A 72,089-nucleotide genomic window follows, 5' to 3' on the forward strand; every position below is an offset into this window, starting at 1 on the left:
AGCCCCGGGACCGAACCCGAAGCCCCAGTGAACTGAACCTGAAACTGCCAAGGAACCGAACCCGAAGCCTCCTTTCGGGCTCGAACCTCGCACGCGAACCGAACCCTTCGGCCCATTTCGCTTCTGATCATTTCGGTCCATTTTGCTTCCTAGCCCATTTCGCTTTCGGGTCCAGCACCGGAGGGACCGAACCCTCGCACCTTCGGTCCTTCATGCAAGAAGCCTCGCAGCTTCGCCTTAACTTCCCGGTTTTCAACTACGACTTCGTTTTAGGCCCGTTTCTCATTGTTTTAACGTGGGATTTTCACCGAAAACTTTATTTTATCAATTAAAGCCCCAAATTTCATTAATCCCCACGTTTTTAAGGCCAATCGTATCCAAGATTTAGTGGTTGAAGTACAAGGGGGTGGAGTGTTGACTTTTCTTTGATTTATGACACAAGCAACCACCCATACCCACTCTATGACCAACCCACACCCCTCCCCACCATCTTTAGTCACTTCATAGTCCTTTCCACTCATTTCCCAGCCATACCCACGTCCTAAGAGCTGGACAACCCACCCTCGCTCCTCACACTTCTTTCATTCTCTCATTTTTCACCAAAGATCACACTCCAAATTCTCTCATCTTTCTCTCTCAATTTCGAGACTTCCAAGGCTGATCATCAAGCTTTCTTCCACTCTTGGTAAGTATAATTCATTCTTCATATGATTATTACACTTCCTCCTACTCCAATTATAGTTTTCTTACACAAACTCCACCATAATTGTGTTAGATTCTCGAATCTTCAAGCAATCTTGTAAGTGTTCTTGAGTAGAACACTTATCTTCTTCAACATCCACCCACTAAGAACACATAAGGTGAGTTCATACCCCTATATTTTCATGTTTTCTTAAGTTTTAAGGGGGGGGGGGGGGGGAATACAAGTTAAAACACCAAGAACACAACTAAACTTTTTCAACAGCTTTCATCAGAAACGTTGAACTCCAATCACAGACTGTTTTGGATAACTTAAACATTTTACTTTTCAAAAATGTACAATTTTCAAGTAGTTCATGCTCTTATCTTTAAAATGGATACTTTCACATCTCCATACGATTTTTCTACAATTTATGGTGATTTTTACAAAACCGCCTATCATTTCAAGAACCAATCCGGACCAGTCTGTGATTATGGACTTTTTCACTCAAGTTGAGGTCACTAAAAATCATGAGAAGATTTATGAACAAACTAGACTCATTTTACAAACTCTCAGAATTTACGGATTCTGATTTGAACCTTTGATGATTTTTCTACAAATTTTATAAGAACAGTAATAGAAAATGTTAATGACAGAAAAATGCTATCAATTTCATTACACCTTGTAACTTGCTGAGCAAGGTGTGTATCATTATGTGATTACATGTTATTACATTATATGTCATTTATTCTTGGTATATTTACATACATCAGAAAACAAATGGATTTTACTATATTAAATATGGTGAAATAATAAATTGTTATAAACAATGTTTACACCCGTTTCATACAAACATTTGGTAACTATGACAAGTATAGCACTAGTTGAGTACATATGGTTGGTAATACATATTATTTACCTTAGTTTGAAAGTATGAATTATATACTAAGGTTTACCACCACTACGAATAATTACAATAAACCATAACAAGTATACACTATCAACAAATACGCTAACTATAAGGGGTATAGTTAGGTCGCTTTACATTACAAACATGATGATAAACTATAATAGGTATAGTTTATGTTCTCTACCACCACCACTTTTGGATAAACTATAATATGCATAATTCATGTTCACTATCACTACCACTATTTGGTGAATTATGATATGTATGGTTTATGTTCCCTACCACCACCACCATTAGATAAACTATAATAGGCATAATTCATGTTCACTATCACTATCACTATTTGATAAATTATGATATGTATAGTTTATGTCCACTACCACTTTCACCACTTGATGAAATACGCTAGGCATAACTTCGGTCTCTAGTTTCGAGACTACATTCTATCTAGAGTTATTAGTTTTCAGCTATAATTACTAAGTGTATATGCTAGAGTTATATAGAAGTTAGTCGTCATCGACTCAGAATTGGTGGGTCCGCTTTGTTTCCTATTCCTTGTTTGGTTGTGGACCTAAGGTAGAGCCATTACATTCGAAGGTTTATCTAACTTTGATTTTATATAACTTATATACACTTGGAGATTATAGGAGGAAACTATATAGAATTCTAGGATGCGCTGTCTTATAACATGGAAACTTACCATTCACTTTTTAAAGAAAATATCGGATTTTCTGGATCAACTTTATCACTTTTACAAGGAAAAAGAACTCAGTTTATTTTTCAAAATAAAAATCTTATGAACTCACCAGCCTTTGTGTTGACACTTTTTCAAAACAAATTGTATTCTCAGGAAATCAGTGAACAGGTAGTCAACTGCTTTCGAGGACGGGACGCTAAGGCGTTATGTTCAAAACTTATTTTGTCATCATGATGTAATTGATTTCGAAACATGTAAACATATACTATGATGTAACTTTTTCAATTATATTGATGATGGTTGTGTTTGCTTTCTTCACTATTATATTCATTGTTATGATACTGCCCATGAAGTCATCCGCCCCTGAACGTTTCCGCCGTTCTGGTTTGGGGGTGTGACACAATTAAGTCAACATCATCAGTTAAAGATATTGAAACATAATTTTTCGATAGTTTTGGACTTTCATTTGATTTCACCTCAGGCTTCTAAATTCGTGTATCTTTGTTGATTGGTTGCCATCTCCAAATTAGGAGTATTGAAGCGCTTGAGAAGAATGTCTAACACACGAACTTCGTTTGATGACTCCCAGACAGTTCGCAAAACACAAGTGAGCAGTAAAGGAGTTGTTTTTCGTGAAATCCCTGCTCCTGCTTCTCCACAATCGAAGAAGAAAAGAGCTTATGATGTCGTGAAGCACATTACAGAGGAGAGATACAAATGGAAAATCATTGTACGTGATGATTTGTCCGAGAACGAAGCCATTCCTGAAACTCCATTGGTTTCGACTTCTCTAATGGTAATTTCTACTCCTATCATTTCATCAGTTTCTTATGTTACAACTGTTGAACCTACAGTAACCATTCCACTCGAAATAATGGTGTCCAAATCAGTTACTGAGGAGGCTCCAATTTCTAACATCAATGCTAACGTATCTAATACGGGAGTACATGTGAGTGTCGACATTTCGCAGCCTATTTCTCTTTCTTCTTCATTACCACTAATCACTTCATCTTCATTGGCTTCGTTACCACCATTCATTCTTCCTATTTCTACTGTCACCACATCACCAATATTCGATAATATCCTTCAACAACCTATCACTGCTCTATTCCCATCACAATCCACGGAACCATCCAAACCTCATTATGATGATGAAACAGACGAAGGTGGTTTCGGAGGAACTTTCGATGATTTGCATTTCAATTCGGAAGAAGAGGATATTCCTGACCATATGCTGATGTCAGGAAAGCAATTCACAATTCTCAACAGGAAGTTAAACTCAATTCTCCAATCCTAAGTCGATTCTGGAGCAAAGAATTATGTTTCAGGAATTGAAGTAGACGTCATGCTCAAGGCTGTCGAGCATCGTCTTCAAGAGAAGATAGATGTGTGTGATAAAAATAATGAGCTTCGGGTTAAAGGTCAAAGCAAAATGTATGATTTGTCTTTAAAGGAGCTACGAAATGTTGCCAAAGAGAGAGACATGTTCTCTTCGTACAAGACGTAAAGAAAGTACAAGAGGATGTGAATTTCAAAATCGAAGAGTTGAAGAAGGAGGTGTCCAATGACATTCGTGAAGTGAATAATCGTTACAACACACTTCAGGAAAAAGTCGACATCATTGCTAGGGCTGTAACGAATTTCATAAAATCGTTTCAAGAAGTCATGCCAGCATTCGAAGCTAAAGCTGTTAAAGACAAAAATCAGTTTGTGAAACTGAGTACTTTAATTGTTGAGATGAAGGAAGCGGTTTCGAAGCCTGTACAACAGTCCTTTTTGACTCCAGAGTTTTTAACTCAGAAGCTAAATGTGCTAGATCAAGTCATTCAGAAAGTTGTTGCTCCCATAACGAAGTTTGCTCAAATGTTACCACAAAATGCTCCACCTGCTATCACAGGGGTGCAAGGGGGAGAAAGAAGGATGAGCAAGGGTTCAAAAGATGACAAAAAGGGAGAAGGCATTAAGAAAACAAACGAAGATGCGAAGGTTGTTGGGAAAGTTTTAACTTCGCAAATTCCAAGTTCTCTTCCAATCAAGACTGATCCTATTTCAACAACAATCGTGACCACAAAACCGATTGCAATACCTATTGTAAAAGATATTGTGATTGGTTCAACAATAGAAGGAGGAAGTTCAAGCTCCTCAAAACCCAAGCCTTCGGATGATGGAAAGGGGAAGGGTATTGTTGTTGAAAAATCAAAAGAAGAAAAGAAGGTTGAGGTCGAAGCAGAAATCGAACTTCAAACACATATCCAAAGCATATTGAGGCTGAGGGAAAGTGATCCACCCGGTATGGAGAAAGGTGATCCGAAAAAGCTATATAGTTACGAAACAATCGAATCGAGGGTTGCATTCAACCATATGCATGCCTTCGAGAAGAAACCAAGGAAAAGTTATTCGATTGCAAACACTGATATGAGCCAACTTGATTTCCCGATCAACGAAATGATGTTCATCACAACTCAATACAAGATCAGTGAGAAGTTTGAGAACCCTAATGATTATACACACATGAAAATTCGTTTTCATGTTGTACTTGGAAAGGAACTGGAGGAGGTATGGTCTTTAGTCAAGATCAAGAAGGTAGTTTCAATTAAAAAAGATGTTATGTTTGAAGACATGATATAAAACTTCAGGTATCATGTGATTCGTGCAAACAATCAACAAGCCAATTTTAGTGTTGCAGATTTTCCACTAATGAACTTGAATGATCTAATTCGAGTTGCATTAATACTGAAAGACATGGAAGCATCTCAGCTTAAAGGAACAGAAAAGGATGTGTTTAGACTTGGTCTTGCACATATCAAAATTTTCATTGATAATTACTATGACTGTCTGGCCTTAACCGATGAAGAACTGGCTTTGGGTTTGGGAAGGAAAGTGACTGTGGCAATGGAACCTTCGAAAAGTACTCAACCTGAACTAAAGAAGTATGCAGATGGTGAAATTTGCTTAAAACCATTTGGCATGGTATTTGCTGGAAAGGATACGAAGGGTAAAGCAAAAAGATTTCTCTTTCAAGTCGCTGAAATAGAGATACACAACTTCCCAATATACGAACTTCATTGTTCATATGAACAGTTGTACCAAAAATAATGAAGGAGATAAGAAGAAGCTTAAGAAGATCATGACATGGTACTCGGAGATACGAAGGGTGATGCATTTCGCTGCTCAGATTCTCACGAACTGAGTAGTTCGACTCGTTTACAAAGGGGGAGATTGTAAGGGTCGAAGTCTTTGTATTGTAAAGAGTCGAAATGTATTTCCTTATTTCGTATGTAATATATTTGCTAAGTCATTGTTTGTTCGAAGTGTCAATATTTTAGACTTAGTATTTTTTGTACTCTTAGTTTCCTATAAATAGGAACTGAGCTTTGAGTTAGATAACAAGTTTTCCAAGTTCGTTATCTGTTTTGTACTCTGAGTTCGTTAAGAGTAATAAAGCTGAAACTAGATCTTATTTACATGGTGTGTTCATTTCTTTTATCTTTAGCTTGATTAACTTTGATTCGATTTCTCGTTTACAATTCCTCTTCAGTTATACATAAGAGTTTTCCCACTTCATGTGTCTGTTTTGTACTTTGTGTTCTTGAGAGTAAAAGCTGAAAAGAATTATTTACTTCTTGTGTTCATCAATTAATATTTTACTCTGATATGATTTGATTACTCGTTACAATTCTTCTACAGATTCTTACAAAGATTCATTAGATCTAATCAGTTCCGCATATGTCATCATAATCAACACCATTACACTTGGTAACATAATTAACTAGTTCTAATTATATTGGTACCAACACTACAATACATTAATACTCAAATTCTTGAATTTCCTTCAAATTCCATGATAACCATAACAACAATTAAGTGAGGATGAAGATAAATTACCTAACTTGTTGTACAGTTTAAGCTTTGTTCTTCTCATTAGCTAGATTAATGGAACGAATTCGGACTCTCAAAGAACTTTGGTGTAGCTTTTGGAATCGTTTTGGAAGATCAATGAGAGCTTAAGAACGATTTTACAGATTAATAATTTGATCTATGTTGACACCTAAGCTCAATATGTAGCACTTTCTATGCACGTCATAGACCTAGCATGGTGTAGTTCCTTATATCCACAAGATGCACAACATCAGATGAAGAAATCAGATAATTTTTTAAATTATTTTCCTAAATTCAATCAATCATTCATTTCTCATCTTTATTTTGATTTTTATGATCTTTATATGCACTCAAAGGTATAAACAAGCCAACAATTCCATCTAATCACCTTTGACTTAATACATACCTAAGTTAATTTAGTAAGACATACAAAAAAAAATACTAATTTTTCCCATTTTTCCCTTCTTACCCACCTACAAGTTTTTATAACTACATTTACTCTAGCTTGGTTTAAGACATGACATAGAGTTATGTAAAATCTACAGAAAAGTCCCAATATTTTGGAAAATTTTTTAGTAAAGTCCTAAATTTTATTTTATGAATAGAAAAGTGCTGATTTTTTAATTTTTAGAATAGAAAAGCCCAAGAAACCGGTTAGTTTATTCACTTTAGCCCATTTTGACCTGTTCAGCAGGTCATAGGACCAAATCGTAAACTTTTCCGAAATAATGGGATTTTTCTGTAGATTTCGTCAAAACTTATATATAATGTATAAACGTATTTTTTACGTATTTATATCTATTTTTACATATATTTGTATTTTTTAAGTTTTTATATGTATATGTTTACAGGTTTTTATGTATTTTAAATGTATAAACGTATTTTTATGTATTATGTATGTACGTATATTTTTAAAGTTTTTTATATAGGCGTTTATGTATTTTTACGTATTTTAAATATATAAACGTATTATATATATATATATATATATATATATATATATATATATATATAAGTATTTTACATATTTTGATGTGTTTTTAAATTTATTACGTATTTATATGTATTTTTATGTATTTATATATTTTTAAAAAAATTATATAGATGTTTATATATTGTAAATGTATAACTGTATTTTTTTTATATATGAGTATATAGTAAAACCATCTAGACATACTCGAAGAAGATGTGAGGATTAGATGAAATGGTGAAGAAGACTTGAAGTAAAAAATACATAAATATTTAAAAAAATAATATGATTAAACAGTTAAAATACATAAAAATACATAAACATCTATATAAAAAAAACTAAAAAATATATAAATACGCAAAAATGCATTTAAATACATAATACATAAAAAACACACAAAAAATATGTAAAATACTTTAAAAAATGGGATAATGACTTAAAAGGGTAATGTATTTTTCGATTTGTGCACATTTGGTCACTAAGTTTTTTTTCATCCACAATTGCCCTTCAACTTATTAAACTGTACACATTTGGTCCATATGACCGGCTACTCCAAGTTAGCTGGTAAAAAAGACTTGATAGGATAATATATTTTTTATTATGTACACATTTAGTCCTTGATATTTTTGTACACATTTAGCCCTTAATATATTTTTTTTTTTGCAAAATATGTCATTTTTGTTTTTGTTCTCATTCAGTACTTATGAATGATTTATGTTGGTTTTTCTCAAGAAATCTTAGGTGGGACATTTATTAATGAGGTGTTTAGGCCTTTTGATGTTTATGTCCATCGCGATCTTGACTACTTGGATGCTTAGGTCATGTGTTCTGAACGTCATAACTTCTTCATACGATCTCATATTTTAATGATCTCTATATTCATGTGAACGATCTTTATATCCATGCGTTCGTATTTTAGTCTACTACAAGTTTCATTTAGATTACTCTCATTAAAAAATAATATATTTTTACTTACGATTTTTATATCCATGCACAGGGGCGGAATTAGCTTGGTCCCGGTGTCGCACCGGCAACACCTATCTTTTCTATTTGCAGTGGAAAAAAAATTTAATTTTTTTCTCGTTTATACCTATTTTCATGTATCTGCAACACCTATTTCATTTTGGCAACAATTACTATGTATTCATGCATCCGCCCCTGTCCATATGCTTTTTTATCAATGTATGTATGGATGTTTTTTTTATATAAAATCATAAGTAAAAATATATTGCATTTTAATGGGAGTAATCTTAATGAAAAAATGAACATGTGGATATAAAGATTGTTAAAATATGATATCCTATGAAAAAGTTACGATGTTCAGAATACAAGACCTAAGCCAAACCACAAGACCTACACAACCAAACAGTCGAGATTGCGTTGGACATAAGCATCAACAACCCCAACACCTCATCAATGATTGTCCCACGTGAGATGTCGTGAGAAAAATCTAAAGAAATAATTTATAAGTACTGAATGAGTAAAAAAATTATTTTGAAACAAAAAATGTTAAGGACTAAATAAGTATAAAAATATTAAGGACTAAATGCGTACAAAATAAAAAATATATTACCCTATTAAGTCATTTTTGCCGACTAGGTCATAAGGACTGAATGTGTATAGTTTAACAAATTGAATGAGTAAATGTGGACAAAAAAAACCCAATGACCAGATGTGTACAAATCAAAAAATACATTACTCTTTTAAGTCATTATCCCTTAAAAAATACATATAAATATGTAAAACAATACGTTTATACATTTAAAATACATAAATATACATAAACATCAATATAAAAAACTTCTAAAAAATATATAAATACGTAATATATAAAAAAAAACACATAAAAAATATGTAAAATACTTAAAAATAGATATAAATACGTAAAAAAATATGTTCATATTTTTAAAATACATAAACATGTATATAAAAAAGTTTAAAAAATACATAAATACGTAAAAATACATATAAATACATAATACATAAGAAATAACATATAAAAATACATTAAAAATATATAAAATGGTTAAAAATACGTATAAATAAGTAAAAAATATTTTTATATATTTAAAATACATAAAAATATGTAAATATATACATATAAAAACTTTAAAAAAATACACAAATGCATAAAAATAGATATAAATACATAAAAAAAATATGTTTATACATTATATACATTTTGACAAATCTGTAAAAAAAATTTCCATTATTTTCGAAAAATTAACAATTTGGTCTCATGACCTGCTAAACGGTCAAAATGGTTAAGTGAATAAATTAGCTGATTTCTTGGGCTTTTTTTTATTTAAAAAGTGAAAAAATCATGATTTTTTTGTTCAAAAAATATAATTTACTGACTTTATTAAAAAATTCCTAAAATATTATGATTTTTCTGGAGATTTCCTTAAAGTTATTTTAACCTTGTTAAACATTTATACAAGACTAGTTTTTATATGCCAAACTACCATTTTGGCTAAACTGGTCTTTTTAAATTTAATAACAAACTTCATAACAATCTTACTAATTGCTTTTATTATTTAAAAATTTTAAGTCCTTACATACATGCTACGACTCATACTTTTAGATTTTTATTGAAAAATTTATTACCGTGTCGTGGTCATTATGAGTCAAATAACTCTCTTGATCGATGACTTTTCATTGAAGTATTATTTTTTATTAGAGAAAATAATAAGAGTATATAATGTCGGAATATTATGCTACCCCACGAAACCGTAGGACTAATATGATTAATCAACATCATTTGGAGCTGTGATTTTTAATATAGTTTTGGATATGCAAATCCAAGAATTTGGGGATTGATTTAGTAAATTTAGCACTGAATTGCTAGAGAACTCAACGACTTCTTTGAGTTCGTGTAATTCATTTCTAGGTTTAAAAAATCAAAGTTGTTGAAACTAAGTGAGATATACAAAAATGATTTTGATGATTCGACAAAAGGTGCATCTTAATGGTCAACTTGATATATATTATCTCTCTTTGCTCCATAATAACAAATTTGCCAACTTGAAGGAAATTACGGGCCTCTTTCATTTAATGGTGGAAACACGGAAACAACGTTCTTTTCTTTTGGTTTATAGGTTATTAAAACTTACTTTGGTTTGGTCTTGTGGTCACAACTGAAATCGATGAACCATGTTTTTCTGCACTGAAATTGTTGAAGAACAATTTACGTATTCTATATTACACGAAAAAAGAATTTATGATTACCCTGCCACTAATACCGTGTAAAAGTATATTTACTCATAAAAATATCTTCTCATTAAATGCATTATAAATACAAAAATATAGGGCTGACAATTCTCGACACGACCCGCGACACGACACAAAATAAATGAGTTTGGGTTGAGTTTTTCAACCCACCAACCCGCTAACCCGCCAACTCGTTTATTAAACAGGTCATATATGGATTTCTCAAAAAATAAACGGGTTGACCCGCCAACCCGTTTATATTCTTAATAAAAAAATTATTTTATTTTTAAATGTATTATGTATCAAGTATTAATATTTAATAAGTATTACAAAAATATATCATTTATTTATAGACCATTTGACTGTTTTGACATTATGACTCGTGGTGAATGATTTAATGTCATAAGTCGTAACCTATAAGGCTAAGCTTGTAACATGTTTCTATGAATTTTTTTAATTTTTATTTGGATGTTTAAGACTTAAATATGTAAAATTCGGACCCATGAACCCAAATCTGACCTACGAACCCGCAAACTTGTGAACCCGTTTAAATAAATGGGTTGGTGGGTCATATATGGGTTTATGTTCCAAACCCGCCAACCCATGACCTGTATATTTAAATGAGTGTTTGGGTTGACATATTTTGACACGCAAACCCGCCAACCCGCGACACGCCAATCCGAACACGACACGATTGTCAGGTCTACAAAAATACAAAGAACTTATATGGCTAATACAAAATGACCGTAACAGGCTTATGGAGGTATACACACTAAAAAAACTCTAAACATGGATTTCCACTTTTGTGCTGAAACTTCCCCCATCATCATACTGATGCTGATGCTCCTCAAAACAGGGAATGTTGAAATTTTTACTGGGAGTCGTTGAATCAGCCATTAATTGACATGGTCCCTAAGGTGTAAGTTCTTTGTTTCGCATGTGTTCCAAAAGGTAATAAATATATTAATTGTGTCCTTATTTTTGGTGCATTGACTTTTCTTCGGATCTAGCATGTTATAACTTTGCTCCTTTGACCCCAAAGAAAAAATAGGGATCCCTATATCATCACATTTTCCATTCCCAGTGGCGAGTCTAGAAAGTAAAATCACGTGGTTCACTAAGTGGGTTCAGTAGACAATGAATATATATATATATATATATATATATATATATATATATATATATATATATATATATATATATATATATATATATATAGTCATATGTCTATCCCGTATAAAGCGGGAGAAGAAACGACGTGGTAAAAACACCTCTTTGTTTTGCCTTTTTTCTTTTATCTATGTTTAACTTATTTTGAACTATTTTTATTGGATTATATCTTAAATGAATTGAATATTTGGCCATAAAATATAAAATGTGGTCTTTAAGAATCTTGATTTATACCTTTTTTTTTTCAAAAATATAAAATTGATTTAAGATAGTTCACTTTAAATATTTAAGATAGGTCACAATTTATATTTATCAATGAACTCTTATAAGGAAAAGAAACCCACCTTCAATACACATAGACTCGCCGCTGTCCATTCCTATTATGAGCAAAATTACACGGTACAATTTACAGAAGAATGTTTCAAGATGAATGAAAACTATTGTTTTAAACGTAGAGATATTTTAGTATTCATGTACATGTATTTGTAAATATTATTAATGCACCTAAGAAAAATATAACATAATGAAAGAACATCGTTATACTATGCTTTTGATGAAAAATACATTGCTATAAAATAGTCACAAATATTAATTACACAAAATTACAAGTTGTTTTTTTTAGAGTAAATTACACAAAAGGTTCCTATGGTTTAGGATAATTTGCTCTATTAGTCCTTAACTTATATTTTTAATTTAGAAGGTCTTTATTGTTTGTTTTATTACGTGTTTGGTCCCTATCTTATCTAAAAATACTATTTTACCCTTAATTTTTTAATTTATTTAAATAAATACACTTCCAACCCCACCCTCCTCACCTTACCTTACCTACTCTACTATTTTTTCCTATTTAAATAATAGTCTTTTTAGGTAAAACAAAAACCAAGCACATAACAAAAACAAAACAGTAAAGACCAAGCACGTAGCAAAAACAATCAGTAAGAACCTTCCGAGTTAAAAAATAAGTTAGGGACCAAACGCATAAACTACCTCAAACCATAGGGATCATTCGTGTAATTACTTTTTTCTTTAACATTAAGAAATAATATGTATGTTGTGTTTTGGGTTTCTATGAGATTTTCCCTTGAAAACACTCAAACACCCATCTCACAAAACATGGTGAAAAGTCCAAACCCCACATGAGTTTTTCATAGATAACACTAGCACTCAAAAATAATGCAACTTAATTCAATTTATTGTATACAATAAGGAGACTATGAAATTAAAAAACTACAAAAATTAAACAATATCATTCGTTTTCAAACACTTGCTCTTGTGAGTTCCATTTGTGCAACTGCTGTGTTGATGGCATCAATGACATCCATTTTTCCACCAATTGCAGCTTCATCCACAGGAGTCCTTTCATGTCTAAATATACACAAAAATAAAAATAAAAAAATACAAACACAAAATTGAATTCCCTAAAGAGGACAAATGAAAAAAAGAAAATCAAATTCAAAACTAATATATACCTGTTTAAGCTTGATACATCTGCTCCAGCTAGAATCAATATGTTAACAACCTAAAAAAAAAAAGAGAGGTAAAGTTTTGGACAAATGTTTCACTTGATTAATGTTATAAAAAAATAATAAAATAATAAATAATAAATAAATGATATTTACCTCGATGTGGCCATTCAGGCATGCCCAATGAAGAGGCGTGTTATTTTCAACATTAAAAGCATTGACTTCCTGTATTAAACAAAAGAAACATATATTAAATTCCAGAATGGTCCCTATGGTTTGGGGTAACTTGCATGTTTGGTCCCTAACTTATTATTTTAACTCGAAAGGTCCCTACTGTTTGTTTTTGTTACGCGCTTGGTCCCTACTGTTTGTTTTTGTTACATGTTTGGTCCCTGTCTTATCTAAAAATACTATTATTTAAGTAGGAAAAAAATGGTGGGGTAAGTAAGGTAAGGTGAGAGGAGTGGGGTTGGAGGTGTGTTTATTTAAATAAATTAAAAAATCAAGGGTAAAATAGTCTTTTTAGGTAAGACAAGGACCAAGTGTGTAACAAAAAACAAACAGTAGGGACCTTCCGAGTTAAAAAATAAGTTAAGGACCAAACGCACAAATTACCCTAAACCATAGGGACCAATCGTGTAATTTACTCTATTGTAAATAAAAGTTCATTAACTATTTAACTATAATTAAAAAAAATGATTTATTTCATTACCATGCTTATTCCATTTTACAAAATAGGAAAGGTATGGTCTCCCTTACCACTTTATTGTTGATAAGATAGTTGACTATATCAACATTTCCATTTGCTGAAGCCATATGAAGTGCTACAAAAAAAAAAATTTAAAATTAACTACTAAAAGTCAAAAAAATAATAATAAATAATTTAAAGAAACAAAAATTGCATGTTTTCTTACCTGTCCTCCCTTCTGCATCCTTGGAATCAAGAGAAACCCCAACAGCAGCTAAGCTTATAACATCGTCAATATCATTATATCTAGCAGCCTAATTAATGAAAAAACAAGTGTCATTTGGTAGTATAAATGATAAAAGATAGAAACTAATTACTAAAAAGCATTATATCAATCAAGGCTTCATAGGGTCTTATAACAATAAGGGTTAAACGCAAAAATAGCAATGCTTTTTTATTTATTGGTTTATTACACATTCTGCTTTCATATTAAGGCATTGTATTTTAAATTTTTCTTGTTAAGACGTTGTATTTTGAAAAATATACCAATCACACTAAAAGCATGATATGTTTTTTTCTTTTTTTATTCTAAAATACTTAAAACCTCTTGCACCTAACTAGATACTCTCTAAAATGTGAATAGGTGTCAAATGCAAACTATTCTCCCTTTGTTGTTCTTTGTGTATTAAGATTAAATGCACCGAAATCAAGGAAGGTAAAGGACTCATTAACATGGCTTTCTTCTCAGAATCTTAAGGGTGTCTTTGAGTCTCATTAGAAATTGTATGAGTCTTTACTCTTTTGCAGATTCTTAGAAATTGCTTTAGAAGATCCACAAGTGCACATAGGCATGAGATCAAATGCATTCAAGACCCACAAAATCTTAATGATGTTCACATCTCTCCTAGAGTACCACAAAAGAGCTATAAACATTGACCTCTTCAATGAAGACCAAACATTTTGGACACTTAGGTGTTGTTTGTTTTTTGTCTGCAGATCTTTTTGGTCTCCACTGTTTGCGTCGCGCAGACCACGAGCAGACATTAGGCTTCACAGACTTTTTTTTTGAAGACTGCAGACCTAAAAAGGTCTACGCGTCCTCTTCTTAGCGCAGATATGTCTTTAGGCATCTTCTAACTTAAAAAACACATATACTTTATTTGTTTTTTTTAAGCTTAGATTTATTCCAACTTTATTTATGATAAATAAATTGGAAGAAAAAGTTACAATACTTAAAGCAAAAAGTTTGATAATACAATCATGACCTTTGTGACAAATTTATAAATAAATATTAAATTACAATAATAATTGGTGGAGCTTATTATATAGATATTAAAAAAATTATAATATTGTCTTATATTTTTATGCTAAATTTTATAAAACATTACTTGATGCAATATTCTTCATTTTTTTGAAAAAAATATTTATGGTAAGTTTTTAACTGATTTAATTAAAAAAGTAAAATATAAACTTCGAAAATTTTCATTTAAAATCAAAGTTTATTTTCATTCATGTTATGTTTTAAATTTTTTTATCCCTAATTACAGTGTTTAGGTATAACTTTATGACCAAAGTTTGTTGGTTTTTATCAAATATATACAATAATTCTTACCATTTTATTTTCACCTTTTATACAATAATGCTTAAAAGTTAATCTACATTTGTTAATTATATATAATAAAGTCATAAACTTATCAAAAAAACTCTTTTAAGTTTTTTTTTAAATCTATATTTTAGTTTATTCTAAAACACCGCAGATGTTAAAAAAACAAAGTCTTCTCTACATTTGGCCCACCTCTTTTACTGTAGACATTTTGGCTCAGAAAAAACAAACAGCACCTTGTTGTATCCCTTGATTGTATCCTTGATGATAATCAGAAGGCCATGAATTAGCCATTGAAAAGAAGTGAAATGACCAGAAGAAGACAGAAATGACCTAAAATTGATGAATTACAGCCCAATTGATCAAGAAGATGAACAAAAAACTGTAAACCAAATAACAGCCAATGAGTAAGATTGATCAACAAGATTAACAATCAATCGGCAGAGTTCCCTCCAAAAAGTAAAATTCATTTGGACTGAATATGGAATATGGATAGAAAAAAGAAAAGGTTATTGCAAAACAATTTTCTTATTGATTCCGTATTCAATAACTGAAGCTTGCAATCAGTTGGAAATCCTTTCGAAAAATGGTTGAACAATGTGGTGATATTCGTTCGATTAACTAAGCACTGAATTGAACTAAATACAGATTCTTTATTTACTCCTAAGCGTAACATCACTATGCATAGTCTTTGCAAACCCTAATCGAATCACAAAACCCATCAAGCATATATCTCTAAATGCATCATAGATCGAATGACACACTGAGCTATCCAAGAAGGGGAGTAAAGGAATATATAGACAATGAAAGTACGCATTAAAATGGTTTTACCTCAAGCAAGGCCTCCACGTGTTCCGTCTCCGTAGCAGACGAGTTCTGCTCTGCTCCGTTCGCCTCCGCCGCCCCCATTCTTCGAGCACCGCGCCTGTCTCTGTGTTTCTCGAGATATTTATATGGACTGATGGAAACTGGGCCGGGCTGGAAATTGGTTTTAGAAATTGGTTATGAAACAATGTTAATTTGTGAAGGACAAATTGTGGATTTTACTATCTTTCGGGTTCGGTTTCTAGGATCGGTTTTTTAGTTTATGGATCGAAGGGTTTTGGGTTTAAACTTTAAACATATTTTTCTTAAGATTTAAATAAACTAACAAATTATATATATATATATATATATATATATATATATATATATATATATATATATATATATATATATATATATATATATGTGTGTGAAGTGGTTCAAATGAGAACCAAAAAAGGTTAATAACCGTAAGAACCTCTAACTTTAGATGTTTATAAAGGGTTTAAGATTTAAGGTTTAGAGTTTAGGGTTTAGGGTGAACCCTAAACCCTTTATAAACACTCTAAACCCTAAACTCTAAACTCTTTATAAACACCCTACACCCTAAACCCTTTATAAACATTTAAAATTAAAGGTTCTTACGGTTCTTAATATTTTTTGGTTCTCATTTGAACCTTTACCTATATATATATATATATATATATATATATATATATATATTAAAAAATGACCATCCTTATCCTAAGGTTTTGGCAAAACTGGTCATTTGTTTATGGGTATGTGTTTTCTTCTAGCTTTGTTGCTGCCAATTTTGTATGGGGCATTTTATGCCATTTTTTGAATTCTTTATGGCCATGTGTGGACACGTGTTCTTCACGGTTATCTTCATCGGTTTTGGTTTGTCGCCAGTTTTAGTCCCTAATGTCAATGTTTTTCTGCTTTGGTCCTTGGTATATTTTCTACGACTCAAATCAGAAGCGGTCCACGTAATGATCGATTTCATCAAACACATTGAGTTAAGTCTGAAGAAAAAGGTTTGTAAGATCAAGAGTGACAATGGCACCGAGTTTAAGAACAAAGCTCTTGATTCGTTTTTAACTGGTAAGGGAGTTTCACATAATTTTTCCTCTCCTTACACGCCACAACAAAATGGTGTTGTTGAAAGAAGGAATAGGTCTCTCTGCGAAGACGCAAGAATAATGCTCGCATATGCAAACCTTCCACGGTATCTTTGGGCTGAAGCAATTTCGACGGCTTGTTTTATTCAGAATTGATCTTTCATTCATCTTCGTTTTATAATAACCCCTTATGAAATCATTAATAATAGGAAATGTAATGTTAAATATTTCCATGTTTTTGGTTGCAGGTGCCTCATTATGAATTTTAAGGATAAGCTTTCGAAATTTCAGTCAAAAGTTGATGAAGGAATTTTCTTGGGATATTCTCATAATTCGGTTGCATATAGGGTGAATCAGCGAACTCGGAAAATCGAATAAACATTTAATCTTACATTTGATGATTATTTTGTTAAAAGAGTTGAAAATGCTTTGAATAAAAACCAATCATAAATGAATCACAAAGTTTGAATTCTTTAGATTTTGATTAGGATTTAATTTTTGGTATTCCTGATAGGGCTATTGATGCAGAAATTTATGTTGAAGATAATTGTTAACGTATCCCTCCAGGAAACGTCAAAAGAGAAGTCAAACTGACACCGGGCTTGGCCTGGTCAAAACCCAGTCTAAAGCCAAGTCTGGGCCTTCGCCAACACGAGGGGCGCTGATAAGGTGGTTAAGGTGCAAAGTCGTGCCCTAACCCCTTCTCCGGGAAATCATGCCTTGGCAAATGTCGGACCAATCAGAGAGTCTCACGCGCTCAACAGACAATAGCCACGATCTTCGTGAACATTTGGAAGATCTCCTTCCAGCCAATGGGAGAATGAGGTAAAAGACGTGACAGAGGACCCTCCAATATGGGTCTGCCACGTCGCACCTCACGAGAGAATCCTCAACATAATCAGTTGAAAGACACGCCTCTGAGACAGGTATAAAAAGGATCCCTCTTCCTCACGAAGAAGGGGACATAAATCTCTCTTCTCTGTAATTGCTTACCATCTCTCTCAGATCTCATACTAACTAGATCGTCAGAGCTTCGTCCCGAGATCCCCTCCCAGACGTCGACTAACGATATCTATCCTATTTTGTACTATGATATCAGGGGAAGTCATTTTTGCAAGATTCACTGGTAATCTCGACACATCCATTCACTGACATATCACAAAATTTGGCGCCATCCGGGCGTATCACAACAGTTTGTACTATGATATCAGGGGAAATCGTTTTTACAAGATTCACCGGCAATCTCGACACATCTTTTCTGTGACATATCACACCATTTTGCGCCATCCGGGCATATCACAACATTTTTTGTTAATATTCTTTGTGTAGCATGTAGCGAAGACATCTGATGAATCATGCTTTGTAGCTTTAGGGAAGGTATCACTTCGATCCTTTGCACTAGTTAGGTGTCCCTAGAAGCATGTTGCAGCATGTCGACCCAAGCCTCTACGACTCAATGTGCTTCGAAGCCTTAATGGATAACTTATCATGATAAATCCTTCCCAATTAGGTTGTATTGTAACGCCGTGAATTTCAAAATAATTTTTCACAAATTATAAAAACATTTCTCATTTAATTTTCATAAAAAGATTAAGTTAAAATCCCAATTCACATCATACAAATCCCAAGATCATATATATATATATATATATATATATATATATATATATCAAAATCCCATGCGTGTGTACAGATCAAGCCGGCGCCTTCCCACGGTCATCACTAGTACCTGAAACAAACAACACTAACACTGTAAGCACAAAGCTTAGTGAGTTCCCCAAAATACCACATAAACATATATTAGCCACTCGAGGCTATAACTCTGTGGGTCCGTGCACCCAAGCTCTGTGAACCCTTAGGTTCTAACTCTGGGAACCTTCCGGTTCCAACTCTATAAACATGCACAGCATAAATCACATAGACATCATGCAGTACAACACATAGCATACACATAACATACACATACTCTGACACATAACTCTGATTACCTACTCAAGGTAAAGTATAGTGAGAAGACTCACCTCGGGTATCTCGATAACTCGCGAATCCTGGAAATCACTCGTGCTCGATCCTCCGAGCTATAATCCTCCTATAACATCATATATCTCTTAATTAACACTTTTACCACTAAGGTTGACTACCCCTATCAAGTCAACACTGGTCAACTCTGGTCAACGGTCAACGGTCAACTTTGACCGGACTCGGCGAGTGCACTAGGGCGACTCGGCGAGTCTATACGTACTCACCAACTCTCTAGGATTCTCTTTTGACACGTCGAGTACTCCCCTGACTCGACGGGTTCCACCTGGCATGAATCGCGGGGCCACCACGACTCAACTCGCCGAGTCTCAAGAACAACTCGGCGAGTCCCAGCTCGACTCAGTCCACCTGTCAACCCTCTCTAACTCTCCCTGACTCACTGAGTCAACTCATAAATCAGCTGGACCACTCACTGAGTGGTTAAGGACAATCTTCATGCTACTCGCCGAGTCTGTTCTTCAGACTCGGCGAGTCCATGCCATGCATCAACTCAAACTTGCTTCTGAGGTCAGAGCCGCTCCAACAACTCATAGATCTGGCCCTCCTAAGCTTATTTATCATGTAAAGTCCACATCTTGGTGCTCATAACACACCCCATGACTCATAAATGGTGTTTTGACCTTAAGCACAAAGACCCCAATCCAAAACCCCCATGGATTCATAAAAAGCTTGGGCAAAGGGACACTCTGGACCTCCAAAGGTCCAGATCTAGAACCTAACTCACTTAAGGGACCAAGGAAGCACTAGATCTAGCCACAAAAGGGCTCAATAACCCCTAAATCAATATAAACATCAACATAACAGAGAATAGCTCGAAGGTAGTACCTCAAATGTGATGTTCTGATCCTCAAATCTTCAGGAAGTGGCTCCTCTTGATTCCCCCTTAGCTATTGCTTCCTTTCCCTTGCAATATAACACCTCCAAGGTCAATAATGGCTCCTTACTTTGCTCCAAACGCTCAAACTCGCTAGGGTTTCACTCAGGGGTCTGGTGAGCACAAATGACGGCCTCAAGGCCCTTTAAATAGGTCCCAAACCCGAGAAATTAGGGTTTCATTAAACAGCACGGACTCGCCGAGTCCAGACGCGAACCCGCGTCCAGAACCGCGATCCTACTCGGCGAGTTTGAGCTCCAACTCGCCGAGTCCCCTCACAAAACACCAAAAACATAAGCATAAAAGATACCTGGAAATCCGGGCTGTTACAACTCTCCCCCACTAGAACTAGACTTCGCCCTCGATGTCTCGCTCTGAAAATAGCTCCGGATGCTGCTCACGCATCTCACGCTCCGGCTCCCAGGTCATCTCTGATCCCTTCCTGTGTTGCCACTGGACCAACACCAGTGGTACCTCCTTGTTCCTCAGAACCTTGATTTTCCGATCTCTGATGGCCACTGGTCTCTCGGCATAATTCAGGCTCGCATCCACCTGAATATCCTCTAATGGAACCACTGCCGACTCATCGGCTATACACTTCCTCAGCTGCGACACATGAAAAGTGTCGTGAATCTGCCCCAACTCTGTTGGCAAATCCAAACGATAGGCTACCCGGCCTACCCTCGCGATCACACGGAATGGACCAATATACCGAGGCCCCAACTTTCCCCTCTTCCTGAATCGAATCACTCCTTTCCAAGGAGAGACCTTCAGGAGAACAAAGTCGCCGACCTGAAACTCAAGCTCGGACCGGCGCCTATCTGCATAACTCTTCTGTCGGCTCTGAGCGGTCAACAACCTCTGTCTGACCTGCTGAATCTGCTCTGTCGTCTGAAGTACGATCTCTGTACTGCCCATCGCCCTCTGCCCAACCTCTCCCCAACAAATGGGGGTCCGACACCTCCTCCCATACAACAGCTCAAAGGGCGGCATACCAATGCTCGAATGATGGCTGTTGTTGTAGGAAAACTCTGCCAAGGGTAAATACGCATCCCAGCTACCCCCGAAATCCAACACACATGCTCGGAGCATGTCCTCAAGCGTCTAAATCGTCCACTCACTCTGACCGTCTGTCTGGGGATGATATGCGGTACTAAAATGCAGTCTAGTACCCAAATCCTCATGAAATTTCTTCCAGAATCTGGAAGTGAAGCGCACATCACGGTCTGAAACAATCGAGATCGGCACCCCATGCCGAGATACCACTTCCCTCACATACACCTCCGTCAATTTCTCTGCTGAAGAACTCTCACTGATGGCAAGGAAGTGAGCGCTCTTCGTCAACCTGTCCACAATCACCCAAATTGCATCAACTCCTCTGGCAGTCCTCGACAATTTGGTGATGAAATCCATAGAGATCTGTTCCCACTTCCACTCGGGAACCTCCAATGGCTGCAACTTGTCATGCGGCCTTTGGTGCTCGGCCTTAACCCTACGGAAGGTCAAGCACCTCTCAACAAACCACGCAACATCCCTCTTCATACAGGGCCACCAATACTCCTTTCTCAAATCTAAATACATCTTAGTGGCCCCCGGATGGATCGAAAATTTTGACCAATGAGCCTCCTCCATCAAAATGGTACGCGTTCCTCCCACAAATGGCACCCAGATACGCCCCTGAAAAGTCATAAGCCCTCGACCATCGGTAACGAACTCTGAAACCAAACGAACAACCCGTTCCCTCTTCTGCATCTCAGGTTGCACAGCCTTGGCCTGTGCCCCGCAAATGGCGTCCAATACCGGAGCTATCACGGTCAATCTCAAACATACATCCCGCAGTGGAGTGCTCTCCGCCCTGCGGCTCAACGCATCGGCTACCACATTAGCCTTGCCTGGGTTGTATAGGATCTCACAATCATAATCCTTGACCACATCCAACCACCTTCTCTGTCGCATATTTAGGTTGGGCTGATCCATCAAATACTTTAAACTCTTATGGTCCGTGTATATCGTACACCGAACCCCATATAAGTAGTGACGCCAAATCTTGAGGGCGAACACCACTGCCCCCAACTCTAGATCATGGGTGGGATATCTCGCCTCATGAGGCTTCAGCTGCCTCGATGCATACGCTATCACATGCCCCCTCTGCATCAGCACCGCTCCCAATCCCAAAATCGATGCATCACAGTATACCACAAAGTCCTCCATCCCTTCCGGGGGAGCTAACACCGAGGCTTCGCACAACCTCTGGCAAAGTGTCTCAAAGAAGGCCTGCTGCTCGGGGCCCCATGAAAAAGCAACACCCTTCCGGGTCAATCTGGTGAGTGGCACTGCGATCTTAGAGAAATCCCTGATAAACCTCCGATAATACCCTGCCAACCCTAGGAAACTCCTGATCTCGTAGGGTGACTTCGGCACCTCCCAACTCATCACCGCCTCAACCTTGGCCGGATCGACCAATATCCCTTCCTGGTTAACGAGATGTCCTAAGAACTGGACCTCCCGCAACCAGAAATCACACTTGGAGAATTTGGCATAAAGCCTCTCCGATCTCAGAACTCCGAGAACCTCTCTCAGATGCTCCTCATGCTGCTCTCTAGATCTCGAATATACTAGAATGTCGTCGATAAACACAATCACCGACCGATCCAACATCGACCTACACACTCGGTTCATGAGATCCATGAACACCGCCGGGGCATTGGTGAGCCCAAAAGGCATCACCACAAACTCATAATGCCCATAACGCGTCCTGAACGCTGTCTTCTGGACGTCCTCATCCCGCACCCTCAGCTGATGATATCCAGACCTCAAATCGATCTTGGAGAACCAAGATGCTCCCTGTAACTGATCGAACAAATCGTCGATCCTCGGCAACGGGTAACGGTTCTTGACCGTCAGCTTGTTCAACTCCCGGTAATCAATGCACGTCCGGTGTGAACCATCCTTTTTCTTGACGAACAGGATAGGCGCTCCCCACGGCGAGCTGCTTGGCCGAATAAACCCCTTCCCCAGCAGCTCCTGGAGCTGAGAGGATAACTCTTGCATCTCTGGAGGTGCAAGACGATAAGGCACCTTAGCGATAGGCGCATCCCCCGGAACCAAATCGATACTGAACTCCACTTGCCTCACAGGAGGCACACCTGACAACTCCTCAGGAAAAACATCCGGGAACTCACGCACCACCGGAACCTCCTCAACTGAACTCGGCCTCTCGGAAACCACCCGTGTATCCATCACATACGCCACAAAACCCTTACAGCCCTGCTGTAGACACTACCTCGCCCTAGCGGCCGAACAAAACGCTGATCCTGAACATGTACCCTCGCCGTACACCGAAATAACTCCCCCACTAGGGTCTCGTATGGTCACCAGCAGACGCTCGCAGTCAATAACCGCACCGAATCTACTCAACCAGTCCATGCCCACAATGACACAGACATCACCCATCGCAATAGGAACCAGATCAATCGGGAACTCAACACCGAAAATCTCGACTACGCAACCTCGGAGAACCTCCGTGGCATATATCACTCTCTCATCAGCTATGGAAACTCTCAGAGGCCGACTCAACGCCTCATGACTAACACTGATATGCTGACTAAAAGCCAAAGATACAAAAGACCGACTCGCACCCGAGTCAAATAACACCAAGGCAGGTACAGAATTCACAAGAAAAGTACCTACGAATAACATAACATAAGCATAATATCTCAACATCAAAATAAATACATGAAAGAATACATACCAGCCACGACATCGGACGCTGCGCGGACCTCCTCCACGGTCAGCTGAAAAGCTCTCCCTCGTGCCCTCGACGCCTCGGCCTTCACCGACCGACTCTCTGTAGCTCTGATGGTGGCAGGGGCAGATCCTTGAGGTGCTCCCTGAGATGACCCTCGCAACTGCGGACACTCTGCCTTCCGGTGTCCGGTCTGATTGCAGTGGAAGCAGACTGCAAACCCCTTAGGGCAATCCTTGGCCATATGCCCCTCCTTGCCACATTTGTAGCAAGATCTTGCTCTGCAGACTCCATCGTGACCCTTGCCACACTTCCCACAAGTGCGGCCCTTTTGGCTCCCTGGTTTGGGATCAGTGGGCTTGGCCCGCTTGGCTGCCGGTTGAGACTGTGCTGGTCGCCGATCCCTCCCCTGAGACTCCGCCTCCTCCCTGGCCTGAGTCTCCAGCTCAATCTCCCTCTTCCGGGCATTTGCCTGAAGCTTAGAAAATGTCCGGTACGAGGAGTTCGCCGCGAACTCCCGAATGTCTCGCCTCAAAATACTCAAATATCGGCTCATACGTGCCTACTCAGTGGACACGTGCTCAGGACAGAACATCGCCCTCTCATGGAACATCCTGGTGATCGCTGTAACTGACTCAGTACCCTGCTTGAGGGTCAGAAACTCCTGTGCCAAACGCTCCCTCTCCACCTGGGGAACGTACTCATCTCGGAACATGACAGTGAACCTCTCCCAGGTCACTGCCGCAAGCTCAGCAGGCGTATAATGCGCCGTCACAAACTTCCACCAGTCCTTCGCTCCCAAGCGAAGCTGGTTCAGCGTGAACCGAACCTTCAAATGCTCAGGAGATGAGCAAGTGAAGAAATACCCCTCTATATCAGATATCCACCTCATAGCTGCCACCGGATCCTGGGTCCCATCAAACTCTGGTGGTTTTGTGTTGTTGAACTCCCGGAACAGCAACGCATCACCACCTTGCGGCCTCGCGGCAGCAATCGCTGCGGTGGCCGCTGCAACAGCAGCCTCAGAAAGAGCGGCATAACGCTTGTCAAAGGTCTCAATCAGCGTGGTCTTAATAGACCCGAACATCTCTGGTATCTCTGCCCTGATGGCCGCAGCCACCTCCTCGTGGATGATCCGGCGGATCTCCTCATCACTGGTATCACTGCTCTCAGGCATCAAACGTGTCCTCACCATGATCTACCTCTGAAATACAACATACGAAAAATTAGAACCCCTTCGAGCATACTCACACTCGACAACTCATTCCTCCTTGATCCTTGGTATTCCAAAGATTCTTACTTGGGCTGTACACCACTCCGGTGCTTTCAGTAGTACGGGCCCAATACTACTGTCCGCACCGTCTCCGAATACACCCCAAGTCCTCCTCTTCGGATCCCAACTTCCAAGTACTCTATCATGCACAGACTATTCTCTAATAGATCCCTCATAAGCCTCTCGCTGCTACCTACTCACTCTCAAGCATCTCATAGCAGCTTACCACTTCCTAGGCTAAGGCATCACAAATTAGGCCACTCTAGTCCTAATAGGAATACTTAGCCTAGTCTAGCATGCGAATACATCATATCAATATCAATAACACATAACATGAGGGTATTTTGGGAAATCATCGTTCGGGCGCGGACTGATCGTACACACAACTCTGCTCTGCGTTTCTTTTCAAAATCTTTTACTCTTTTTGAAAATACTTCTCAAATCCTCAGTTTGAGTTCAAATACACCCGAAGGTGTACTCGAATCCCTCAAACCAAGGCTCTGATACCAACTTGTAACGCCGTGAATTTCAAAATAATTTTTCACAAATTATAAAAACATTTCTCATTTAATTTTCATAAAAAGATTAAGTTAAAATCCCAATTCACATCATACAAATCCCAAGATCATATATATATATATATATATATATATATATATATATATCAAAATCCCATGCGTGTGTACAGATCAAGCCGGCGCCTTCCCACGGTCATCACTAGTACCTGAAACAAACAACACTAACACTGTAAGCACAAAGCTTAGTGAGTTCCCCAAAATACCACATAAACATATATTAGCCACTCGAGGCTATAACTCTGTGGGTCCGTGCACCCAAGCTCTGTGAACCCTTAGGTTCTAACTCTGGGAACCTTCCGGTTCCAACTCTATAAACATGCACAGCATAAATCACATAGACATCATGCAGTACAACACATAGCATACACATAACATACACATACTCTGACACATAACTCTGATTACCTACTCAAGGTAAAGTATAGTGAGAAGACTCACCTCGGGTATCTCGATAACTCGCGAATCCTGGAAATCACTCGTGCTCGATCCTCCGAGCTATAATCCTCCTATAACATCATATATCTCTTAATTAACACTTTTACCACTAAGGTTGACTACCCCTATCAAGTCAACACTGGTCAACTCTGGTCAACGGTCAACGGTCAACTTTGACCGGACTCGGCGAGTGCACTAGGGCGACTCGGCGAGTCTATACGTACTCACCAACTCTCTAGGATTCTCTTTTGACACGTCGAGTACTCCCCTGACTCGACGGGTTCCACCTGGCATGAATCGCGGGGCCACCACGACTCAACTCGCCGAGTCTCAAGAACAACTCGGCGAGTCCCAGCTCGACTCAGTCCACCTGTCAACCCTCTCTAACTCTCCCTGACTCACTGAGTCAACTCATAAATCAGCTGGACCACTCACTGAGTGGTTAAGGACAATCTTCATGCTACTCGCCGAGTCTGTTCTTCAGACTCGGCGAGTCCATGCCATGCATCAACTCAAACTTGCTTCTGAGGTCAGAGCCGCTCCAACAACTCATAGATCTGGCCCTCCTAAGCTTATTTATCATGTAAAGTCCACATCTTGGTGCTCATAACACACCCCATGACTCATAAATGGTGTTTTGACCTTAAGCACAAAGACCCCAATCCAAAACCCCCATGGATTCATAAAAAGCTTGGGCAAAGGGACACTCTGGACCTCCAAAGGTCCAGATCTAGAACCTAACTCACTTAAGGGACCAAGGAAGCACTAGATCTAGCCACAAAAGGGCTCAATAACCCCTAAATCAATATAAACATCAACATAACAGAGAATAGCTCGAAGGTAGTACCTCAAATGTGATGTTCTGATCCTCAAATCTTCAGGAAGTGGCTCCTCTTGATTCCCCCTTAGCTATTGCTTCCTTTCCCTTGCAATATAACACCTCCAAGGTCAATAATGGCTCCTTACTTTGCTCCAAACGCTCAAACTCGCTAGGGTTTCACTCAGGGGTCTGGTGAGCACAAATGACGGCCTCAAGGCCCTTTAAATAGGTCCCAAACCCGAGAAATTAGGGTTTCATTAAACAGCACGGACTCGCCGAGTCCAGACGCGAACCCGCGTCCAGAACCGCGATCCTACTCGGCGAGTTTGAGCTCCAACTCGCCGAGTCCCCTCACAAAACACCAAAAACATAAGCATAAAAGATACCTGGAAATCCGGGCTGTTACATGTGTTCACATTTGTCACTGAGCAACCTTACTCTTCTCATGTTGAGTTAAGAGTTTCTTGCTTGGTCCATGAATAAAAGCGGTACAATTTGTTTCTTAACCACATTTTTTCATCCTAATGTTCTTTCATGATTACACACAAAGACACATACCCAAGACATCTTTGGTCAAAACCAACCAGGTTATAAGTATGTAAACATTCTGTGTTTGTGATCTAGATTCATGAGACCATGATGAAAGTGAAACCCACAATTTTGAAATATATATATAAGGAATTGACGGTGAACTTTTCGTTCAAGATTTTAATGAAATATTTGTTCCAGTACATTCTTTCGATATTCAAAATCATATTCTTTCGTTATGAGTGATCTTGATAAAATGTTCAAAACCCACGACATTTTTACCCTACAAGGTCTAGTACATACTTAATTTTATTGGAATATGATTTTTGTTTGAATATGAGTTTCAACCTTCGTTGCTTGAAATATTTTTCCAAAGCATACCTGTCACTAACTACAATGGTCAAACAGGTACTTTTGTTTATAATTATTCACACTTATGTTAAGTTGTGGTATGTAAAGAAATTTGTTGTCCACCTGCAAAGCATTTCTAAAAGAATCCCTTCGATACTTCTATATAAGTATTCGATTTTAATTCACGGGAAACCACACAAGTTGTTCGCCATCTCTCTTGATGGACAAAAAAGCGATCTTTGCCCAGGATCTATTTGCATTTATGTCAAAGGATATTTGACATCACAGATCCAAATTTTATTGTACTTGCTTCTTTTCTTATTCCTTGGCACACATTTGCACTCAAGAAATCCTTGAGGTTTTGAGTAATACCAACTCAGGATGAAGATTTTGCAATTCTGGCATATGACTTCGCTTCTCAACCCAAAAGCGAAAGAGCCCAGCATCCATGCTGAAGGGTTACTGACGATTCTTATCCTATTGTGGTGCGCGAACAAACTGATTGATGTGACGGTTTGGTTGCTTTGTTGTTTTCAAGGAAAAAGTGATGATCACTTTTTCAGACGTGGCTAATTTTCCGGGTACTGGCCTAATTTTCAAGGCTCTACGTGTCACGATGTTAATGCTTAACCGCTTCAAATTGAAACTTGGGGTTTAAATATATAAGGGCTTTGGTGTTATCTATTCCAACTTGACGCGCTTAAGATATCCCTAAATTTTCTTGCCCTTTTACGCTTTGTTTTCTCAAAATCTTTCAAAACCCTAACAATGGCAGCTCCACAAAAGATTGTTGATCCTTCTCGGACCTCAGATGACAATATTTCTCAACCATTACTAAAGATTCAAAGCACAAACTACCATGTTCAACCGGATGTTACTCAGTATCCGGAAGAACTGAAGATGTTGATCGTTTCCTTAAACAACTTTGTTCTCTCTACAACGATGTTTGTTTCCTTCTCTGTTCTAGTGACTTGGTTTTCTCTTTTCGGGTCTACTATAGTGTTCAACAAGACCATCAAAGTGGTTACTTTCCAGTTAACCAATGACAATAAGTTTAAGATCACCAAGAAGATGTTTGCTCAAATCTTGGATATCCCAACTGTCGAACCTTTCTATGAGGTTACAAATGAACAGATGATGCATATGTTCAACGAGATGGGTTATCAACCACCTATCACAAATATAAGTGATTTCAAGAAATCATATCTACCATGTATCTATAATTTCTTATTTGGGATTTTTCTTTGATGCCACACTGGTCGAAGTGTTGGGTTGGACAAGTCGAAGTTGGAAATTTATACTTTGGTCGCAAGGATTTATTATTACTTACCGGTTGATTGTGCAACTCAGCTATGGGAAGAGTTTGCAAATAGCATTCGCAATATGAATGTGGTAAATGGGATTTCGTGTGCTCGTTATTAGAGTCTAATTCTGAAGTTTGCTTATGAAAAGGAAGGGATTTCTGTTCCAGAGCATGATCAAAAATTTGAGTTTGTTGTATATCATCATCTGAAGACAGTGGAGGATGATCTTACTAAGTTCCCATCGGTTGTACGCATCCCTGACGCGATGCTTCGAAGATTCGAGCCTACAAATCCGGTACTGGTGGAGTATCTCAAAACAATCAATCCTTCGATTGAAACTGGGGTTCTTTTTCCAAAAGTAGTTGGTGGACGATCCAAGAAAAGAAAAGTTTTGAAGAAGAATGTTAAGGATAGTCCTTCGAAGGCTACTCCTGAACTTGTTGAAAAACTTTCTAAGGTTACTCCAAAGAAAGTTGTCAAACCGGTTTCAGTTCCAATTCCTACGGATTATTACACCCATTGTTGCAGTCTTTACTACTCAAGCAAAGGAGACTATACCTTTGAAATTTAGAGTTTGAAAAAGGTTAAAGAAAATGGCTTATCGACCTCGCCATTCTCCAAAAAGAGAAGTCGTGCATGTAGCGAAACCAAAGAGGATTCGCAAACCACAGATTACTCGCAACAGTGTGGTGATTCGCGAAATTCCTTCCCCGGTGTCTCCTGCATCAAAGAAGCAAAATGTTGAGGATTTGGCGAAGCGTATCTCTAAAAAGACGAAAACGGTGATTCAAGAATCAATGGACGAGGTGGTTCCTGAGTCTAATTTCGAAGCTAGTGTGCAGAATCAGTCTCCGATTCAACATGATATGGACTTTCCATGATCGCTTCAAGACGTGCAACAGGAGCAAAATTTTCATCGTAGTCAAGACCTTCGATCTGAGTGAATCCTTTGGCAACTAATCTTGATTTGTTTTGAATAATAACTTTAGTGTCGTCAAGTTTGTTTCTGAATACCCATCTTGTACCGACAATAGGGTGGTTTGGAGGAGGAGGGACGAGAGTCCATACTTCATTTCTATCAAATTCAGCCAATTCTTCTTGCATGGCTGTAATCTAATCAACATGTTCTAATGCTTCCTTGATGGAATTGGGTTCAACCATAGCAATGAATGCTGAGAAATGACATTCGTTTTGAATACTTGTGGCAAAGTGAGTTTGAACACCAGCATCAGGATTTCCAATAACTTGATTTGTAGGGTGGTCTCGAGTCCAGATGTGAAGTCTTGGTAGTTCTTGAGTAGCAGAGGATCCTATATCAACAATGGAATTGTATTGCTCCCCCTAAATGGATTGAATTTGTGGGTGATGCTCCCCCTGAACCTCGAAGCCAGACAGGTTCACATCATCTTCAGGGAAGTCAAAGAAATTAACGTTATCATCATTGTTATCATTGTTGATAGTATTGGAGTCAAATTGGGTAGGTGCATCAAGAAATCCATCTACATTTGATTCAAGGGAAGGTTGACCATTCTCCCCCTCAACCTAAGAAGGTTGAAATGATTCGGAATCAAATGGAGAAAAGGTGGGAGTAGGACTAGAAACATTTTGAGGAATGGGAATGGATTGAGAGGGTTGACTTGATCGGGATTCCGAATCAAGTGTTGTTTCTGAGGGTCCAAAAAGAATTTCAAAATCGACTTCATGAATTACTTGAATGTTTGGAGATTTAGGAGGTGGAGCATCGGACTCCATGATGTGAGTGGTAACATGAGTATGACCAAAATTCCAAACAAAATTGTCATCAAATGTGACATCAAAGCTTTCTTCAATCACTCGAGTACGTCGATTAAGTACTCGATACGCCTTTGATTTTGATAAGTACCCAAGAAAGATTGCTTCATCAGCTTTAGGTTGAAACTTAGTAAGCTGATCACAATTGTTTTATGATGAAGCACCGACATCCAAAAACATGCAGAAAAGAGATACTTGGCTTCCAATCATTCATTGCTTCATAGGGTGTCATGTTGAGACATCGATTAATGATGTTGCGGTTTTGAGTGAAGCAGGGAGTTGACACAACTTCAGCCCAAAGATAGAGTGGTAGATTGGCGAAATTAAGCATGGATCGAGCAGCTTTAACAAGCGTTCTGTTGCGTCTTTCTACTACACCGTTTTGTTGAGGAGTGTAAGGAGCAGAGAAGTTATGGTCAAATCCTTTCTCGATGAGGAATTTTTCAATGGTTCCATTGGTGAATTCAGAACCATTATCGCTTTGGATTCTTCGAACAAGGAGTTTGATGAGGACTTCAATGCTTTTAATGAAGTTGATGAGTTCTGAGGCGGTTTTGGACTTTAGTCATAGAAAGAAGACCCAAGTGAACCTGGTAAAGTCATCAACAATCACAAGAACGTATTTCTTATGATGAAGACTCTCTACAGTGGATGGTCCACAAAGATCAATGTGTAGAAGTTCCAACGGTTCCAAGATGGATTTTTCGATGATAACATGATGACCCTTCTTCGATTGCTTTCCACACTCACAAGCAGCACACAAATGATCATTTTCGAATTTGAGAAGAGGTAGGCCTCGCACCATTTCACCATACACGAGATCATTCATGTATCGAAAATTGAGATGAGCAAGCCTTTTGTGCCATAACCAACTGACGTCAGGAATGGCTTTAGAAAGAAGGAAGAGTTGCGGTTTGCCAATAATCATGTTGATTTCGAGCGGATACATGTTTTTGTTGCGATTTGACTTGATCAAGCACTCTTTACGATCTTCGGTCATTACATAGTTGTGCTTCTTGCAAAATTCAACATGCCGATTTGAGTCTGTGAGCTGAGCTACACTAATCAAATTGTGTTTAGGATCAGCTACGTAAGCTACATTTGAGATTGAGAAATTTCCATTAGTGAGAATTCCATAACTACGAATATGAGAATTGGAGTTGTTGTCATATGTCACATAACCATCATTTAGAGTAAGTTTGAGATCTCACATAAAGTTTTTCTGCCCCGTCATGTGCATGGAGCAATCACTATCAATATACCATATTGTTTCTTGCTCCGAAGCACAAAGTGCCTACAAAATTAGTGAGTGATGGAGTTTTTAGGCTCCAAGTTAGATTTTGGGACATACGCACAGGCTTTGGACTTAGAATGTGACTTCATGACAACATTTTGATTCCTAAAAATACTTTTTGAGTATTTTGAAAACAAACAAAAGGCTAGTGTTCTCTCATCTATCCAGTAGTCATACTCAATGACTTGGGGTTCCGGAATGACTATCTACTGACATGATGTTTCCGGAGTAGCAACAATCACTACTTCATTCGGAATCAAAGAATTTTTCACTTTCCAAACACATGTTTGTTTTGAAATTTGCTTTTTTGAAAAATGTTCTTTGCTTGATGATACATTTTATTTTGACAAAGACTAAGGTTTGAAAATTGCACCATCATATTTTGCTATGAAAACTGAAGACTTTGTCCGAGAAGAGTCACATCGGACGAAACGTTTACTCGATGCAAGCAAACAAGTAGTTGGTTTTTCGACTTCCTTTTGTTCTGACACCACAACAGGATTTGAGTGTCTTTTGAGAATCTTAATGGGAACAGGTAAATTTGGATTGTCATAGGAAGGTTTGTTATTGTTCCTGAATTTGTTTCTCTTGGAGTTCTCAAGGAATTTAGAATCTTGTCTAGATCTAACTTCCTTTTTTAGGGCAATTTTTGCTTCCTGCTTAGGACAAACAATGTCCTTCCTATTCAACGAGGGTTTCTTTTTCAGATCAGATGTTGACCTTGATGATTTTCCATTCAAAGATTTTCCAAAATTGGGCTTTATAGGCACCAAAGTGGTTTTGGATATGACTAACGAATTGGATTCACATGAATCTAATGAGACATTACTTGACGTTTCAATGTTATCTTCTAAGAAGGCCCATGCAAACTCAGAGGTAACAGGCATTGTGGTTTCAAAAACTATTTCCTCGGCAACACAGTTGTTTAGAGGATTGGATTTTGGAACATGGTCTATATGGTTTGAAGCACTATAGTGAAATGAAGTGGTCTGATGCAGGTCCAGGTTTACTAGAGGCGGAAGAGGCGTGGAATCAGGACACTTAACAACAATGGATTTAAATTTCGGTACCAAAGATGCAAATTTGTCATTAGTCTCAGGAAGAGGTGACAAGGGAGATACAGGTGTGTCCGAATGTTAACAATTCGAAACATCTCCTATAAAAGTCAGGTTTTGCAACTCCTTCAAAGGACTAGCCACTGGTTTCGGAAAATCGCTTCTGAGACCAGGAGCTTTTGACCATGGATGACGAAAATTGTGAGTCATTCTTTGATTAGCTTCAATCATGTCAAGAGAATTATGCAAAGCATCGATTTTGGCATTGAGACGTTTGTTATCAGAAATTAAAACATTTCTTTCAGAATAAGTGATTTTACATTTGTCTTTAAGAATGATACATTCATCTTTTTACATTACAAGCTCATGTTCTAAAGACTCGATTTTCAACTTTTTATCCTCAAAATGTAATTTAAGACGATTTAGTTCACACTCCTTCTTCTCACTGGATTTTATGGAGGACTCATAGGCTTTATAGATTGTGTTCATATCTGTTTGGATCTGGTTTAGATAAGGTTCACAAAGTGACAAGTCAAAATTATTATCAATAATCATAAATTTTACCTGCTGAACAATGCTTCGACCAGGTGGATCATTGGTGGCCATATAGCAGTGGTGAGTTTCAGCAACATCATCATCACCTTTGGATCCAGAGGACCAATATGCTTCATCACATTCAACAGATTGTCTCGCCATTAAGCGCATGTTTCTTCTAGTCGCTATGTCATCACCATCTCCGGATGACCAATATCCTTCAACATCTCTTGATATAGTAGTTATAAATGCTTTTTCACTTTCAACAATCTCCTGATCTCTTCGAGCATAGTAAGTTGAATCCTTGACTTTTGGTTTTTGAGGAACTTCAGCCAAAGAATCTTTAGTGAAATGATTTTCATGTTCGCACTTGTGACATACGATTCTTGGTTTGTCTGATTTTGGAACTGACTGAGGTTCCGAAGCAGGGTTCGGCTTGGAGAGGTTAGGCTTATAAGTTGATGGATTTCCCGTATTTGATGGTGATTCTGGTGCTAAATAGGGCTGAGGATTGTTTTGATGAGGAGCATGAAAGCGATTCTGATAAGGTTTGTAAGAAGGATTGAAAGGACATTTGTATTTCATGGAAAGTAAAGCAAACTCTTGTTGGAAACAGAGTTCAGATTCCGTGGCTTCAGAATTGTCAACGGAGTAGTTTTGAGTGTGCGAGGTAGGTAAAGAAGGTTGAACAGATGGGACAATAGTTTTGAAAGGATTTGAAATGGATGGGTTTGAGAAATTTGGTTCATTAAATCTTATGAGAGTAAGAGGACCTCCGGAGAGTTCCCTCAAAGTTTGAGCAACATTCGATTCATGTCCTTGAAGTTCATCAAAGAGTTGATAAAGCTTCAGCTTTTTCAAGGATCCATTACTTTGGAGACATGATTTCATGTTTCCCCATCCTTTACCAAGGCTGTTGATAAACTTGATGATGGGTTTTGACCATTCTAACACTCCTATGGTGTATATGCAACCCTAGAAACCTTGGATTTATGTTTTACTAAGATACATGCAAATTTAATTTTTCCAAGTTTCTCACCCTAACTAGCATAGCATGGGGAACTTGAAACATAAAAGCTAGTAAGAGAATATACCTTTTTGTTGCTTGGATTCCTTGAGAACTTTGTGAGCCTAACACCCCAAGTGTGATGCCTCAAATGTTTCACACAACACCAAAACCCTTGGAATAACTTTGAGAGAATAATGCTACACTTTTAAAATCGGCTAGCCCTCTAGTTCTACACCTTAGTGCCCATTTTGCTAGGTTATGGGTTTCTTTTATAGTGTTGTCACTAGTAGGTTACAAGATGTAAACCCTAATTGACATGGCTTTTCATATTCTATGATCCATGGGTTTATAATGTCACACCCCGAAAACCAAAGGCGGAAACATTTCCGGGGTTGACTCCGCGTTGAGTATCAAATCCAATGCACATAGTAAAACAGTAAACACAAAACATTACATTACATAATATTGTTTACATCTGTTTCAAAGAAAAGTTATACAAGTGTTTTATACATATATGATATGAACAAAAGTAAAGACGAGTCTTCGGGACGCTCCGTCTTCTCCAAAGGGTGGCGGTGTACCTGTCTAACGCTGACCTGAGAATACAAGCGGTTTGAAAATCAGCATAAAGATGGTGAGTTCATAAGTGGTTTAGTTTTGAAAAGAACAAGTTCCTTTGCTTTCTGAAAAAGTTGTTGTTCAAGAAAATCCCATATTTTCTTATGAAAACAGTTTAGTTATCCTTTGTTACAAATTCGAAAACGGTTTGTTATGTCATTCCAGGAAAATCCCATATTTTCCTAATAGTTTAGTTATCCATTTGTCACTTTATTCGTTTATGAGTTGTTATGCTATCCTAGGAAAATCCCATATTTTCCTATGTTTTGAGTTGTCTATTCGTTTCTAATTTTGTTACTAGTAGTTATGTTACTTCAGGAAAATCCCATATTTTCCTATGTATTGAGGTTGGTTCTTAAGTTTGATTTCGAAGTATTAATGATTACCATACTTGTAGTATTAGTTAAGTATTCTAAACTCTTAGTTATCCTACATTCGAATGTATATCATCTACTAACTTAGTTGTATTTTCGAATATTTGGATTCACCAGAAACGTACATTACAGTATTTTCGATTATTCTGATGATTTCCAAAAGAGTACATTAGTTGTATTTTCATATCTCTGGCGACATTCTAAGGCGGATGTATTCGAAACTCAGTAGAGGTCCAGAGGCGTACTTTCGTATTAAATTCGAAACTCTGGTGACATTCAAGGCGTACACTAACTGTATATTCGAAATCTTGGTGTCATCCAAAGGCGTTATTTCGCATTCGTAGTCCTATTTCTATTCGTATTCGTATTCATTCTATCCTATTAGTTATATTCGTATTCACATTCATATTCGTAATAACCTAATATTTATATTCGTATTCGTATTCGTATTCGTATTCGTACTATACTATTAGTTATATTCGTATTTGTATTCGTACTATACTATTGGTTACATTCGTATTCGTATTCGTACTATACTATTGGTTACATTCGTATTCGTATTCGTATTCTAGTTCGTATTCGTATTTGTACTATCCTATTGAATTTGTATTTGCATTCGTTTAGTATTAATCTTAGTTATGATTAGTATGATTTCTTTTACAAAAAGTAATATAGATCAAAACACTTTTTTAAAGAAATCTGGCTTTAGTCTAATTGTTTAACCTGCAACTCGAACCATTAGTTATCACAATTTTCATTATTAGAATCATACATGAAATAAGACATTTGAACTGAAAATACGTTTAAGTACAAAATTCCTTGTACTTTTGCTTGTATTCCCCCCTAAAAACATTGAAAAACCATTGAAAAAGGGTAGGGGTATAAACTCACCGGTTGAGAAACGCGTCAGTATGGATCCTAAATGTCAGTTCTGGGTTCGCGAACGCACAAGATTCCTATGGATTATCAATTGATACACATTTGTATCTAATTAGGACTTGATTAATTTATTTGTTAGGGACATACGCTTCTAGTTGCGGAAACACCCCATTACAAGTGTTTGGAAGGACCCGGGTGACATTTGGGGACACATATAGCTTGGATATTGAGTTTACTCTTCAAGAGTAAACTCATACTAGAGTTTTCGGCCCTATTGACATATTCCCCATGAGTTTACAGCCGTAAACTCATGGTGGGGTACTTTTGGTTGCTAAATGGCTTCAAAACACTTGGGGAATAATGCTAGACTTGGATTTTAAGCTTTGGAATGGATTGAAACTCACATAGGGACCATTTATTGGAGTTTACGGCTGTAAACATGGAGTTTACGGCCGTAAACTCCCCTCCACACTCAATCCTTAATGTTTTGGGTCCTAAACAATCACATGTGATTCCCATAATTTTTCCAAGGCCTTATTTCAATTTTTGAGGGACTTTTGGCATGACTTTAGGAGTTTACGGCCCATGAACCCCCTCATGGCCGTGAACTCCCTAAATGGGTGATTTATTATGTTTTAGGCTTCTAAACTTGTTTGTGGTCACTTCTAGAATTTACCCCAAGGCTTTAGGTGTGTTAAAGTGGCATTTTCACACATTTAGAGGAGTTTACTCTCCAAGAACAATGAGTTTACGGCCCAAGCATGTTCTTGGGCAGTAAACTCAAGTTTACTCCTCTAAATTTATGTTCAAGGTGTTCCAAGGCCAAATCCATAATTCTAAAATTCATATCTAAGCCTTATTGATGTTTTGGAAGGGTTTAAGGGCTTAAAAACCCTTTAAATATGTGTTTACGGCCTAAGCACATTCCAGGGCCATAAACTCATAAACAAGGCTCTAAATCATGGTTCAAGGCATTCTAAGTCCATTCCATAAAGTCATCTAGCCATATCTAAGGTCTAATTGTGGTTTGGAAGGGTTTTGTTGCTCCAAAAACCCCATTTATATGAGTTTACGGCCTAGGACTGTTTTAGGGCTGTAAACACATGATAATGGTCCTAATCCATAGTTTAAACTCGAATTTGAAGGCTAGAGAGGTTACATAACAAGCTAGGGAAGCTACCTTGGTGATTAGAAGCCTTAAACTTGAGATTTGGACCCTTAAACTTGGATTTAGGAGAGAGGTTAGAGAGAGAGTAGAGAGAGGAAGCAAAAGCTTCAAATGAATGTTTAAACACGTTTAAATAGGTCCAAAAACTTGGACACGGTGGAATTCTACCCGATACCGAAATTAAACGGGGCTTTTGGCCGCACCCGATTAAGTTTTCGTAACCCGGCAAGGACATTTCTAAAAATTATGAAATAAACATTTTGGGCTAATTTCATGAGTTCCTAAGGGGTTTGGACACTTATTAGCATCAAATAAACATATAAGTTTAATTAATTTAACCCAAAAACGAAATTGGAACGAATTGATATTCGGTGAGTTTTACGGGTAGAACGGGTTTTTCGACGATGGAAAATTTCGGGTTGTTACATTATCCCCCCGTTAGAGGAAATTTAGTCCCGAAATTCAAAGGTTACGATACAGCTCATGAAATGAAAAGAGATGCGGGTGGATCAACTGCTCCGGGTTTTCACGCTCCCAAGTGGCATCGGGTCTTCGCTTGACGTTCCGGCAAACCCTCACTATCGGGACGCGTCTTGATTTTGTTGGGTAGATACTTCTTAAGGACCGAGACATGAAGTACCAGAGGAATGTTACTAAGTTCTGAGGGTAGCCGAAGTTTGAAGGTTATGGAATCGTTCCTACGAGGATTGAGAAGGGTCTAATGTTACTAAGTTACAGGTTCTTATAGGTATCTTTGGTGCCGACTAGTTCCCTATCGTCTTAGCTTTTGGAAGGTTCACGGGTATGACTGCTTTGCTTATCTACATAACCAGGGAAAATGGTTTGACCGAAGGGCACCACTACGAAATCGTGGTGATCATGCCAGGTCCTGGTCGCTGTATTGGATACATCATCCTCCCGGAGGTTCGGCTACGAGGTAGTTCCAGGAAATTAGGTCGATACTAGACTTGACTATACGTTCGGAAAGAATTCTCGAGAATTTTCGGGAAGGGCATCGGGGAAAGAGTTGCAGACTTCTCGTTTCCCGAATATCACACGGACGAGGAATGCATGGGAAACTTTCTAAGCTTTGATACACGAAGATGCGAAGGTTGGGTTTAGGTTTGATGCCGAGAATCATGAGAGTCGGGTCAGAAGAAAGATTCGGACGGACGACCCTTTCGAAAACAGAATAACAACATGAATGAGATTCAGTCATTACATGCCAATGATTGCATCAAAGCTTTTCACGAAAAGTTTACCATTAGATCGAATGGAAAGGAATAATCATCCGAATTGAGGATACGATCTAAGGATATGACGTTAACGTTCTCTTTCTCACTGGTTGGTCATCTCGACGGTACACGTTTTGATTACTAACGAAGGATTTAGTTTAGAAAGATATTTGAATGAATGGTTAGCAAATTCTTACAACATTAGAATCGAAAAGGGTTACGGGCACAAGATTCATCGAGGAGAAGTATACATGTGGCAACGGTGGGGTCAGCGGTTGTCCTTTCTTGTCCCATAGCTAGGACTCTCCCGGTGTTGCCGGATGTTACTGTCTTAGGACAGTTTCGTTTATAATGTCCTATCTCTCCACAACTGTAGCAGGTTTGACCGATACCAGCTCCGGAAGCTTGACTAGTTGATGGGGTTGGGGTTTTGCAGCTTCACGCGAGGTGACCTTCCTGGCCACAGCTTCTACAAAACTTTTCATGACAAGGGCCAGGGATGCGATGTTGGTAGCTACATCGGTCACACCACGGGAGGATACCGGCATATCCAGTGACAGGCACTTGGGCTGAGGAACCTACAACAGATACAGCGACAGGGGTAGTGGCAGCGTGGACTGCCACTATCTGCTGTTTCTTCGAGGGTTCTGGGGAAGACTGACTCTTCTTCTTTTTTTTCCAAAACTTTCTTTTCTCACCACTCTTTTCTGTTGGCTCGGGAGTGGTGTCTGCTTCTTCTTGGTCATCATTGTGATCGATCAGGGTTTGCGCTAGACACTTGGCGCTATCATAGGTATCCGGCTTCGCCGCTATAACGTTCCCTTTTGTTGGCTGGGTTAATCCCCAGATGAACCTTTCTACCTTTTTGCTCTCCGGGGTAACCATTCCCGGACAGAGAAGTGCCAAGTCGTCAAACCTTGAAGAGTAAGCGGCGATATCAGAATCTTTCATCTTCAGGTTCCAGAGTTCATGCTACAGCTTCTGGATTTCACCCTGAGGACAATACTCCGCGCGCAGTAGTTCCTTCATAACTTCCCATCCCATAGCATTGGCTACAGGTAGAGTCAAGGATTTGACTCGGCCGTTCCACCAAGTCAAAGCTTTATCGATGAGCGTACAGGCGGCAAATTTTACCTTGTCGGATTCCGAACAGGCACAAATCTCAAAGATAGATTCGATTTTCTCTAACCACCGAGTTAGAGCAATGACACCCCCTGTGCCATCGAAGAATGTGGGTTTTGCGTTCATAAAGTCTTTATAGGAACACTCCTTCCGGTGTCCTTGATTACCTTCCGGGTTTTGGGTTTGGGTACCACCCCCTGAACCACTAGGGTTTAGTTGAGATAGGGTGGCTGATATTGTGGTTGTAATGGCTGCCTGAAGTGTTTCCAGATCGATTTGAATAGGAGGTGGTGGCGGCGGAGGGTTGTTGATATTCTTCGAGCTGGGTCTCTTTCTTGGAGGCATCTTGATCTAAAAAGATCAGGAAAGGGAGGATCATAAGTCCTCTGAATTGAATCATGAGATATGGATCAGGGGATATCTCATCAAGACAGATATAACATTATATTAAGCGATAAGGCAGGAAAGAGTTATCAAAGTAAATGATTTATCGCTAAAGGAATGATCAAGGAACAACGCGTATACGAGGATTTCTACAAAGGATCGGCTCGAGAAATACTCCCATAGTATTTCATGGTTCGCTGCAACGACGGCTCGTTGTTTGGGGTATTGGGTAAGTTTTAGGTATGTTGCGTACCACAGTCACTCCCAAGCACATGTTGGCCGTGTCTCGAATGAATATAGTTGGCCAGGCTATATTGATCCTAGACACGACTACATAACTGCCCAGGTTTAACCGCAGCGTACAACACCCATTTACTTATATTTTGTTCTACTTGTAGTTACGGATCTCGACAGTTCAGTATACTTGTATACTTTAGAAAATACTTATATTTGTAGAGTATACTTTTAGTTCAGAGCACTTAGGCCCCTTAATGTTTATAGTCTTATACCATGTAAGCTTTGGTATACTAGTTCACTATAAACAAGGGCTCTGATACCAATCTATCACACCCCGAAAACCAAAGGCGGAAACATTTCCGGGGTTGACTCCGCGTTGAGTATCAAATCCAAGGCACATAGTAAAACAGTAAACACAAAACATTACATTACATAATATTGTTTACATCTGTTTGGAAGAAAAGTTATACAAGTGTTTTATACATATATGATATGAACAAAAGTAAAGACGAGTCTTCGGGACGCTCCGTCTTCTCCAAAGGGTGGCGGTGTACCTGTCTAACGCTGACCTGAGAATACAAGCGGTTTGAAAATCAGCATAAAACTGGTGAGTTCATAAGCGGTTTAGTTTTGAAAAGAACGAGTTCCTTTGCTTTCTGAAAAATTTGTTGTTCAAGAAAATCCCATATTTTCTTATGAAAACAGTTTAGTTATCCTTTGTTACAAATTCGAAAACGGTTTGTTATGTCATTCCAGGAAAATCCCATATTTTCCTAATAGTTTAGTTATCCGTTTGTCACTTTATTCGTTTATGAGTTGTTATGCTATCCTAGGAAAATCCCATATTTTCCTATGTTTTGAGTTGTCTATTCGTTTCTAATTTCGTTACTAGTAGTTATGTTACTTCAGGAAAATCCCATATTTTCCTATGTATTGAGGTTGGTTCTTAAGTTTGATTTCGAAGTATTAATGATTACCATACTTGTAGTATTAGTTAAGTATTCTAAACTCTTAGTTATCCTACATTCGAATGTATATCATCTACTAACTTAGTTGTATTTTTGAATATTTGGATTCACCAGAAACGTACATTACAGTATTTTCGATTATTTTGATGATTTCCAAAAGAGTACATTAGTTGTATTTTCGTATCTCTGGCGATATTCTAAGGTGGATGTATTCGAAACTCAGTAGAGGTCCAGAGGCGTACTTTCGTATTAAATTCGAAACTCTGGTGACATTCAAGGCGTACACTAACTGTATATTCGAAATCTTGGTGTCATCCAAAGGCGTTATTTCGCATTCGTAGTCCTATTTCTATTCGTATTCGTATTCGTTCTATCCTATTAGTTATATTCGTATTCACATTCGTATTCGTAATAACCTAATAGTTATATTCGTATTCGTATTCGTACTATACTATTAGTTATATTCGTATTTGTATTCGTACTATACTATTGGTTACATTCGTATTCATATTCGTACTATACTATTGGTTACAATCGTATTCGTATTCGTATTCTAGTTCGTATTCGTATTCGTATTCGTATTTGTACTATCCTATTGAATTCGTATTCACATTCGTTTAGTATTAATCTTAGTTATGATTAGTATGATTTCTTTTACAAAAAGTAATATAGATCAAAACACTTTTTTAAAGAAATCTAGCTTTAGTCTAATTGTTTAACCTGCAATTCGAACCATTAGTTATCACAATTTTCATCATTAGAATCATACATGAAATAAGACATTTGAACTAAAAATACGTTTAAGTACAAAATTCCTTGTACTTTTGCTTGTATTCCCCCCCTAAAAACATTGAAAAACCATTGAAAAAGGGTAGGGGTATGAACTCACCGGTTGAGAAACGCGTCAGTTTGGATCCTAAATGTCAGTTCTGGGTTCGTGAACGCACAAGATTCCTATGGATTATCAATTGATACACATTTGTATCTAATTAGGACTTGATTAATTTAGTTGTTAGGGACATACGCTTCTAGTTGCGGAAACACCCCATTACAAGTGTTTGGAAGGACCCGGGTGACATTTGGGGACACATATAGCTAGGATATTGATTTTACTCTTCAAGAGTAAACTCATACTAGAGTTTTCGGCCCTATTGACATATTCCCCATGAGTTTACGGCCGTAAACTCATGGTGGGGTACTTTTGGTTGCTAAATGGCTTCAAAACACTTGGGGAATAATGCTAGACTTGGATTTTAAGCTTTGGAATGGATTGAAAATCACATAGGGACCATTTATTGGAGTTTACGGCTGTAAACATGGAGTTTACGGCTGTAAACTCCCCTCCACACTCAATCCTTAATGTTTTGGGTCCTAAACAATCACATGTGATTCCCATAATTTTTCCAAGGCCTTATTTCAATTTTTGAGGGACTTTTGGCATGACTTTAGGAGTTTACGGCCTATGAACCCCCTCATGGCCGTGAACTCCCTAAATGAGTGATTTATTATGTTTTAGGCTTCTAAACTTGTTTGTGGTCACTTCTAGAATTTACCCCAAGGCTTTAGGTGTGTTAAAGTGGCATTTTAACACATTTAGAGGAGTTTACTCTCCAAGAACAATGAGTTTACGGCCCAAGCATGTTCTTGGGCAGTAAACTGAAGTTTACTCCTCTAAATTGATGTTCAAGGTGTTCCAAGGCCAAATCCATAATTCTAAAATTCATATCTAAGCCTTATTGATGTTTTGGAAGGGTTTAAGGGCTTAAAAACCCTCTAAATATGTGTTTACGGCCTAAGCACCTTCCAGGGACGTAAACTCATAAACAAGGCTCTAAATCATGGTTCAAGGCATTCTAAGTCCATTCCATAAAGTCATCTAGCCATATCTAAGGTCTAATTGTGGTTCTAACAGGAACATGAGAACTTTTTTTGATGGATTTCCAAATAGCTTCACGTTTTTCTTTAGCAAGTAAAAATCTTTCCATTATGACTTTTCCAGTGATCATATTCCTCTACAACTAGCAGTGGGGCACGTGTAGGGAAACCCATGTTATTTGCGATTTGCATTGAATAAACTTGTTGAGTTTTAGAGGAAGCCATTGAAGTTAAGATATCTTCAAGAAAAAGTGGTATATAGAAGAACTTTTATCCTTATCACAGGAATGGTTGAAATACCAAGGTAATTTCAAACCAACTATAATCTGATCTTATGGATTCAAAGGACAACCACTCAAGCTCTGATAGCAATTATGAGAACAAGGATGATCTAATGTGTAGGGAAAAGGTTTGAAGAATTAAAACCTTGAGTTAATGCTTAAGATCAATGTCTGCTTCCAATAAGTATATATTCCAATCAAGTCTGAGATCAAGTATTCAACAAGTATTCAAGCCATAAATGATGAATAAAATATTGATCAAAGTAAGGTTAATAAATGAGGAACAAGAATAATGTTGCAGACTATAAGTGAAGTGAATGAGAAGAATAACGCTAAAAGGTCTTGAATAATCTGTCACTAGAACTTGTATTGAAAGCTCCTTTAAATAGGAGTAAAGGCTACATGGATCACACTGTAAGACTAACATAGGACCAGAAAAAAGAATTACTCAATGCATTCTGATTTTCTATTATCACAAAAGACTAAGTCCTATGAAATGTCTAATCAATACAAACTGACAAAAATAATTAATGCAAGAAAAGGATTGACTTCGGAAATACACCCATTCCGGAACCAACAACCATTCTGGAATGACTTTAGCAAAACTACTCCGGACTGATCTTCTATTCCGGAGCACCATTCGATCAGCACCAACATCACTTCGGAATGACATTGCTAAGGTTCACTTTCAGATTCCATTAGAAAGCACAGGATCCATACTCGAATCGGGGAGAGTCTTGGAGAATCTAGGAGTCCTATGGGATGAGGATTCTTAGATATGTTCTAATCAATTTTATGTTGTTTTTAGTATGGTTATGAGCACTTGGGAAGGAGGTTCAGGTTCTGCTTCTGGCTCAGGTGCAGATACTAAGCCGATTATCGAGCAGATGTGGGAGTTCATCTCCTCGGAGATTACCCATGGTATTGTAAAACAGACTCCTATGATATTTGGTATGGTAAAGGAGGGAATCTTGGAGATTTTGGGTGAGCTTTTGGGCGCATTCCATTCTGAGTGTTTGGCGATTGTTGGAGCTCGCACTCTTTCCTTCTGTGAGTTTCGAGCTTATGGAGCTCCCGAATTCTTTGGGGAGAAGGACCTCATTTCTAGTAGGAGGTGGTTAGCGGATATGGCTAACACGTTCAGGAAGAGTTCCTGCCCTGAGGGGTCAAAGTTCAGATTTGCTTCCTGTGTTTTGAAAGACAGATCTCAGGTTTGGTGAGAGGAGGTAGACTTCGCCTTGGGAGGCGAGGTCCTGGAGACGATGACTTGGGGTGATCTTGTGACCCGGTTTAGAGCTAAGTTTGCACCAACTATTGAAGTACAACAGCTGACGATGGAGTTTTAGGACCGTCGCTAGACGACTAGGACTGTGACAGAGATCATTACCAAGTCCTGGGAAAGGAATTTATTGGTTCCATAGTATGAAGAAAATGAGGAGATGAAGAAAGGAAGGTATCATGACATGTTGAGGGATGTCATCAGGGAGTTTTTGAGTTTGTCTAGATGCAAGACCCTGAATGATAAGATTGTTAGAGGCAGGAACGTGAGATTGATTTGGAGCACATCGGGAAGAGGAAACCATACAAGACTCTGATTTCAGTGGCCAGGTGAAAAGGCCCAAGACTCACGATTCGCGTTTCGGAGGCCATCAAGGTCTAGGCCATTGTTCCAATTACGGGAGGATGTCGGGATACAATTCGAGGATGTTTCAGTTGTGATCAGATGAGTCATTTTAGTAGGGATTGCCCTGTGGGTCTTTTCCGATGTCTTTTCTCTGAAATCAGGTGAGCCACAAGGACGTCAACTTTCCGATATTGAGGGGTAGAGCAGTGAGTGCACCCACTTCATTTATTTTGAGGATCACTGGCGGTTGTGAGGTTGGGGCAAGAGCCCCAATAGAGAGGAGTCAAGTATTTCAGTGGTAGTCGGGGGAGGTCAGAGTTTCAGCAAATGGTATTGCTGGCATGTTATCTTTTGCTTTCTTCTTGATTATTATCAGTATTTGTATTGCTTTGGAATCTTTTGGGTATGGGTAAGCATCATCTATGGTTTAGTTCTCTTTTATTTATTGGGTTATATCATCAAAAATTGTTATATGCCATTTTTGCATACCTAGAGTCATTAGTGGGTTGTATCTTGCTGAGCGGGTTTCAGTTTGTTTGGTTGTTGTTATGGTGTATCCAAGTGTTGGATAATCCTCTAATAGTCTTCTTAGTAGTGAGGAAAGAGGAGGGAAGTCCAACAGAGGAAGTGGGGGTAGAGGAAGATCAAAGTCGAGGGAGAGAGGTGTATCGAAGAACAGGAAGGACATCACATGTTGGAACTACAAAGAAAAGGGTCATTTCAAGAATCAATGTCCGAAGCCTCTTGCAGACAAAGGCAATAATAAGATAAACTTTGCATCAAAATCTAAACGAGATGCTCTTATATGTGTAGTTGAAAACTCAGTTGAATCATGGATCATGGATTTCGGTTCGTCAGTCCATGATAGTCACTCCAAAGATGTAATGCGAAATTTCAGGCAATACCACAGGAAGGTTAGACTAACAGACAACAATAGCCTTGATATTACAGTTTTTAGGGATGTGGTCCTCAAGACTACTTTGGGTACGAAGTGGTCTTTGAAGAATGTCAAGTTTATTCCAGACTTGAAAAGAACGTTGATATCAGTGGAGCAACTTGATGATGAAGGTCAACATGTCACTTTTGGTGATCATCAGCGGATAGTGACAAAGGGAAACTTGTTGGTTGCTAAAGGTCAGAAGCGGGGTACAATTTACATAGTGGAAGTTTTTGATGATGAGGCACATGCTGTTGAAGAAGTTGGAGCATCCACTCTATGGCATCAAAGACTTCGGCATATAAGTGAAAAAGGAATGAAAATACTTTTATCCAAAGGAAGAATTCCATATCTTAAGAACATGACAGTCGATTTTTGTGAGCCATGTGTGCTTGGTAAACAGAAGAAAGTTACTTTCACAAAGATAAGACATCCAGCCAAGACAAGGAAATTGGAGCTTGTTCATTAAGATGTTTATGGTCCCACTTCAGTTGCTTCAGTGGGAGGATCCAGATATTATGTTACTTTCATTGATGACTGCACTATAAAAGTTTATATCTATTTCTTGAAGAAGAATTCTGAAGTTTTCAATGCTTTCAAGAAATGGAAATTAATGGTGGAAAATGAAACTAACTTGAAAATTAAGTGCTTCAGATTCGATAACGGGGGCGAATACATTAGCAAAGGATTTGTTGATTTTTATGTTGAACATGGAATCAGGATGCAGAAGACAATTCCAGAAACACCTCGGCAGAATGGAGCTAAGAGGATGAACATAACATTGAATGAAATGGCGATGAGCATGAGACTGCATGCAATTTTACCTAAGATGTTATGGGCAAATGCGGTTAACATAGTTGCATACCTAATCAATGGAGGACCCTCAGTACCCATAGGGTTCAAGATTCCAGAGAAATAATGGAAAGGTCATGAGGTTCCATTCAAACACATGAAGGTCTTTGGTTATGTCTCGTATGTAAAAGTCAAAGACTCTGAGAGAGACAAACTAGAGGAAAAGACAAGGAAGTGCACCTTTATAGGCTATGGGTTGGACGACATGGGATATCGTTTCTCGGATAACGAGCACAAAAAAGTTATCAGAAGTCGAGATGTGATGTTCAATATGAATGTGATATACAAGGATGAGCTTGCTAAGGGCTAAAGCAGTAACAAAAAACCAAAAAAGGAAGAATAAGTTAAGTTAGAAGACACTTTTGAAGATGACATTATAAAACCTGGCAGTACTCGAGAGATAGGTGGAAGTTCAGGAAGCAGTGGAAGCTCTGATGAAACTAGAGAGAGTGGGAGCATGGATGATAGTACTTCAAATAATGAAGGTGTAGAAACTGAAATTCATACCATCCGTAGATCCACTAGAGTACGAAGGCCTCCAGTCAGGTATTCTCCTTCTGCAAACTTCATGTTGCTGAAAGAGAATGGCGAACCTGTGTCTTATCCAGAAGCCTTAAGGATGAAAGAATCCATATAGTGGAAGAAGGCTATGGAAGAAGAATTAAGATCACTTGAAAAGAATCACACTTTGGTCCTTGGTCAAGCTCCCAGCAGGGAAGAAAGCACTGGAAAACAAGTGGGCATTTCGGGTTAAGGATGAGACCGATGACAACAAGAAATACGAGGCAAGGTTGGTAGTCAAAGGGTTCCTATAGAAGAAAGGGGTTGATTATAATGAGATATTTTTCTCCATTTGAAAAGATGAATACAATCATAATGGTTTTGGGAGTTGTGGCCTCTGAAGATCTCCATCTAGAGCAACTAGATATGAAAACATCTTTTCTCCATGGCGACCTTGAAGAAGACATCTACATGGAACAACCAAAAGGTTTTCGGATAGTTGGAAAAGAAAATCTTGTGTGAAAATTAAAGAAAAATATGGGCTGAGGCTCCATAGAAGTGGTACTTGAAGTTTAATAACTTCATGTAGAGGAATGGGTACAATAGATGTGAAATGGATCATTGTTGTTTTTTGAAGAAATTCAAATCCTCTTACATCATCCTATTGTTATATGTTTATGACATGTTGATTATTGGATCTGAAATGCATGAGATCAACAAGCTAAAGAAGCAGTTGGCTAGTGAGTTCGAGATGAAGGACCTAGGGTTTGCTAAACAAATATTGGGCATGAGCATAGCCAGTAATAGAGTTACTGGTACACTAAAACTTTCACAAGCTACAACAAGAAAGTTTTAGAAAAGTTCAGCATGGTAGATGCGAAAGCCAGAAGTACACCATTAGGGAGTCAGTCGAGACTCACAAAGAAGCAATCCCCAAAGACATAAGAAGATAGAGAATACATGGTTAAAGCTCCACACACATCTGTAGTAGGTAGTTTAATGTGTGCAATGGTATGCACCAGACCATACATTGCTCATGCAGTGGGAGTTGTGAGCAGATTCATGTCAAATCCAGGAAGACAACATTGGGAAGTACTGAAATGGTTGCTACACTATTTAAAAGTAACAACTGAGTGGTCCTTATGTTTCAGAAGGAAATAAGTAGTCTTAGAAGGGTTGGATGATGCAGACTTAGGTGGATGTGTAGATTCAAGCAAGAGCACAATGGGTTATGTGTTCACGATTGGAGGTACAACAATCAGTTGGATGTCAAGGTTACAAAAGAGTGTCACTCTTTCAACTACGGGAGTAGCCACAGGGCTCATATGGTTGAAGAGTTTCTTGTCAGAACTTGGAATACAGTAGGACGATTGTGTATTGCATTGTGACAACCAAAGTGAGGTTCACTTAGCAAAGAATCAAGTGTTTCATAGTAGAACAAAACACATTCAAATGAGGTACCGTTTCATTCGAGAGTTAATCAATGAACTCTAAACATGAAGAAAATCCTTGGAATGAAAAATCCAGCTGATATGTTCACCAAGGTGGTTACCACTGAGAAGTTAAAGCTTTGCATGGCTTCAACTGTTTTTTCAAAAGTTTGAAGAGAAGGGCTTGGCAGATATATATATATATATATATATATATATATATATATATATATATATATATAAAGAGAGAGAGAGAGGGGGGGAGAGAGAGAGTACTTTGAGGAATGGTGAAATTTGAATGATAAATTATGTTGTTCAAGCCTTTAAGTGGGAGATCATTGGGGTATGAAGTATTGTCCAACCTGGAGCATTTGGAGCTAGAGTGGAACAATAGGAAGGAGAATGGAGCATCAGAAATGCCACCAAGTAATCTTGATATGAAACCAAGTAACTTGATATGCCACAGAGTAACATGATATGCCAACTGATTTGATATGCCACCAAGTGACATGATTTGGCACGAAGTGACTTGATATGCCACAGAGTGACTTGATATGCCACGGAGTGACATGGTATGCCAAGTGACAGGATATGGCATGAAGTGATAGGATATGCCACAGAGTGACAGGATATGTCACAGAGTGACATGATATGCCAAAGTGAAAGGATGTGCCAACAACTGACATGGTATGCCTCAAGTGACAGAGCATACCACCCAATGACACCCGATGTGCCAGTGAAATATTGATGGTACCAAATGTCACACCCCCAAACCTAAACGGCAGAAACGTTCGGGGGCGGAGGACATCATGTCCGGTATCACAACAATTGTATAGTAAAGAAAGTACACACCACCATATTACATAGGGTTAATACCTTAAAAACCATTATTTATACATCCTCGTTTCGATTTAACCCCAAATTTATTTTTTGTTCTTCATTTGCCATTATATTTTAGAAAACGTTTCATTTCCGGACCCTTAACCGGTCATCAACAAGTAATGATGACGTGTCAGTTTTTGCATTTTTTTTGTTTGCAATAGGCCCCAACATTTACGTATAAGTTTGCGTTTAACCCCAATATTTTTTGTTCCCCATTTGCCATTATTTTTTAGACAAAATTTCATTTTAGCCATTGGTCAGTAACGAATAGATATTTTAAAACGTAAGAGTTGAAACTACGACTTCTCATTGAGGGTGAGGTGTGTTACCTAGTAAGCCAATAACTTTTTTTTTGTATTATCAGTATTTGTTGTATTTAATCTACACATGTATTTTAAAATAAAGGAAAAATATCTAGTGTAAGTCTTGAGTCTGTAACATCTAATAAACAATATGACATGCTAATCTTTAAGCTAATCAAAATTGTTAATTCATCTAAAAACAATTGGTTATGTTTACCGACATATTTGTTAAGAAACCATATATTTCTAAAGAGTAAAAAATGTGCCTTCTCTTTAAGGGACGAGGCATGTTAGATGGTAAGTTAATGGCTCTTTTTTTGTATTATCAATGTTTGTTGTATTGAATTTAATGTAAACATGTAACACGCCTCGTCCCTTAAAGAGAAGGCACATTTTTTACTCTTTAGAAATATATGGTTTCTTAACAAATATGTTGGTAAACATAACCAATTGTTTTTAGATGAATTACGAATGAATTAACAATTTTGATTAGCTTAAAGATTAGCATGTCATATTGTTTATTAGATGTTACAGACTCAAGACTTACACTGGATATTTTTCCTTCATTTTAAAATACATGTGTAGATTAAATACAACAAACACTGATAATACAAAAAAAAAGTTATTGGCTTACTAGGTAACACGCCTCACCCTCAATGAGAAGTCGTAGTTTCAACTCTTACGTTTTAAAATATCTATTCGTGACTGACCAATGGCTAAAACGAAATTTTGTCTAAAAAATAATGGCAAATGGGGAACAAAAAATATTGGGGTTAAACGCAAACTTATACGGAAATGTTGGGGCCAAATGCAAACAAAAAAATGCAAAAACTGACACGTCATCATTACCTATTGATGACCGGTCAAGGGTTTGAAAATGAAACGTTTTCTAAAATATAATGGCAAATGAAGAACAAAAAATAAATTTGGGGTTAAATCGAAACGAGGATGTATAAATAATGGTTTTTAAGGTATTAACCCTATTACATAAATTGAAAAGTTTACAAGATTGTATCAAATACAAGTTCAAACGTTGATTACACAAATCATGTTTCAAAAATATGCAAGTAACGCCATCGTGTTAATCTTCAAAAGATTGCTGACAATCTACCTTAGTGACTCCCTGATATTACAAGTTATTTCAAAGAAAAAGTGTCAACAATTAAGTTGGTGAGTTGATAAGCAGTGTTTTGAGTAAATATATGCCATTCGAAAGTTCGTGTACGTATTTCCAGAAAATCCCATATTTTCTTATAAGTTGTGTAGCAATTTCGTTCGTGTATAAAATGTATGTATCGAACCAGAAAAATCCCTTATTTTCCTAAAAGTGTAAAAGCAGTCTTAAAAGTTCAAGACCATAAACTGTAAGCACTGTATCATGCTAAAAATGTTGTTGTATAGTCTTATTATAATAATAAAACTACTTGAAGTTTGTTGAGGTATGTAAAAGTAAAATGAACTATTACTTTTACTGTAAAAACATAATACTACATTAATCGTATATTCGATGAGTTCTCATAACCATACTATCATATTTGCCTGCAACGACGTTATTCAGACGTCGAAACGTTATGACACTTGTCACCCTGCGGACTGTAGCTAGCAATCAGGGTGCGGGATCATTAGACCTATATAGATCCATACACACTTGTTACGCTCTCCGGATGGGAGATTCTGGTTATAAGAGATGACTTACTGTAGTACCTTGAAAGGTATAGTGAAGATGTTGTCTCACGAATTCTCAATTAAGTCACGTATTACAAGGAGTATGTTTGTATTCATAAAGTTATCGTTTTTCCATAGTATTGTCAAAACCATAGTAGTAATGTATATATTCCCATGAATATAAAATGTTGTAGTTGAAATGCTCGCTTTTGGTATGAAAACGCATACGTATTTATAAATAAAACATATTTTCATTTACAAACCATGTTGTATCCCAAAGGTGTGTAAAGTAGTGTAAGATGTTTATATGTTAACAAAACCATTCGGTAGTTATAAAAACATCATGCAATGTATACCCAGAAGTTCGATGTTCTCATGCGATTAAAGTTGTGTTTTTACTTGTATTCTCCCTCGAATAGTAATAAAAGCCTTTCAAAAGCATTTAAAATGGTAGAAAAGGGGGTATGAACTCACTTGATTAGTTTGAAGAGAGTGGGACAAGAATCGAGCAGAACTTCGACTGCGAAAAGTTGCTTCTTCGGGTTTCTCGGGAATCTCGGGAGCATAAAACTCTCTTCGGGGCTCGGGTATGGAATCGAGGGCATCGAGGTAGTTTATGGAGCTCAAGATGGTGTGAAAGTGAGAGAGGTTTGAGTGTTGAGTGCCAAAAACTCGGACCTCATGCACTCTCTTTATAGTGCTGGAAATCCTCATACGCTGGGCGTACTCTAAGGGTACGTTGGGCATACTCCAGAGTCGTCAATGCTTATGACCCGAGTCTAGCTAGCCTGCTAGCCGATGGGACGGGGCTCTGCGTCTGAGTACGCTGGGCGTAACCCAAATTACATTGGGCTTAATTTGGATTTCCAACTTTTAAATTTCATAACTTTTGCGTACGAGCTCCGTTTTTCGCGTTCTTTATATCCACGCGTAGGTGAGATAGTGCTCTACAACTTTCATTTAGACGTCGTCGGCTAGTTTTGACTTTATTTTTAATAATATATTTTTAATAGGCTGGGACTGATAAAGTCTGTTAAAAATACATAACTCCTCTTTCCGATGTCCGTTTTCGTCCGTCTTTTTACCGTTGTGATGCTCTTGTTGAGACCTTTGACTTTATTTAGATTGCGTCGGCTAAAAATCGTTCGATCTCTATTTCGAGTTTTTAGCTGTCTACGGCTATTCTTAAACTTCGAAAAATCATAACTTCCTCATATGAAGTCATATTTTGGCGTTCTTTTTATGTATATTTACAGTTTAACGATATCTACGACTTTCATTTAGAAACCTAAAGCTGAAAAGTATTGTTGAGATCCGAAATGTTGCGTCTTGGTATCGGTCCAATTAGTACTTTTGTATTCCGGTTTGGGCCTGTCCAAAAACATGAGTTTATTTCTTCTAGGGTTTTAGTATTTAAGGTGCATGCATGCATCTTTGTAATTAAGGCTTTTGATCATTTTCCTTCATTGTACGTAACCCTAGCACGCCTCTATAGTGGAAGTTCTTAGTCGAGCTCTGCTGAGGTGTGACTACATTGGAATCATTAAGCACATCTTGATTTTACATTATGTTTCTTGTCTTGTTTAAATTGTTTGTTTGTTAATCATTTTTTTAACATGTTGAAAGATCTAATCGATATTAGAGTTTAATACTCTTCAATTGGTATCAGAGCAGGAGGCTGTGTAATTCATACACATCTCTTCTGTCGAAGAAATTATTAGGGTTTTCCGCATTGATTGATATTGATTGAGCCATCATTCCTTGTTGACGTACCTCATTATTTATCGATCTTGACCTAATGATAAATTACAAGTCTGATCTTAAACAGGTTCACGATCAAACATCATCACAATGTCGATGGAAGACTCACAAGCAAATCCAATCAACATCTCCAATAGTATTGGATCAACTACAAGGATTCCAATCTTGTACACTCAGGAATATGAAGTCTGGACGCACCACTTTGAATATTATGTAATAGGATCAGAGGATAATGGATATCTGATTTGGGATGCAATCACAGTTGGCCCATTTGCTCACTCGAACACATCAAGAATAATCAAAACGCAAAGGGGGTATAATGATCTTCTCAATGATGTGAAAGATGTTGCTCAAGACGAGAAAGATAAATTTAAATGCAACATCAAAGCATTGAGAATGATTAGGTTTGCCTTGCAATCTGATACCTTTCGGTTAGTAAGCTCCTGCACTACAGCAAATGAGATATGGATAGGCTGAAGGAATTGTGTAACGCCCGCAGATCCGGGCTAGTCAATTTAGAGGCAATAAGGGTCGAAAAAGACTTTTCGACAAAATATTATTTAGAATAAATAATCTTAACCAAGTTGTATAATATTTCACAAGGTTTCCGTACATATAAAGAACGCCGAAATCCGAGTTATAACGAAGAAGTTATGACCTGTCGAAGTTTTACGGCAAAACCGACACGACACCGGGAGACGCAAATAGTGAATTTACGATGGAGGACTTTTTAGCCTTAGTGATCTAAACGAAAGTCGTAAAATATGTTAAACCGAGAAAATCCATAACTAGAACGCCCAAATCTGACTTCGTGTAAAGAGGTTATGATTTTTCTAAGATTCGGCTTAGCAGTGCACGGCCCGAAACTCGAATTTTAGTTCGAGCGGTTTTTTGCTTACGTGACCTAAATGAGAGTTAAAGATCTCATTAATAGGAACTCAATGGTAAAAAGATAGACGAAAACGGAGTCCGTATGAAGGAGTTACGAATTCTTCGCGGTCATTTAAGAGTCTAAACGCCTCCTATTGTTAAATTTAAGATCGGTCGAGAATTAGCCGACGGAGTCTAAATGAAAGTTGTAGATATTGATTTTACCTACGCGTGGATATAAAGAACGTCGAAAACGAAGCTCGTATGCGAGAGTTATGATTTTTCTAAGTTTGAAGGCTGATACAGGATAGGGGGTGACGTGGCACCACCAGAAGGTTGCCACATGCACCAACTCGGCGAGTAGGTCAATTAGCACCCTATAAATAGAGGTGCCGGGTTGCCTCATTCTTCACACCTTCCCAAACTATTCTTTCTCTCTCTAGACTCTCACTCTAGCCCCTAACCCCCCTAAAAGCCTAGGTAAACCCCCTAGCACCCGAAGGAAGCCCTGAGGCTCCCGGAGTCCCGAGAAAAAGGGTCTTTCGGCTTGGAAACGCTGCTCCAGCGAAGCCCATTTTCGAGAAAACCCGCTGTAAGCGAGCTGTACCTATCCTATCTTTAGTATAGCTTATTTTTCAATATAGTAATGTCATTAGGACCTTATAATAAGTATTTAGGCTATTATTATGAGTTATATTGAGTGTTATTTAACGCTTATATAATAATAATAATAATAATAATAATAATAATAATAATAATAATAATAATAATAATAGCTGGACTATTAATTAGTCGCGGTTAACGTCAGACTAAACCCTAGTCATATTGATACTAGGTTTTGTCGAGGAAATTGTTTTAAGAGTAACGAAGTGTTGTCCGAGTGCCGACTCACCACCTAATCAAGTGAGTGCACAGTTACTTTCATCTTACACATAGATATGAAGTATTTTATATAAATTACGTGCTATGTGTGCATATTATCTGAGTACATGCTGTCTATGCTAGATGGACGATTTTATACATGCTTTAAATGATTTAAACTGTATATGTATTTTATATCTACGATAATGTTGGGGTAAAACATGGGTAGATGTAATAGATGGAATATGGTTGGATGATGAGTTGAGAGGTGTTATAGACCACGAGGTGAGGGTGAGAGGTGGATGATGTGAGAAGCCTTGCCCAAACGATGGCCCCGTCATTCAGCAGAGTATGGATGACAACCACGGACTATTCTAGACAGTCCAGTGGAACACTAGCAGGCTCGCAACCTGTAAGTATTGTGAACGATGTGTTCACTCGGTGTACTCTAAACCTTGGCGATCATGCAGACTTGATGCCTAAATCCTGGCGATCATGTAGACTTGATGCCTAAACCCTGGTGATTATGCAGACTTGGTGCCAAAACCCTGGCGACTATGCAGACTTAGTGCCTAAACCCTGGTGACGATGGACTTCGTGCCGATTCCTTAGGATGATCCTTAGGAATGTATGAACGATGATTGGTTGATTCTTAGGGTAGATCCTTAAGAGTAAAGAAGATAATGGGGATGGGTAATTGGGTTGATTTTTGATTGTTTGAACATAATAATTATATTATTGTGGGTTGAAAACCCTGTGTACTCACTAGGTTTCCCAACCTAACCCACTCAGTTTATTTATATCACAGGTGTTGATATGAAGGAACATTACACTGAGAGATGTAAAGAGATGTATATAACTAGTGTAAATAAATGTAAGTTCTGTTTATGCTTATGTTTATGTATTAACGATGACATCCTAAATGTTTTAAAACGAATAAAATACGTTTCTTCGAAAATGTTTTAATAACGTATTTATCGTGTTTTTCTGGGAACAAATTCCGCAACATTTATATTAAAAGAATTACTCTGATTTTTATAAACCATAAACAAAATCGGTCTTTTCTGGCCGTGATAATGGGGATGTCACAAATTGTATTCTACTGACGAAGACCTGGAGCATTCGATTCAGACTCTACTTCTATTTGAATTTGGTGACTTCAAACAGAAGCCAAATGAGAAACTTATTCAGACGTTTGATCGATTCAATCATCCTCTTAGTAAGATGATAAAACATGGGATCGAAAGAAAGGTTATCGAACAGAAAGTGACCTTCATGAATGGTATCAAGCCCGAATGGATGGCAGTTTTGTCTACTGTAAAGGCACATGAACAGTTCAAATCTTATTCACAAGTAAAGCTTGTAGGGATACTGAAGTCCCATGAGAGTACAGTATGCAAGGAAACAAACGTTGTCTCCAGTCTAGGGTCTCTGGCGCTAATCTTGTGACAACCGTCAATTTTCGGTTAAGTCAAAGTCAACTAAAGTCAACAAGTCAAACCGGTCAACTCAATTTGCCGTGAGTACTAGAGATTACGTTATGTAACTTCTAAACAACTCTCTATTCTAATGAGAGATCATAAATCGAAAAGTACGTACATCTAGATCTCCTTAACCTAAAACGGTGATATGTGGAGAGCCAAACCGATAAAACAATGTTACATACTCATCGGGAGTATGCAAGATCCCTAAACAAGGCTTAACGGGGTTTACGGACCTTGCAGTGCATAGCCGGACACTCAAAAAGGTCACCAATGAAACCTCTCTCAATCGTTTTCACTCCATCTCCAAGTATGTCAAATCTCTCCCAAATCTCTCTAAGTATGTGAAATCTCTCCCACATATCTCTTTGTATGAGAAATCTCTCCAAGTATGTCAAATCTCTCCCAAATCTCTCTAAGTATGTGAAATCTCTCCCACATATCTCTTTGTATGAGAAATATCTCCAAGTATGTCAAATCTCTCCCAAATCTCTCTAAGTATGTGAAATCTCTCCCACATATCTCTTTGTATGAGAAATCTCTCCAAGTATGTCAAATCTCTCCCAAATCTCTCTAAGTATGTGAAATCTCTCCCACATATCTCTTTGTATGAGAAATCTCTCCAAGTATGTCAAATCTCTCCCAAATCTCTCTAAGTATGTGAAATCTCTCCCACATATCTCTTTGTATGTGAAATCTCCCCAAGAATGTCAAATCTCTCCCAAATCTCTCTAAGTATGTGAAATCTCTCCCACATATCTCTTTGTATGTGAAATCTCCCCAAGAATGTCAAATCTCTCCCAAATCTCTCTGAGTATGTGGAACCTCTCTCAAATCTCTCTCGAAATCTCTCTCCAACTTTCTATAATCACTCGGGGCATCCCGACCCCCGAATTTGGCGAAAATAGCCCAAAAACGGAAGTCTACGCGAAAAACGGACTTAAGGAAACGAACCCTCCGAACCGAAAGTACTATTCATGAACCGAACCGAAAGTACTATTCATGAAGGTCCGAACCGAGACTACTGTTCATCCGAGCCGAACCTCGCATAGAAGGAAGGTCCGAACCGAGACTACTGTTCATCCGAGCCGAACCTCGCATAGAAGGAAGGTCCGAACCGAGACTACTGTTCATCCGAGCCGAACATCGCATAAGAGGAAGAACCGAACCCGAAGGTACTGTTCATTACTGTTCACAACAGTTCCTTCGGTTCTGGCTTCCCTTCGGACCGAACCGCCTGACTTCGCTTCTGACTTCTCTTCGGACCGAGCCTCGGACCAATCCTTGCTTCGCTTCTCGCTTCTGGCTCGCGTCTCTCGCCTCCGAACCCTGCACCCATCTGACCGAACTTCGGCCTAGGGACCGAACCTCGGCCTAGGTCTGAAGGGTCTCGCTGGAAAGCTCATTTTTCACCCGGTTTCGCGTAATTTTGCGTTTAAGACCCGTTTTTAATTGTTCTAACATGGGATTTTCACCCAAAGCTTTATTTTAAAATATAAGACCCCTAAATTAATGATTTAATCATATTTTAAGGGTAAAATCTTATCCAAATAAGAGTAGGTAAAGTACAAAGGTAGAGTGTTGACTTTACCTTATTTTATGACATAAGCAACCCCATACCCACTCCATGATTAACCCACACTCCTCCCCACCATACCTTGTCACTTCCTTGTACTTTTTACCTCCCTCACAAGCCATCTCCATGTTTCGAGAGCTGGATATTCATCCTCTCTCCTCATTTTCTCTCATTTGCTCTCATTTCACAAGAAGATCAAATTCTTCTCTCTCTCACTTTCTCTCTCTAGAAATCCGAGATTCAAGGGCTGATCTTGAGTTTTTCCTCCACATTTGGTAAGCATAATCCATTTCCTTTATGATTATCTCAATTATTTCCACTCAAATCATGGATATCTTACACAAACTCCATTATATTCGTGTTAGAGCTTCGAATCTTCAAGGGATTCTTCAAGTGTTCTTGGGTTGAACACTTCTCTTCTTCAACACTTATCTACTGAAATCACACAAGGTGAGTTCATACCCCTACATTTTCATATTTTCTCAAGTTTTTAGGGGGGGGGGGGGGGGGGGGGGGGAATACAAGTTAAAACACCAAGAACATAACTAAATTCTTCTAACAGCTTTCATCAGAAAAGTTGGACTCCATTCACGGACTGTTTTGGACATCTTAAACATTTTAGTTTTTAAAACTGTTTTAGGTGCATGTAGTTCCACTTCTTAGCTTTAAAATGACTACTTGCACACCTCCATACGATTTTTCTACAATTTATGGTGATTTTTACAAAACTGCCTATCATTTCAAACACCAATCCGGACCAGTCTGTGATTATGGACTTTTTCACCTAAGTTTCAGGTCATTAAAAATCATGATAAAAATATTGAGTAAACTAGACACATTTTGGGAACTCTCAGAATTTACGGATTTAGTTTTCGACTTCGTATGATTTTTCTATGGCTTTTCTAAAACAGTGCAGGAAGGTCTAATTTAGTTAACATCATATAATTTTCATAACACCTTGTAACATGTTGAGCAAGGTGTATATTATTACGTGTTCATGTATATTTGCAATATATGACATTCTTGTGTTAGTATCTAGACATAAACCTGTTAACAAATGGATTTTTACTAGATAAAGCATAGATTACACAAAGTGTTGTTATTGAAGTATACCCATTACACACAAACGTTAAATAAACTATGTTAAGTAAAAATTACGTACTTTACTGTTACTACCTTCGTTTTGATAAGCTATAATAGGTATAGTTTACGATGGATTTCAAAATGCATACATTACAAAAAGGAAACTTTCATTATGATTAAGTGTAAATTCGTTAATAACTTTGTGAGACATCCTCTTCACATAAATCATAAGTCCTGTATTGTAACCAGAGTCTCCTGGAAGGAGAGCGTGATAGTTGTATATAGATCTATATTGGGCTTGACAACCCACACCAGAGCTGCTCGCAACAGCTAGACCGGCAGGTCTATGGTGACAAGTGTCATTTCAGTTCTACGACGCCCGAAGAACGTCGTTTTCAGGCCACCTAGGTCATAGTATGGTTATAATAGACATCCTCTTCACATAAATCATAAGCCCTGTATTGTAACCAGAGTCTCCTGGAAGGAGAGCGTGATAGTTGTATATAGATCTATATTGGGCTTGACAACCCACACCAGAGCTGCTTGCTACAGCTAGACCGGCAGGTCTGTGGTGACAAGTGTCATTTCAGTTCTACGACGCCCGAAGAACGTCGTTTTCAGGCCACCTAGGTCATAGTATGGTTATAATAGCTCACAGAAAGTATTAACAAACTTAAGAATTTATGAGAGTTTCACTAATATCGTACGCGTTTGTATTGAAATAAACACACATTATTTTCTGCAAATAAGGAAGATTACTCATACATTTCAGTCTTTGGATACAAGATTACATTATTCATTTTAAGGAAAATATCGGATTTTTCTGGAACAACTATACAATTACATGACGAGCTTTTTCATAATTATATACAAAAACTTATGAACTCACCAACCTTTGTGTTGACACTTTTCAAAACTACTTATATTCTCAGGAATTCAGTGAAAACAGGAAATCAACAACGTTTTGAGGATGGGACGATAAATCGTCAAACAGTTCATTTTGTTTCATAATGTAATTGATTCGAATCATGTAAACATATACTTTGGTGTAACTTTTTTCAATCATATTTATGATGGTTGTATTTACTTTGAGCACTATTATACTCGTTGTTGTGATACTCTACATGAAGTCCTCCACCCCCGGACGTTTCCGCCATCCTTGGTTTGGGGGTGTGACAGATTGGTATCAGAGCACTGTTTATAGTGAACTCAGTATATCGAACCACATAAGATATACAAACTATAAATGCATTGGGACTAGAGTCTCTGATTTTATGTTTTCAAAACAACTATACTTTTAGAAATAAATAGTTTCTTATTAAAAGTATACATGCATGCATACATACTAGGGTCAACATCGTTCTAGAACAAAACAAAAGTAATGATAGTTGGATATCACAGGTAAGCTCGGGGATGTATGGTCAGTCTTGGGAGTGGCATAGCCTGATCAACTATGCTCGTCCGAGGAGTGATTAGCACATGCCCAAGAATGGTTGTGATATGGCAACAAGTCTAAAAACTTACCAACACTACCACAATGAAATACCATAGGGGTATTTGATGTTATTATAATTACTTATCTGAGAACTAAATAGATTTTTATCAATAGGTCAATAATTGCTTAGTGGATACATTAAAATTATATGTATCCAGGACATCATAGACTTAGAATCTGTGGATCTTTGCTTTACTTCCTGTTCTCGTTGGATTGGGGATTTAGAGTTAGGGTCGCTTATTCGAAGGTCTATCCTGTCCCAAATACATATGACTAGTATGCACTAAACAATGTATTGGAGTACCTGATAAAGATCATCTTATAATTATCTAATTAGTACATCTACATAGTTATTTCTTATATCCCCATTTCTCGCGAAGATATCATGGCTGGATTTCATCCCCACGACGACCCGTACTACCCTAACCACAACAATACTGAATGGCTCGGAGAGGAGCCAGAGAACGATCACCCAATCCCTGTGGATGGTCACCAAGTTGAAGGCCTTGCTGACGGTTCTAACTCCGAACCTGAAATGGTGAACCTATCCTCGATGACCCGTGTTCCCAATCCCAATCCTCGACCGGCTTTTCAAGGCCCGATGCCTCCTTGGGTAGAGTGCTTGGAAATCTGGAGCGAAGAGCAAGACCAACCTATGTCATTCGATGGAGATCGAAGCTTCTACAACATAAACGAAGGAACCCCAGCCGATAAAATTTTTCCAATCCTGGTCCGTAGAGTTGCCCGAGACGAGATTCGGGGCAGAACAACTCTCCATAGTATCGCAGAGGTTGATGCAAATGCGAGAATACATACAATCCGCACCAATTGCCTTGAGCACACTTGTGAAAAGTCTGCGGAAGACTATGAAACCTTGCTGCAAGCACTGGCTGAATCACGAACCGATGTCATAAAACTCCGAGTACGGCAGAGGGTGTACGAAAGTCACATGCCTGATATGGAGCGGCAGCTAGCTGAACTGAGAGATCACAAGAAAAATGACCGCCGCCAGTAGTAAATGCCTTACTTCATTTCATGTTAAAAAGGAATCGTTATCCCTATCTATGCCCTATGTGGTATTTCCTATGAAACTATCTTGTACTGTAGGTACCTTTAGTGAGGCCTTTAGGCGGCCAAGACACCCCTGCTTTGATATGATATAAGACCCTCTACAAGGTCAATTTTCCCTAATTTGTTACATCTTAAACATCAATGACGTATCAATCAGCCGAGTTCTGTGTCACCTTTTTGTTCAAACACTCCCATCATGCTGCGATAGGAGCCTGCCTACAACCCACTCTATTCAAGTTGTAAGACTAGAGTAATCTAGCTCCGTAATCATTCCTGATCTTCTCTCCAAGGTTGGATCATGTCATTCACCAACCAATGGAACCCGGTTTCAAACAACAAACATCAAAGGATCACTACCTGAACTTACTTTTACTCTGTATTAGGACTGCATCATAGGGATGCAGGTCAAACCTTCGAGAACATGTTCCCATTTGGTCATAATAAGGACCTAGCCTGGGTCAACTATAAGGCACCACTTGGATGCAGAACTACTAAAAATTCATGGGTTTACCATATAAAGACTCCCGTTCTGAATTGTTTTCAGAACGCCCTTAACGACCAAATTACGTTACAAATCGATATAAGATAAAACTTAGTTAGAAACTCACGACGTATAGCCATTCTAAAAACTCATTATCATCTCACCCTTAAACCTTTTGTCGAGAAGTTCCTTCATCATAGACTTATGAGTGCGATCATGCCAGCACTAATACACCGGATCCCATCAAAACTCCTCAGCCAAGCGTGTTTGGACACACATGATTCTAAGATGGGTAAAGCTTGACGCCCGTATGAAACCTACCCCTACCCACTGCTGTGACTCCATTTCAAGAATGTTAGTGGAAACACTAGGAATAGTACAGTAACGTGCAAAAATTTATATGCGTAAATATAAATCGTTAGGATGCACTTAAGATAATCATTTCCACTAACGAAGATGTTTTTCCATCGTGAATCAGAGCTATGTCTTCACCAAGAGACAACCAACCAACTGGCAAGGCGCCAACTCTACAGATAGACGCTGCTACTTTTCAGGCTGCAGTCACGGCAGCCGTGGCAGCCGTCATGGCACAGTTCAATGCTAACAACGCCAGCAGAAATGGAAGCGGTACTGACAATACAGATTGTGGTGACAATCAGGAGCACCAACGGGTGTCCGCCAGCGAAAATACCTCAGGCCACAAACCTACGAACAAGAAGCGAAAGTTCTGGGACAAAAAGAAGTGTAATCTAACTCAAAAACTTGCTGGAAGAAAACAATCCGTGGCTGCACCTGCTACTACAACAACAGTCATGATGAACGCCGCGACACTAGCCACGAGGTCTACCACCCACACACCGGCCAGACCATATAAAGGTTCACTCCCAAAATGTAACCAATGTGGCTTCCATCACACAGGAGCTTGCAGAGAGATACACTGTAAAAACTGCAACAGGAAAGGGCACACCGCCCGTTTATGTAGGACCCCGACTCAGTACATCACTTCAACACCCAGTACCAAGGTAATTCCAGTGTGCTTCCTATGTGGCAAAGCGGGACACTTCAAGAGAAACTGTCCAACTGAGAGGAATGACGGAGGAGCCGGAGGAATGTAACAAACGAACCGGCAAGAACAGTAGGAAACCATATTAGGACTTTTGTAATGTTTCCAACGACAAAAACGTTTAAGTATCATATGTTTGTAATGAATTTTTTTTATGCTTACTAAAATCCATGACTTTCTAAAAGTAGTTAAAATACTCTCTCGTTTAAATCGAACCAAATACATTCATATATGATCTTAGGATCATTACTTGTAAGATGTGATGACTTTGTACATACATCGGGGTTAATTATAATCAAAATACTGAAGTCTTGAAACAAATAATTTCATCCCGACTCCTAATCCGTGTCTAGTAGTAAGAACTGAGTGGGGCCACCCACTCGACGATTTCACCAACATCAGATCACATACGACGTTCATATGCCATTTGATCATAGGGAGACCTGTCAGGGATCATGATGTCAAATATCATTACTAAATCTCGAAACACACCCACCGCCAGTGCTAGACACTGTGGTATAAATCATCTACGATAATGATAACATCAAACAAAGTTTATCACCCTAAAAAGAAACACAAGATACTCTATCACTCTAGTGATCTCTTCTTGCGAATACAGCTTAGCTAGTTTTATCTAAAAGGATATTGCTGTCTTCATCCAATTTTCATTGATATAGCCCTCATCTTCCCAATTTAACGTCTACAAAAGGACCTTTCACCTAACCCCCCTCCAAACATCGAAACCTTCGTCTCTCATAAACATCCAGCTCGAACCTACGGATTATCTTTTGCTATGGAACCCCAAAACACGCATCAGAGGAGTGTTATACTTCCGAAACCTTATCACAAGTGCTTACAGGAGACCTTTGGGAATGTCACGCATGTAGCAGATAAGGTCCAAGCACAGAAGCTTGGGAAAGACATGGTACGAGTTCTGCCATGAACTTCGGGCCAAGGTAGCCCAGGAGGGCGAGTAAATGTCCTACCATCTAAGAAGGCCTAATCGTGTAAACCAAACCCACATGATTCCTACCGAGCTACAAGAACTCTTAGGTCAAACCTGTCGAACTATTCAACAATAAAATTTAAGAACCAAGCTTTTCACCCTGGAAAGCTCTGTTCTTATTCTTCAAATAGAAAGGCAAATTGCTCATAGTTCCATTAACTTCAGAGGCCCTGACAATATCTCCAGTAGAAACCTTCACTATCTGCCTCACTTAAACGAATAGGACGACTAACCACAAAGAACGAGGTACCCTTTAGGAATCAGACCTGAGATCTGAATATCACCAGTCGCGAGTATTGGAAAAGGATGTCCGAGGACAACCCTCCAAATTCGATGCGGACACTGCAAGTCCGTAGTGATACCCTCGGATAGGACCAACCCGTTTGCAGTATTCATAGGATGTGCCATTCTTACTAGGATCAGTTCATCGTTGTCATTGTAAGTGACTCGCTTATCTACCCTCGTAGTAAGAAGGATTACTAAGTTATTTGTTATGATTTCCTCACTTATACATTCCCCAGTTATATATAACGAATACCTGGTAGATAATAGCATGTGAGAATTCTGACTTAGTTTCTTTTCCTCGTTGGGATGTGAAACTGAAGTAGAATCACACATTTTACTATCCGCCCAGTATTGGTTATATCATAATGTGTATGAGCTAAGATTTCGTGTACAATAACTCATCTCTTAGTCAGAATCAAAATAATGTAGAGCCGACCTCAGTCATTTACCAACTCCTTGCCTAAATTCGAATTTCGGGACAAAATTCCCTCTAACGGGGGGATGATGTGACAACCGTCAATTTTCGGTCAAGTCAAAGTCAACTAAAGTCAACAAGTCAAACCGGTCAACTTAATTTGCCGTGATTACTAGAGATTACGTTATGTAACTTCTAAACAACTCTCTATTCTAATGAGAGATCATAAATCGAAAAGTGCGTACATCTAGATCTCCTTAACCTAAAACGGTGATACGTGGAGAGCCAAACCGATAAAACAATGTTACATACTCATCGGGAGTATGCAAGATCCCTAAACAAGGCTTAACGGGGTTTACGGACCTTGCAGTGCGTAGCCGGACACTCAAAAAGGTCACCAATGAAACCTCTCTCAATCGTTTTCACTCCATCTCCAAGTATGTCAAATCTCTCCCAAATCTCTCTAAGTATGTGAAATCTCTCCCACATATCTCTTTGTATGAGAAATCTCTCCAAGTATGTCAAATCTCTCCCAAATCTCTCTAAGTATGTGAAATCTCTCCCACATATCTCTTTGTATGAGAAATATCTCCAAGTATGTCAAATCTCTCCCAAATCTCTCTAAGTATGTGAAATCTCTCCCACATATCTCTTTGTATGAGAAATCTCTCCAAGTATGTCAAATCTCTCCCAAATCTCTCTAAGTATGTGAAATCTCTCCCACATATCTCTTTGTATGAGAAATCTCTCCAAGTATGTCAAATCTCTCCCAAATCTCTCTAAGTATGTGAAATCTCTCCCACATATCTCTTTGTATGAGAAATCTCTCCAAGTATGTCAAATCTCTCCCAAATCTCTCTAAGTATGTGAAATCTCTCCCACATATCTCTTTGTATGTGAAATCTCCCCAAGAATGTCAAATCTCTCCCAAATCTCTCTAAGTATGTGAAATCTCTCCCACATATCTCTTTGTATGTGAAATCTCCCCAAGAATGTCAAATCTCTCCCAAATCTCTCTGAGTATGTGGAATCTCTCTCAAATCTCTCTCGAAATCTCTCTCCAACTTTCTATAATCACTCGGGGCATCCCGACCCCCGAATTTGGCGAAAATAGCCCAAAAACGGAAGTCTACGCGAAAAACGGACTTAAGGAAACGAACCCTCCGAACCGAAAGTACTATTCATGAACCGAACCGAAAGTACTATTCATGAAGGTCCGAACCGAGACTACTGTTCATCCGAGCCGAACCTCGCATAGAAGGAAGGTCCGAACCGAGACTACTGTTCATCCGAGCCGAACCTCGCATAGAAGGAAGGTCCGAACCGAGACTACTGTTCATCCGAGCCGAACATCGCATAAGAGGAAGAACCGAACCCGAAGGTACTGTTCATTACTGTTCACAACAGTTCCTTCGGTTCTGGCTTCCCTTCGGACCGAACCGCCTGACTTCGCTTCTGACTTCTCTTCGGACCGAGCCTCGGACCAATCCTTGCTTCGCTTCTCGCTTCTGGCTCGCGTCTCTCGCCTCCGAACCCTGCACCCATCTGACCGAACTTCGGCCTAGGGACCGAACCTCGGCCTAGGTCTGAAGGGTCTCGCTGGAAAGCTCATTTTTCACCCGGTTTCGCGTAATTTTGCGTTTAAGACCCGTTTTTAATTGTTCTAACATGGGATTTTCACCCAAAGCTTTATTTTAAAATATAAGACCCCTAAATTAATGATTTAATCATATTTTAAGGGTAAAATCTTATCCAAATAAGAGTAGGTAAAGTACAAAGGTAGAGTGTTGACTTTACCTTATTTTATGACATAAGCAACCCCATACCCACTCCATGATTAACCCACACTCCTCCCCACCATACCTTGTCACTTCCTTGTACTTTTTACCTCCCTCACAAGCCATCTCCATGTTTCGAGAGCTGGATATTCATCCTCTCTCCTCATTTTCTCTCATTTGCTCTCATTTCACAAGAAGATCAAATTCTTCTCTCTCTCACTTTCTCTCTCTAGAAATCCGAGATTCAAGGGCTGATCTTGAGTTTTTCCTCCACATTTGGTAAGCATAATCCATTTCCTTTATGATTATCTCAATTATTTCCACTCAAATCATGGATATCTTACACAAACTCCATTATATTCGTGTTAGAGCTTCGAATCTTCAAGGGATTCTTCAAGTGTTCTTGGGTTGAACACTTCTCTTCTTCAACACTTATCTACTGAAATCACACAAGGTGAGTTCATACCCCTACATTTTCATATTTTCTCAAGTTTTTAGGGGGGGGGGGGGGGGGGGGGGAATACAAGTTAAAACACCAAGAACATAACTAAATTCTTCTAACAGCTTTCATCAGAAAAGTTGGACTCCATTCACGGACTGTTTTGGACATCTTAAACATTTTAGTTTTTAAAACTGTTTTAGGTGCATGTAGTTCCACTTCTTAGCTTTAAAATGACTACTTGCACACCTCCATACGATTTTTCTACAATTTATGGTGATTTTTACAAAACTGCCTATCATTTCAAACACCAATCCGGACCAGTCTGTGATTATGGACTTTTTCACCTAAGTTGCAGGTCATTAAAAATCATGATAAAAATATTGAGTAAACTAGACACATTTTGGGAACTCTCAGAATTTACGGATTTAGTTTTCGACTTCGTATGATTTTTCTATGGCTTTTCTAAAACAGTGCAGGAAGGTCTAATTTAGTTAACATCATATAATTTTCATAACACCTTGTAACATGTTGAGCAAGGTGTATATTATTACGTGTTCATGTATATTTGCAATATATGACATTCTTGTGTTAGTATCTAGACATAAACCTGTTAACAAATGGATTTTTACTAGATAAAGCATAGATTACACAAAGCGTTGTTATTGAAGTATACCCATTACACACAAACGTTAAATAAACTATGTTAAGTAAAAATTACGTACTTTACTGTTACTACCTTCGTTTTGATAAGCTATAATAGGTATAGTTTACGATGGATTTCAAAATGCATACATTACAAAAAGGAAACTTTCATTATGATTAAGTGTAAATTCGTTAATAACTTTGTGAGACATCCTCTTCACATAAATCATAAGTCCTATATTGTAACCAGAGTCTCCTGGAAAGAGAGCGTGATAGTTGTATATAGATCTATATTGGGCTTGACAACCCACACCAGAGCTGCTCGCAATAGCTAGACCGGCAGGTCTATGGTGACAAGTGTCATTTCAGTTCTACGACGCCCGAAGAACGTCGTTTTCAGGCCACCTAGGTCATAGTATGGTTATAATAGACATCCTCTTCACATAAATCATAAGCCCTGTATTGTAACCAGAGTCTCCTGGAAGGAGAGCGTGATAGTTGTATATAGATCTATATTGGGCTTGACAACCCACACCAGAGCTGCTTGCTACAGCTAGACCGGCAGGTCTGTGGTGACAAGTGTCATTTCAGTTCTACGACGCCCGAAGAACGTCGTTTTCAGGCCACCTAGGTCATAGTATGGTTATAATAGCTCACAGAAAGTATTAACAAACTTAAGAATTTATGAGAGTTTCACTAATATCGTACGCGTTTGTATTGAAATAAACACACATTATTTTCTGCAAATAAGGAAGATTACTCATACATTTCAGTCTTTGGATACAAGATTACATTATTCATTTTAAGGAAAATATCGGATTTTTCTGGAACAACTATACAATTACATGACGAGCTTTTTCATAATTATATACAAAAACTTATGAACTCACCAACCTTTGTGTTGACACTTTTCAAAACTACTTATATTCTCAGGAATTCAGTGAAAACAGGAAATCAACAACGTTTTGAGGATGGGACGATAAATCGTCAAACAGTTCATTTTGTTTCATAATGTAATTGATTCGAATCATGTAAACATATACTTTGGTGTAACTTTTTTCAATTATATTTATGATGGTTGTATTTACTTTGAGCACTATTATACTCGTTGTTGTGATACTCTACATGAAGTCCTCCACCCCCGGACGTTTCCGCCATCCTTGGTTTGGGGGTGTGACAAATCTCCAAAGGAAAAAGTGCTGTTGAAGAAGAAGAAGAATTAGATCTTGCTGATTTTGATCTAACTGGTGAAGTATATGCATTAATGGTGTCCAATCCCAGAAAGTTCATAAAAAGAAAGTTCCCTGCCAACAACAACCGAAACTGGCAAGGGAGCTACAGTGCAGAAAAGATGAAAGAGGAGCCGAAGTCAGTTTCTCAAAGTGATGAAGCGAAGAAGGAGACAAAGATCAGAGGTGATTCTGGCTTCAACTGCCATTATTGTGGAGGCAAGAACCACTTTTCCAAAGATTGTATGTTGAAGAAGATGACCGAAAGGGTCGATGAGGATGATGAGGAAGCGAACCTCCTGAGACGATTGGAGGAAATCAAAACGAAGAAGTCAGGAGCGAATAACAATATGAATGCTTTAATTGTGCAGGGTATAGCAGAGGATGATGAGTTTGGTGGAGTCCAAGTATGGTCCGCAGATTCGGAAGACGAGGAAGTAAGAAAGCCCACTCATGGCAAGGCTCTGCTGGTGAAAGAGGAGAGAGTTGAAGGAAGATGTTTGATGGTGACAGCCGGTGTGTCACAGATGCGAGGATACACAACCGATGGTGGACTAGACGACGAGAATGAGTGAGAGGACAGGTGCTTCACAGCGAAACCTGTTAGTCAATAGATCAATGAATGTGATGGATTAATCAAGAAGGTACAATCCATTCTCGTTAAATTAAAAGTCCCTATAATAGACTATGAAAAGGACTTTAACAGTTTAAAATCTAAATTTTCAAGCATAAGTAGCAGTTTAACTCAAACTCGCGTCACAAACTCTAACCTGACTGATCAAATTAGCAGGGTCTCATCGAAGAGTGAGGAGAGACGAATCTGGATTGAGCAAAAGGAGAAGGATCTCATTTGGTATAGGGATGAAACAATTTATTTACAACGAGACAATCTTAAGCTTTTAAAACAACGAAACGTTTTTTGTTTGATTGCTAAAAGGCTTTATTCCAATATTACTCAGTTGCATCTTGATTGTGAAATAGGAAAGAAGATACACAGCATGATTTTACCCTTCCTTGAGCTAAAGGAGGATGAAATTGATGCCGAAGCATACAACTGTGAAAATGTTGTATCTTCTGATGACATCTCTCCTACATATAAAATTGGTCTTGACAAAATTGAGTCCTTTATCAAGTCAAAAGACCATAAGGACATGCTCAGGAACTTGCTAGATGAAAATGACAAATTGAAAATAAAGACCGAAACTGTACAAAACTTTGACTCATTGAATGCTAAGTTAAGTTCAGAAAATGAAATCGATGTTGAAAATGCATCTGAACTTGATGAGGATGATGACATGAGTGAAATCTCTGTAGAGGATGAGGTTAACTGCTCAGAATTTGTCAAGATCGAACCCGAAGACCACAAAAATCTCATATCTAAAAATTCAGTTGAGTTTGCTCGAATGTCCACAGACACTACAAAAACTCTTAAAGAAAAAGCAGTAGTATACCAAAAGGTTTGAACTACTCCCAATCATGTTTACAAGGTTACCGGTGTCACTGAACACCAAACAATCGAACTCACGGCAATTTTGAACAAAGAAAATTCTAACGGTTGTGATGAATTCTTCTGGTCAGCTCCAATTGACAACGCTGATGAAACAGTTGGCTTGTCGGAGAAAACATCATGGAAAGTCAAAGGGAGGTGTGTGGCAGAACCACTCAACAAGCCTGATAATTTTGATGTGCCAAGCTCTAGTGCAACTAAAGAAGTTCCAAGCGAACCAGTCAAAGCAGCAAGCGAAACCTCTTCGCTAAAGAGCAAAGCTCACGCTCAAAGGCCAAAGCAGAAGGCAAATGTCCACAGAAATCCAAAACAGGTGGCGGAACGAAAGCACAAACATAATCTGAGATATAAGAAAAATCTCACAGAGAGAAAGCAATTTTGGCGATCCCAGAATCCTCGTTACGTTAGATATGACAAGGCATACAAGTCACAAATAGATATAAGAAAGCTAATGACACTTCACTTCATCAATCCCAATCCTATAGTGAAAGCAACTGAAACAGCAGGTTCGGTCCCCATCGTCAGCAGAACCAAATGGATAGTTTTGGTTCCTAGAGAAATAACGACCAAAAAGGAGCATTCGGTCCTCAACATGGAAACAACCAAAGGCAATGGTTTGGTTCACAAAGTCACAACAACCGAAAGGAGAGTTTCGAGCATAAAGTGCAAAATAACCGAAAGGGTACTTTCAGTCCCCAAATTAACAGACCGAAAGGGCAGTTCTGGTCCACAAAGTAAGACAGACCGAAAGGAAGGTTTCGGTCCTCAAGAAGTAAGCAACCGAAAGGATAAGTTCAGTTCCAAGACGATAAGTGAGAAGAACCGAAAGGAAGGTAGTTTTCGATCCTCAAGCAAGGCAGGGTAATCACCAAAAGCATCACTCT

The 72,089-nt window shown here is 38.3% G+C and overlaps 1 protein-coding gene across 2 annotated transcripts; it reads right to left on the bottom strand.

Moving 5' to 3' along the window:
- Positions 1-12,637: 12,637 nt before the first annotated feature.
- LOC111893425 (ankyrin repeat-containing protein P16F5.05c) lies at positions 12,638-16,257 on the bottom strand. 2 transcript variants are annotated; one of them, XM_042899111.1, is made up of 7 exons: positions 16,101-16,192; positions 15,462-15,651; positions 13,893-13,980; positions 13,738-13,802; positions 13,135-13,203; positions 12,985-13,034; positions 12,638-12,880 (listed from the first exon to the last, which is right to left on the bottom strand). In XM_042899111.1, exons 2-7 carry the CDS (start codon positions 15,477-15,479, stop codon positions 12,772-12,774), a joined length of 399 nt encoding a protein of 132 aa, XP_042755045.1. In that variant the 5' UTR covers positions 15,480-15,651; positions 16,101-16,192; the 3' UTR covers positions 12,638-12,771. The 2 variants fall into 2 exon arrangements, with proteins under 2 accessions (XP_042755045.1, XP_023745251.1); XM_023889483.2 differs by lacking the exon at positions 15,462-15,651 and having other exon boundaries at positions 16,101-16,257.
- Between the last annotated feature and the right edge of the window lie 55,832 nt (positions 16,258-72,089).

This window comes from Lactuca sativa, chromosome 2, assembly GCF_002870075.4.
Source record: "Lactuca sativa cultivar Salinas chromosome 2, Lsat_Salinas_v11, whole genome shotgun sequence".
NCBI lineage: Eukaryota > Viridiplantae > Streptophyta > Magnoliopsida > Asterales > Asteraceae > Lactuca > Lactuca sativa.

Coding starts and splice junctions, on each gene's coding strand:
- LOC111893425 (XM_023889483.2), bottom strand. CDS start 16,178: ATGGGGGCGGCGGAGGCGAACGGAGCAGAGCAGAACTCGTCTGCTACG. Junction 13,204..13,737: donor ATCTTATCAACAATAAAGTG/GTAAGGGAGACC, acceptor TGTTTAATACAG/GAAGTCAATGCTTTTAATGT. Junction 12,881..12,984: donor GATGTATCAAGCTTAAACAG/GTATATATTAGT, acceptor GTGTATATTTAG/ACATGAAAGGACTCCTGTGG.